This window comes from Callorhinus ursinus, unplaced genomic scaffold, assembly GCF_003265705.2.
Source record: "Callorhinus ursinus isolate GAN/ISIS: 27379988/994484 unplaced genomic scaffold, GSC_fseal_2.0 scaffold17, whole genome shotgun sequence".
Taxonomy (NCBI): domain Eukaryota; kingdom Metazoa; phylum Chordata; class Mammalia; order Carnivora; family Otariidae; genus Callorhinus; species Callorhinus ursinus.
Genome location: NW_027397079.1, coordinates 14395949 through 14467489, shown reverse-complemented (window position 1 = coordinate 14467489; position 71541 = coordinate 14395949). Strand labels below are relative to the sequence as shown.

Sequence of the window (71541 nt, the reverse complement as noted above, 5' to 3'; positions counted from 1 at the left end):
CTTGGGGCTGTATGGAAATGTGGCCATCCATAAAAGGTGTATTTGTTTCATTAATGTGTTTTACAAAGTATTTTAAAATCTAATTAATTTAGTCCCATTTTTAATCTATCAGGCACTACATGCCATAAAACTGCATGACAAAATGCTATAAGTGGTGTAATAACTAATTTAAAGCAAGATTCTGTAAAAGTATCACACACAGGGTAAAAACTACCAGCGGTCTTATTTTGGTAGCTGCTGTCAGTAGTCAGAAGTCAGCACACATGCAACCAGAGGTCCTAACAATTAAAAGATGCAGCTTCTGTTTTGTAAAACTGACCAAAATATTGATGGCATACCTCCTTTTCGTGGATGCTCAGACCTGTTCAGAATAGAGCATATTGAAGGAGCTTGGGAAGATGGCTGAATAGGAGGGCGCTGAGCTCAGCCCATCCCACATACGCCTTTAGACATCATCCACATCCAAGTTAATACACCGGACAGTGATCCAAAGACTGGCCAATTAAAGCATATGGAAATACCACCACTCACTCCACATACTTCTAACACCGGTTTTACTCAATCTTTCAAAAAGCTATACACTACTACTGAGACATGCAAAGGACACACGGTTTCTTTCTATAACTGATACATCTTGTTCTCAAATCTTCCGCCTAGGTGTGTAGGAGGCTCTTGGGAGCGGGGAGGAAGGACTTGCCAATTCAAGCTTTCTCTTCCGGGTTAAATACTTTCTTCCGGTTTTCCTGGGTGACTCATTCGGTTAAGCGCCTGCCTGCGGCTCAGGTCACGATCCCAGCATCCTGGGATCGAGCCCCGTATGGGGCTCCCTGCTCCCTGATCCGTGGGGAGCCTGCTTCTCCCTCTCCTCCCTGCTGGTGCTCTCACTATCTTTGTCCGTCTCTCTCTCAAATAAATAATAAATAAAATCTTTTAAAAAAAATAAATACTTTCTTCCAGGTAAATGCTCAGGTGTTCAGAGTTTTCCCTCTTTGCCTGCTCCTCCCCAAGAGGGTGGTGGCCAGGAGAAGAGGCTTCAGGTCCTCGGGCTCAGCTTCCTGGCTGCCCTCTGAGCCGCTGCTGGTCACTGCTGATGTCCTCATCACCTGCTCCCTGGGCACTGCTCCAATCACATGTGGCCGATGAACTTGGGGTCTGTTCTCTTGGTGTGGGCAGGGCGCCGTCCAGGTCCCTTGCTGCCTCAGTCCTGCCTGCATCTCTGGCTGTCACTCCTGACTGTGGTGACTCTCAGTCGTTGCTGCCCTCTGCCCTTCCTTCCTCCCTCCCTCCTCTCTCCCTTTCTCCGTTTCCCTCTCCTTTCCTTTTGCCTTCTCCTCTACCATGGAGTATCCGCCATGTGCGAGGCACCGTATCAGGCACATGGATCCGCGAATAATGCTAAGATCCCTGCCTCCTTGCCGTCTGCATTTTAATGAGGGGACTCAGACAATAAGCAACAAGCAGAAGTAAATTATACAAAGTATGTTCGGAGGGCATGAGTGCTGTGGGAAGAAGAAAAGGAAGAGAAAGATTAAAGCAGGGCCAGTGAGATGAGGAGTGCCAAGATGGGGAAAAGGGCAAGTGTGGTGTTAAGCAGAGGAGCTGGGAAAGGCAGGCCAGCCAGATGTGGTGGGACCCAAAGCTTCTACAAGTTGGGGGGTCTTCCTCCTCAAGAAACACGTACAGAACTTTGAATAAAACCTTAGTCCTCCAGTGGAGTATTTACGTCGAGGAAGAAAAGATTAGAGGAGATTATTTTAGTTCCCATCTTCGGACTCAGCAATTTGCCAGAAATGTTTACACAGAAACGCTTCCGAATTATAAACCGCTGTCCCCTTCCCCACCCTCTACGACTTCCAGCAGCTCCCAGCATGCACAGGGGCTGGGCCGAGGCATGGGTCCCGCCGTGTCCGCTCACTAGCTTCGTACCTAAATCGGCCGCTGCAGGTGTGCCTCACGAAGAAGGAGAGACTGTCCAGGACTAGAAAGAGGGGGAGACAGGCAGCCAAGGACATAAGAGATATGGAAAAGAGCGTTCGAGGGAGAGAGGACAGCAGGGCAAATTCCATCATGTCCTCCATCTGTGCCTCGATGATGATTCTGTTCCTGAGCGCTGGAGTGGCAAGGCTAGAGGCTGACTAACACCAACCAGACCATCTGCCTGGGTGTTTAGTGCCTCTTCCGTGGCAGCTCTCTGATAAGCATCACTGTGCAGTGGAAAGATCTTCACACCTCATGTCCACTTCCAGAGGTGCATCCCTACGCCTCCTCCCTAGACCTCCTTGTCCCCTGCCACACGTATTCCTTCCACACCCTTCACAAGTGAGCCCAAACCATTCACCACTGCCTGCTAGTCCACGTATCTACTTACCTTGAACCTCTTCTTGCTCAATACAAAGGGATCACGAGGTCCAGTGCCCCGGGGAGGATTTCTTTCTCATCACTGGCTCTCAGGGCCACCTCTGATTAGGTCTGTAGAGCAGCTGGTAGCTCACTTCAGTGTAGCACGTTGACTCATCCTTGAACCAGGCCCTTTTTCTTCTCGGTCAATTAGCTGTAGGTGCAAGGTGAGGGCAGGTGTCCCAGGTGTCCCTACCCCAGAATTTTATATCTTCAACATTCAAATTACCCTGTATCTTTGGACTCACAGGGAGATCCAGGAAGCAGGAAGCAACATATCCAAGTTAAAAATCAGAAAGAAATTTGGAGGATAAGACTCAACAGCAACAAAACAATTTTGGTGTTATGCCATTTTACCAACAAAAAATAAAAACAAATTTCAAAGCATATCTTGAAAACAGGAGAGGAATTGGGGTGCCTGGGTGGCTCAGTCAGTTAAGCGTCAGACTTTGGCTCAGATCAGGATCCTGGGGTCCTGGGATCGAGCCCTACATCGGGCTCCCCACTCTGTGGGGAGCCTGCTTCTCCCTCTTCTTCTGCTGCCCCCCTCCCCCCCGCTTGTGCACTCTCTCTCTCTCTGTCAAATAAATAAATAAAATCTTTAAAAAAAAAAAAAAGAAAGAAAGAAAGCAGGAGAGGAAAGACCTGAAAATTTCCCGGTGTATTATAGCTGGGGAGTGGAAATTAATTTATCATAATTATTATCAACTGTGTATGTATACACTTTATTGGTATTTCCTTAACTGGTTGCTGTTTCTTATCTAATATTTATTACTTATTTTGTGGAGATAAGACTACTGGGGGCACCTGGGTGGCTCAGTCAGTTAAGTGATTGACTCTTGGTTTTGGCTCAGGTCATGATCTCAGGGTTGTGAGATCGAGCCCGGCCTCAAGCTCCACACTGGCCATGGAGCCTGCTTAAGATTCTCTCTCTCCCTCTCCGTGGGTCCCTCTCTGCCTCTTAGAAAAAGTACTTAGAGGGGCCTGAGTACGTACTGTTTTATTCTTTGGGACATAAATATTCAGTCTTACACAAGTTTGAGTGTAATCCTTGCTCCACATTCTTGTTTTTCCCTGTAATGTTTTGTTTTATTCAACTACATATCTTCTACTATAAGGATTTCCAGAAGAATATATCGTAGATTCTACATTATTTATGAGGGCCTTTTTGTCAGTGGCGATTACAGTGTGCCTCAAGTCCCATATTCCCCCCCCTTTTTTTTTCCAGCCAGCCCAGCTTGAAATTTCCACATATTCTTTGAGATTTTTTTTTTTCGCTCCTAACATTTAAGATCCTTCTTTTATAACATCTTTTGCAATGACTTCCTGTTTCCCTAATGCCGTCAGCCTAGCTGATACTTAGATTTCTGCAATAACCTCTTCACTAGTTTTCCGAGGTTCAACATCTACTTTTTCTAATATCTGGCCTTTGTATTGCTCTGGGGTGGTTTTTCCTAAAATTCCCCTTTCATCATGCCTTTACTGTGGCCAAAATTTTCAGTGGTGCCCCATCATCTCTAGAAGCAATCTCAAAACTCATTTGACTATGTACATATCAGTAGAAGTATTTTGAGCATGCATCCTTAATATATGTGTATTTATTTTAAAATTATACACGTGTGCTCCTGTCTATCCATATATTTAGGATTTAAAAAAAATTTATTTGAGAGAGCAAGAAAGAGAGGGAGAGAGCACAAGTTGGGGCAGAGGCAGAGGGAGAAGCAGACTCCCCACTGAGCAGGCAGCCTGATGTGGGGCTTGATCCCAGGACCCTGGGATCATGACGCAAGCCAAAGGCAGATATTTAAGTGTTATAGAGAAACACTTAAAAGATATTTAGGCTATAGTTTCAATAGAAGATATTAAACAATTAATTTTAAGGCAAGGGAGAGAAAGAAGTCTCAGATAACCCCCAATGTTTCACAATGGAGGGGAACGCAGGCGTCCCCTCCATCCATATATTTAATACTTAATACTAATGAAACTTAACTTGTAAATTTTTTTTAGAAAAAAATAATTATAAATAAGAGTTCTAATATTTTTTCTTCTGGCATCCCAAAAGATCATGTAACGTGATTCATTTTGGGTGATGATGTGGAAGGGAGAATTGAAAAAAATCAGAGATGGGGCAGTGGAGTGCTGTCCCACTTTCTGTAGTATTGACTATCATTGCACACGACCACATAATTGTGTCTCCTGTCCTTTGGATACTGGAGATTCCTGTCTAACCTTTCCTCACATTTATGAAACAAAAGGGAGAGCTCTGGTGTTATATGTAAATGATGAATCACTAAATTCTACACCTGAAACCAATTTTACCATATGTGTTAACTAACTGGCATTTAAAGAAACACTTGGAATTAAAAAAAAAAAAATGAGGGGGGATGTTACGGACTATAATCTCAACAGGATTCTGGCTCCTAAAATGGAGTTCTAGAAGAACTGGGATTCTCTGTCCTTCATTCTGAAGGAACAAAGTATCTCTTTCCATTGGAAAGAAGCAGACTGACAATGAACAGAAATGGAGGGTTTAAGTAAGTCTCCATGTTAGCTGAATGATTGCACTTTTCTATTAAAGAACATAGTCAAGGAAAAGGTTAAAAGAAGATCTTAATCCTCCTGTGTTCATAATTTTATAGCTCCATAACCAAAAATAATTGGGAACAAGAGAAAGAATTGCTGTTGAAGGCTGCTCAGTACAATGAAGTTGTACAGTGAGGTTCAGGAATATGAATGTTAGCAGGCACATGAAGACTTTTGTGACTGTTGGCTATTAGAAGCAAGACTAAATTTCTGCCTTGAGGAAGATTCTGATGATCTATAAAATGTCAACTGATCTTGTCACAAATTAGTGGTTCACATGAACCTCATAAAGATTATAGAAGCCGCAGCACTTGTATAAATGATGAAAGAGTATTTCTTCTCAAAATCTCCAGCTAGCTACCTTTCGGCTGGATGCAAATTAGAAACCATAAGTGAGACCTAGAGTGTTGGAAAATAGTTAGGTTTCTCATGTAAGTAAAAATGCATTGAGAATTCAGAACAGCATCTGTTATTAATGGTTCTACCATAATGCCATTAGAGAATTTACAATCATTAGGGCAACTTTCTGTAGACCATTTGAAAATTTACTTTTTACTTTCCATGGCAACAGATCTGGGGTCACTTGATGCTGAGAAAAATGGATGTTTCATTGTGGGTATCAGCCCCAATGTTCTATTTCAATATCAACTATAACATTTGAATGACCCAATGCCCTGAAACACTTTGATACAAGTTGTTAACACAGATATAGAGATTAAAAAGACAGAGCTTGACACTTAGGAATTTCACAACCCAGTGAAGGACACAGACAAGAAAATAAATGAGTATCATTGTATTATATTGCTGGATAGCTGTATGAACAGAATAGTGTGTCCGCACATAGGGAGATACATAATCAGACTAGGACAGTCTTCTTAGATGAGATGTTGCTTGAGCTCACTCTCTCAGGGACAGCGGGAGTCAGCTAGGCAACCAAATGGGAGAAAGTCACTCCAGGGAAAGACAGCAAGCAGTGTTGGTAAAGCCAAAGAGGTAGGAGGCAGCAGAGCAAGATTTGGAAATCAAATGCAGTTCACGATCGTGATGCAGTGAATATGAATGGGTGAAAGGTAAGATCAGAAAACACCTTGTAGATTATTCTAAGGAGTATGAATGTTCTCCTGAGAGTAAAGGGGAGGTATTCATACGACTCCCTCATATGTGGAATTTAAGAAACAAAACAAGTGAACAAAGAAAAAAGAGACAAACCAAGAAACAGACTCTTAATTATAGCGAACTGTTTACCAGACAGGAGGTGGGTGGGGGGGTGGGTGAAACAGGTGACGGGTTTTAAGGAGTGCGCTTGTCCTGATGAACACTGGGTGTTGTATGGAAGTGTTGAATTACTATGTTGCACACCCGAAACTAATATATAACACTGTCTGTTAACTGGAATTAAAATAAAAAACAAAGAAAGAAAGAAGAGGTATTAAAAAATTTTGAGCAGTGAAGGGACATGATATCATGTGCATATCAAGAAAATCCTTCTAGCCCATAATGTAAAGAGTAGATTCACAAAGGTCCCTAAAAGAGGGAGAAGATTTTGAAATATTACAGAAGTATTGGGTCATCAATCAAGTCATCGAAAGTGAAGATGGAGACTATAGAGAAACACTTAAAAGATATTTAGGCTATAGTTTCAATAGGAGATATTAAACAATTAATTTTAAGGCAAGGGAGAGAAAGAAGTGTCAGATAACCCCCAACGTTTCACAATGGGAAAAGGGTATCACCTGCTGCGCAAGGGAATGCAGAAGGAGCAACATATTTGGGAGAAGGACTGTGTGAGTTTTGGACGCGTTGTGCTTGAGGTTCCCATGGATCACAGGAGTAGAGATTCCCAGCAGGAAGATATATCCTTGATTCGGAAGTTCTGAAGAGCAATATGGGCTCAAAGAAGATAAATGGAAGTCATCCTCCGTGGGTGAAAAGGTATGAGTGGGATCCCCAGAGAGAGTGTAGAGGGAGGAGACAACTATGGTAAAGTCCCTGGGGAAAGGTAATGTTGAAGCAGGGACTGGAGGAACAGAACCATCAAAGGAGAATAAACTCGAGTAGACAGAGGTCAGAAGAAAAGAGAGAGATGGGTATCGTGGAGGCCAGTGGAGGAGGAGTCTTCAAAAAGGGAGAGAATCAAAAGTGAAGAGGAAGACCAAAGAAATTTGTATCATACTTACATTGTTATTTTTGGACAAATTTATATTTGCTTATTTATATGTATATGAACATAAATATTTGCTTATTTAGATTTTATTTACATTAGCTGCTAAATATAAAAATGCATACGTTTAAATAAATTCCACAAAATATACACTGTCATATTTTGTAGCTATTACAGCTAACAATTATGGCCAGTGGTTTCAAGATAGATCTTCCCTCTTGTATTCTTCTGGAAATGCCAGAGGCATTTTCTTCCTGTTGTGCTTGAAGCAAAGCCTGGAACCGTATAAAGCAACTATTCCTGAGATTCCCTAGTGTGCAATTTTATGTTATAGAAATGAACTCTAATATATGACTGAATGGGTTCTTTTGAGAGCTACTTTATAATGCCATAATATAACTGCTTGGACTCTCAGGTTCAGTCATTCAGGTTTTTATATTTGTCATAATGTCAGAAATTACCCTGAGGTGTCCAGAGAGTAGAAATACTTTGAATATGATAGAAACATATTCAGAGTTCTCAACACTGTCACATAAATGTTGAACCTAAATAATTGAATGAGAAAAATACATTTGAAAAGGTTTATTCCATAAGTTAAAGTCACCACCGTTTATCATAACCTCAAAAAGAATGCTGAATCTAAATCTGGGATATAGGTCTTTCAGGGCAAAAAGCCAAGTTAATTGAAACTCAGAAAATTACTTGTTAGGTGTTGTGTTCACATATGTGTGTGTGCATGTGTTGGTTTTATGGGATGTCTGCCCAATGACATAACTAGAGTCCTAACTCTTGGCCTTGCCTAGCGTAGGCTGAAATGCTAAAAGATGGAAGATTCTGTGTTGTTATGACATAGGAAATGAGCTAAGGAAATATTGTTATGGCAGAAGAAAGAAGGGATTACTAAGGAGCAAATTCCTTGAGAAGGGGTGGGATCCAGAAAACACAGGGAAGGATTAGCGTTTGAAAAGAAAGGGGGCATTTCCTCAGTTGCTGAAGGAAGGGAAAGATAACAGCATGGATGCAGGTAAGTTTGTAAGTCTGATGGTGGGAGGGTAAGAAAGTAATCATCTGAAAGCTCCTACTTTCTCAACCAAGCATAAGGTAAGGTGATGAAAGATTTGAGCAAGCAACCGGGAAAGGTAGAAGGTTTAAGAGGAGAGAGAAAAATGGTTCTCCTGCAAGCAGGGACAGTAATCTTACTAGCAAAAAAGCACTGGGGTGGTAGGTTACGATGAAGGCCATCTTGGGTGTGGGATCACGAATTCTAAAGTAAAGCCAGTTTGCCCAATTTTGTGTATCTGGCAAAGTTCAACTGCTGGGTACAGACAATGGGGCTGGAGGGCATCTGGGTCTGTTGAGACCAGTGTGGCGGAGGGAGAGAGAGGCTAAGTGGTTACAGTGATGCGCCGTGGCACGTAATCAGGAGAAGAATGTGAAGAAAGGAAAGGGCAGATGGAGATGTAGAAGCCAATGGATTTTGTGTCACGATAAATGTGAAGTATGGTGGAAGTTCTTGGTCAAGTGTCATGGAAGATGGGAGGTTAGGGTTAGTGTGTGCAATGTTTTGAAGGTAATACAAGTTTTGGTGATGTGTATACAATCATGCAGGAGGATGACAGTACTGGAGTGGAGGAAAAGGTCATGCTTTGGCCATAGGAAACCAAGGAAGTGACGGGCCAGGGCATTAGGTGGGTCATCCATGTAAATATTGAAGCTCTCGAGAAAGATGATGAAGGTCGGGGGAGAGGGACACGTAAGGGAGAGAGACCGGCTTTGCTAATGACAGCGTTCAGTGGAGGAGAGGGTGGTACTGACAGCTCTTATGAGTCTCAAGGGAGGGGGGAGTGATGGTCTGGAGTGGCAATAGTCCCCTTGTACATAGGAGCTCAAGGTTTCAGTGACAGGCAGGAAATGGGGTGAGCCTGCAAGAAGAGGCTTAAGATGGGGGGAGAGTTTTGCTTATCCCAGAATTCGGGTTCCAGAGAGCTGAATGCCGCATACACAAGTAATACGTTTGTTTGATAATAATAATGTTTTCACTAATTAAAGCAAAATAAATTCTCATTAAAGAAAAAATTTAAAGTATACAAAAGTATAAAAAAAGACGGTAAAAATCATCAATAATCTGACTCTTGGTGGTAATCACTTTTGAATATTTTGTGTATATTCTTCCAGTCTTCTTTTCTTCCTACATGTGTGCACACATGTATGTGTGTGCATGCATTCATTACCCAAACTGACATCACATAGTGTGTCCTCAAATCACTATGGCAGAGTGCTTAAATATGTGGGCTCTTGAGTCAATTGACCTAAGTTCAAATGTAGGCTCGACCATTTATTAGCTGTGTGATCTTAGCCAAGATTCTTAAATCTATCACTCAGTCTCCACACTCTTTTTTTTTTTTTTTAAAATTTTTTTTTTTTTTTTTTGACAGAGAGAGACAGCGAGAGAGGGAACACAAGCAGGGGCAGTGGGAGAGGGAGAAGCAGGCTCCCCGCGGAGCAGGGAGCCCGATGCGGGGCTCGATCCCAGGACCCTGGGATCATGACCTGCGCCGAAGGCAGACACTTAACTGACTGAGCCACCCAGGCGCCCCCAGTCTCCACACTCCTAAGTGGAGATAATAGTAAATTAAATCTACCACCAGTTCATATGAGGATTACATTACGTAATGTATATATAGCAACTTACCACAATGTCAGACACAGTTTGAGTACTCAAGAAATTTTCTCTTTTCTCTAAGATATCATGAAAATTTCTCATTCTATTAAATATTCTTCAAATACAGGACTTTCCCATTAGTATCCCATTATATTTATGTACTCTATGTCCATCCCTTGTCAGTCAGACCATAATGTAGAAACTAAGGCAGCCCAGCATAATGGCAGGCTCCAGAGTCAAAACACTTGGGTTTAACTTCTGGCTCCACCACTTACTATCCCTGTGACTTTGGATGAGTTACTTAACTTCTATAATCTCGATTTTCTAACCTGTGAAATGGATACATTTCTCCTGAGTTGTTATGATATTTAACTGATACAATACATGTGAAGTACTCAGTAAATCTTAGCAATGATGATGGTGGTGGTGGTGGTGTGGTGGTGTTTTCAAATATTTAAGATGTTTCCAATGTATGCCAATCGCATTACTCATTTTATAATTTCTAGAGGGTAAGGTTAACTGAAAGTGTAGTGCTTATAAAGTTGGCCAGTGGGGGAAGGAAGGGGGGGGAGCTCTGATTGGTGCAAATAAAGTAAAACTTGTATGGTAACAACTAATATGTCATTTTTTTTTTTTAGTAAGACTGTCGAATCAAAGGAAAAGATCAACCACTTCAAGAGAACATGTAATTTGATTGTAAAGTAATGAGACAGATTCCACAACAATCTTACTATTTTTGAGTCACACGTAGAGTGTTTATGCTTTTCTGGAAACAGGAAGCTTTGGTGAGCCCAGTGATTATGTCACTTTATGATGAATAAAAGTATACACACATCTATTAATATTCTCTTTGCCTTCGAGGCTTGATGCTAAAAATATGACCTAGCGTATGTCACACTGGTTTTCATGTGATCACTAAGCTCATTATTTTCCCCAACATGATCTTCTATTTGATGACTCGAGTGCTAATGAATTCAATACAATATCTCTTATTGTCAGAGAAAAATCCTGGTAGAATCTTCATTATTATCTCAGTTGATGATGCAGGTCTGAATTCAGAAATGTAATTCAAATTCTTTTGAAGCTGTGTCAGATCTGTTTGCTTCACCTTGTTCAATGCACGAAGCAATTAGCTTTGGCTATGTTAATATAATACTTTCCTATAACAGCATATGAAAATTTGAGAAGAAAAGTTATTCCAACTTTTTCAAACAAACTTTCAAAAATATTAAAATCATCAGCCCAGGAGTATCGAAGACAGTGAAAGGCAGAATCTGGCCAAGAACAAAGCAACAGAGATATTTAAAATTGCTACCCGTCAGCCAACTGTTGGTGCTAAATTGGGGGCGGGAGAGTACATTATGCTGTATCTCTTGATGGAAAGGATTGGTGCCTAATGCTGAAAGCTGTGTCTACACAAGGTGAGGAATTGGAATGGATTTTTCACATTATGTAGACCATGGTTTATAATAATCTAGAGTAGTAAAGACATCATTGGTAATGACAGATTACAAAATGATGCTACAATAGCTAATTTGAGATCCATTGCATTAACTGAAATAAAAGTACATTTCCAGGTGATGGGAGTAGCAAACAGAGACAAGAGAGTGAGCATGAACGCACAGTGGTTGGCCACAGGAGGGAACCTGAAGGGGTCAGGGCCCCCAGACCGGCATTCCTTATGGGGGGTGGGACGGGAAGGCGTGCTGATAGAGCTCTTCTCTGAAGAGCCCCCTTTGGAGAGTTTAAACGCCCTCACAATAGTGGTCGCTGTACATTTTGTTGACCCTCAGGTCTATGATTTTTATCTGTGAGGTTTTTTTCCTTTTTCTCCCTTAAAAAAAAATCTCAATCGTTCTGTGTTTTTTGGTTTCGCCTATTTCTTCTACTGTCACAATAGAAGAGGCAGGCTTTACACCCCTTGTACATAGACTATGGATAATGGCTTGTATTTGTATAAATATCTGAAGACTGCACACAGAACCCACGTCAGGCGTTCAATAAACATGTGTGATGCTTCCGCTCTTCAAAGCACATACGCTTTTCCACATCTTGTCTGAGCCTCAGAACAGCCCTGTGAAGAAAGCAGGGCAAATATTTATGCCATTTTTCAAGAGAAGAAATTGGAACAGAAATCGAGAAATGGGAACAGGTCCCCAGAGTTGTTACGAGTGGGACTAGAATTTGATCCTTGCTGACTTCTCTTTTGGCAGCTTCTCCTCGTTCTGAGGCGTCCAAAACACATCAGCAAGAATTTGGGGCACATCATCCTCTCCCAGACGTCGCCAGGTCTTCCTTGCTTCTGAATAAGATTCACACAAGTGTGGGCTTTGAGTCTCCACAGCAGAAGTTCTTAACCACGAGTCCATGGATCCCGACGAGGCTTACAGATGGGCTTCTTGAGAACGCTCCAAAGTGAATGCAAACTGTGTGCTTCTGTGCCTGTTTTCAGAGCTATCAGTGGATTCTCAAAGGGCCCATCAAATCACCCATCATCTGGGTCACTCTTACACCTGAATCTGTTGCGGGTTTCCAGACTTCTAGTCTTTTCTTCAGCAGAAGATGCAGGTTATTAGTGAAGCCCCATTATTTCAAATATATGAGTTGCTTCTTTATGCTGCAACCTTATTTAAATAAATACATGAGAACCTCCTCGTGAACAGGAATTTGGAGATAAATAAAGCCAATGCTTGGCTTCCTAGATAGAGGTTTAGCGGGAGTTGCTGCTCTGTCTGAGAGATGAATCAGCTCTCCAGGAAGAGGCTCAAGTCACTCAGTATTAGTGCTTCTCAAATGTTTATAATACCCTTCTAGAGAGACCATGGAAGCTCCAGTTTCTGAGTGGGCATCCAGAACCTTGGACGGTGGGATCCTGTCATCTGCATTTTAACTGATGACGCCACTTAATCCTGACGCCTGCCAGTCGGCCACACAAGGAGAAAAAAATGCTATAAAGACTGGCACTTTCCCATTTCAGGAATCTCTCTCTCTTACACAGAAAGAAGTTTAATTAAAAAAAAAAAAGCTATTGAAGCAGAAGCCACACACACAGAGAAAGGCGCACAATGTAAGTGTATTCATAGCCCATGTGACTTATCACACGGGAACACACTCGTGTAAGCACCTTGCAGGTCAGCCCGCACCATGGCCAGCTTCCCGGGAAACACTTTATAGTACCTCTATAAAGGTGCCACTAGTTTTGCCTGTTTTTGAACTTTATACAAATTGAATGAGAGACTTTTGTGTTTGGTAGCATCGGATTATAGAAGCCACACCAGTTATTTTAACAGAGATAATCTCATTACTACCCGAACTGTTGGCATGGGGACTGGAGAAGGCAAAAAGGGACACTAAGGTGGCGCGTAGGTAGCAATCAACCTCAGGAGGCAATTACCACCTCTAGGACTGGGGAGCGAAGAAAACAAGTTGCTGCTTTTTCTGAGACGAGTGAAAACCAAGAAGTGGAAACCCTTGACGATTCGGTGGGGAGCAGGTCCGTTCCCTCTTCTAGCCTTGCGGGATTCCGCTAGTGCCCCCTAGTGGCGGAGCCTGGCGGGGAGCTAGTTTGCTGAGCACAAACGTGCTTCAGAGGCCCAGCCCCAGCCCTGGGAGCAGGGAATGGAAGGATGGGCTTGAAGCTGAAAGCCGACAGCTGAATAACCTGCAGAGATCCTTCAGCTCACGATGATGTTTGTGAGATTCATCCGTGTTACGGGCATCGATTGCACATTGTTGTGCAATAGAACTCTTTCATTATCCAAAATGGAAACTCTATATCCATTAAACACTACCCCCTCCCCTTTGCACCCAGCTCTTGGCAACCACCTTCCTACCGTCTGTTCCTGTGGTTTTGACTTTAGATACTTCACATGAATGGAATCATCTAGTATTTGTCCTTTTGCCACTGACTGATTTCACTTAGCATAATGTCCCAGAAGTTCTTAATTTTAATTAAGTACGATGTATCCCTTTCTCTGTATGGTTAGTACTCTTCATGTCTTATTTCAGACATTTTTTCCCAGCACGGCGTTATGAAGGTATTACCTCAAATCATCTTCTAGATCTGTGCTAATATAATAGCCACTGACCATATAGGACTATTTAATTAAATTAAATTTAAAATAGTTTCTCAGTCGCACTAACCACATTTCAAGTGCTCAGCAGCCGCATGTGACTAATGGCTAACGTATTGGACGGTGTAGGAAGTTCTATCGGACAGCACTGATCCAGAAGTTTTATTGTTTACTTTTCACATTTGGTTCTGCCATCCACCTGGAATTAATCTTTGTGTATGTGTTTGGTAGCGGTAAATTTTAATTTTTTCCACATGCATCCCCACTTAATCCGGCACTATTTATTTTCCCCCCGCTGCTCTGCAGTGGCTAACTTAGTAATTTATGAACTCTCTATTTATCAGTGAATCTGTTTATGGATTCTCTATTCTGTTCTATTAACCCATTTATCTCCCCTGGTGCCGCTAAGTACCACATGATCTTAATTACCATACTTAAATATGTGTTGACATCTGGTAAGGCAACTCCTCTCAACTTGGTCACCTTCTTCAGCAATGTCTTGACTATTCCCAAACTGTTACATTTCCGTGCATACTTTTATTTTATTTTTTAATTTAAAATCATCTCAAACTCACAGAAAAGTTTCAAGTACAGAACAATCACTCTTTTTCTGAACCATTTGAGAGTAAGTTGCCCCATCACCCCTGAACACTTCGGTGTATTTCTACAAAGACACCCCCCTGTAAAATCAACCCTCAAAATCAGGAAAATGACACTGACAGTTTTACCATTGAGACCTTAGACCCCATTCAAGCTGTCCCAAGGATTTAATCGAGAGCCATAGCCTTCATTCATGGTATGTCTCCTTAGTCCTTAACCATCTAGAATATTTCTCAGTCTTCCCTTGAATGCTGTGCCCTTGACACTTTCTGAATATGAGAGGCTAATTACTCTGTAGAATGTTCCCCCCGTCTGGGGTGGTTCGTGTCCGATCTGTATTAGATCTGGGTCATATGTCTTTGGCAGAACTATCATACTGGCAATGCTGTGCTCTTGAATCTTCTCAAGTGGCACATCAGTTTGATTTGTGCCATTATCGGTCATATTAACTTTGAACACTTGAGTAAGGTGGTGTCTGTCAGGCTTTTCCAGTATAAAGTTCCTTTTTTTCCCCTTTGGATTAAATATTCTTGGGGAAGGTACTTGGAAGTTATGTGAGTACCTTCTATCTCTATAAGCTTTCAATGAATGAATGAATGAATGAATTTATATCAGGATGAACTGATAGTTTCCTGTTGTACTCAATGGGCTGGACCATGTTACTATCATTACTTATTTTGATGCTCAAATTATCGCTGATTTGATTGGATACAGACATTAATATAGACGTAAATGTGAATGTTGTATGTCTGTGTGTGCATGTATTCTCAAGCTTTGTCATCTGGGAGGTTCTGGGAGCAGGGATACCCCAATAGTAATAAGCACCAAACTCTAGGCTCCAGTTGTAATAATTTCTTTTGTTTTTAAGATTTTATTTCTTTACTTGTCAGAGAGAGAGAGGGAGAGAGAGAGCACAAGCAGGGGGAAGAGCAGGCAGAGGGAGAAGCAGGCTCCCTGCTGAGCAAGGAGCCCGACATGGGACTTGATCCCAGGACCCTGAACTGAAGGCAGATGCTTAACTGACTAAGCCACCCAGGCGTCCTTCCAGTTGTGCTGATTTCTATATCTGTTTATATATTTAAAATAATGAGTTTGGGGCGCCTGGGTGGCTCAGGTCATGATGCCGGGGTCCTGGGATCGAGCCCCACATCGGGCTCCCTGCTCCGTGGGAAGCCTGCTTCTCCCTCTCCCACTCCCCCTGCTTGTGTTCCCTCTCTCGCTGTGTCTCTCTCTGTCAAATAAATAAATAAAATATTAAAAATAAAATAAAATAAAATAAAACAATGAGTTCACAGTGATATCTTTAATTGCTATTCAGTGTCCATCTAGTTTCCCCTTTGCTCATCTGTCATTCCTTTCTCTAACAGTGAGAAGCTAGGTTCCTAGTATATATATATATTTTTAAGATTTTATTTATTTATTTATTTATTTGAGAGAGACAGAGAGAGCATGAGTGGAGAGAGGGAGAAGCAGACTCCCTACTGAGCAGAGAGCCTGATGCCCACATGCTCGATCCTAGGACCCTGAGATCATGACCTGAGCTGAAACCAAAAGTCGAACGCTTAACCGACTGAGCCACCCGGGCACCCCCGCCCCGGTATTTTTAATGTATTTATTTATTTGATCAATCGCTCAGTAAATAACAAATCTCCTCTTGTCACTGTCAGCCCCCTCTCCCCTCCTCATGGGTACATTCCTTACCCCACCTGGGTTTCAACACCTGTGCTGGGGCATGCCCACACCTCCTCTCCCCTCGGCTGACACTCGGTGTCAGGTGCCCCTCTTCTCCACAAGTGGTGGCTTTCCTTGCCTCAATTGAGATCTGGCACCCTGCGCTTAGACCACCCATCCTCCCAGCCCGCACCCCCTACATGGCCACGCTCCTCATCCTGCTTGGACTTTGGCACCCCGTACGGGGCCCATCCCTCAATGTGGATGCCCTCCTTACCCAGAAATGCTCTTGGTAATACGTCCCATCATTTGTAAATACTTTCTACGCTTACTTGCATATCTATCATGCCGTTCCGAGAGCAACCATCATTCTATAAACAAAGCACATTGATGGAGCCATCCCTTTCCACTCGGCATTTCCCTCCCTTTGTGAGTACCTTATTCACCCAACATCTTTTAGTTTGTTCAAAGTGTACCCCTGCTTGTTCAGAGCCCAGAGTTTTTGCTACCCCTACTGTGGCAGGTGCAAGGTAGAGGCGTTGGAAGCATGCAGTAGGGGGAGAGTGCTGACTTGGGGTCTCCTTATATGATTTAGTGGCCTTTCAAACACAATAGTCCCCAAACCTTCCATTGACCAACCCCCATGCTTCATCCATTTTCCCTGTTCCAGAAGGTGGCATTCTCATCCCACTCAGTTGCCCAAGACAGAAATCTGGAAGTCATTATTAATTCCTCACTCCCCCTAACTTCTCTACCCAATGCTTCAATTTTCCCTACAAAGTCTACCTAAGATCTGTCCCTTTCCCTCCACATCTTGTTGGACTCCAGTGACGGCCACCTGACCGGTCCTTCCACTCTGTTCTCTGTAGAGTGGCTAAGTTCTCTTTCAGAAAGGTATAGCAGATTAGGCCATTCTCGGGTTTAAATTCCTTTCTTGGGATTCCTACCACATTCAGAATAATCGAATCTCATTACCATGGTCTGACTACTGCCCCTAGTCTCCAACATTGCCTTCGTTGTATTTCTCCCCACGTCACCCAGGGTTCAGGCACTCCGGATACCCTTTTGTTTCATTCCGGGTATAGAGCAAGCTCTCTCCAGTCTCTGGGTTTTTAGAAGGTGTTCCCCCAATGGATGGGGACACTCTTCCCCCCCACTTCAAAGCTCTTCTCAAGGGTCATAATGATATGTGAACTTATTTTCTTGTCCATCATATTTCACCACACTCCCACCTGGATGGGTCAGAGGTAAAGGTCAGTGATTCGTCAGTTGTATGTAACACCCTGTGCTCATTCCATCATGTGTCTTCCTTAATGTCCATCACCCAGTTGCCCCAACCCCCACCCACCTCCGCTCCAGCAACCCTCAATTTGTTTCCTATGTTTAAGAGTGTCTTATGGTTTGTTTCCCTTTCTGATTTAATCTTGCTTTATTTTTTCCTCTCTTCCCTCTGTTTTTTTTTTTCTTAAAGTCCACATATCGGTGAGATCATATGATAATTGCCTTTCTCTGATTGACTTACTTCGCTTAGCATAACACCCTCTAGTTCCATCCACAATGTTGCAAATGGCAAGATTTCATTTTTTTGATGGCTGAGTAGTTATTCCATTGTGTGTGTGTGTGTATTATATATATTATATATATATAAAGAAATACCTTCTTTATCCATTCATCTGTCAATGGACATCTGGGCTCTTTCCATAGTTTGGCTATTGTGGACATTGCTTCTATAAACATTGGGGTGCAGGTGCCCCTTTGGATCACTACATTTGTATCTTTGGGGTAAATACCCAGTAGTGCAATTTCTGGGTTGTAGGGTAGCTCTATTTTCAACTTTTTGAGGAACCTCCCTACTGTTCTCCAGAGTGGCTGCACCATCTTGCATTCCCACCAACAGTGTAAGAGGGTTCCCCTTTCTCTGCATCCTCCAACATCTGTCGTATCCTGACTTGTTAATTTTAGTTATTCTGACTGGTAGGAGGTGGTATCTCACTGTGGTTTTGATTTGTATTTCCCTGATGCTGCGTGACGCTGAGCATTTTTTCATGTGTCTATTGGCCATTTGGATGTCTTCTGCCCATTTCTTTTCTTAAAGATTTTATTTATTTATTTATTTGACAGAGAGAGAGAGAGCGAGCACAAGCAGGGGGAGCAAGAGAGGGAGAAGGAGGTTTCCCACTGAGCAGGGAGCCCTATGTGGGGCTCGATCTTGGGACGCCGGGGTCATGACCTAAGCTGAAGGCAGACAGTCAACCGAATGAACCACCCAGGTGCCCCTCTTCTGCCCATTTCTTGATTGGATTATTTGTTCTGTGGGCATTGAGTTTGATAAGTTCTTTATAGATTTTGGATACTAGCCCTTTATCTGATGAGACCTTTGCAAATATCTTCTATTCTGTCAGTTGTCTTCTGGTTTTGTTGACTATTTCCTTTGCTGAGCAAAAGTTTTTTTTATCTTGATGAAGCCCCAGTAGTTCATTTTTGCCTTTGTTTCCCCTATCTCTGGAGACATGTCTAGCAAGAAGTTGCTGCCTGTGTTCTCCTCTCAGATTTTGATGAATTCCTGTCTCACACTTAGGTCTTTCATCCATTTTGAGTCTATTTTTGTGTATGGTGTAAGAAAATGGCCCAGTTTCATTCTTCTGCATGTGGCTGTCCAGTTTTCCCAACACCATTTGTTGAAGAGACTGTCTTTTTTCCATTGGATATTCTTCCCTGCTTTGTTGAAGATTATTGAACATAGAGTTGAGGGTCCATTTCTGGGTACTCTATTCTGTTCCAGAATTCTTGAAGTCCAGAATTGTGATGCCACCAGCTTTAGTTTTCTTTTTTGACATTCCTTTGGCTATTCGGGGTCTTTTCTGGTTCCATACAAATTTTAGGATTATTTGTTCCATTTCTTTGAAAAAAGTTGATGGTATTTTGATAGGGATTGCATTAAATGTGTAGATTGCTCTAGGTAGCCTAGAAATTTTAACAATAATTGTTCTTCCAATCCATGAACATGGAACATTTTTCCATTTCTTTGCATCTTCCTCATTTCCTTTCATGAGTGTTCTATAGTTTTCTGAGGACAGATCCTTTACCTCTTTAGTTAGGTTTATTCCTAGGTATCTTATGGTTTTTGGCATAATCATAAATGGGATCAACGCCTTAATTTCTCTTTCTTCTGTCCCATTGTTAGTGTATAGAAATGCAACTGATTTCTGTGCATTGTTTTTTTGTTTTTGTTTTTGTGCATTGATTTTATATCCTGAATTCCTGTATGAGTTCTAGCAATTTGGGGTGGAGTCTTTTGGGTTTTCCACACAGGGTATCATGTCATCTTTGAAGAGTTAGAGTTTGACTTCTTTGCCAATTTGAATGCCTTTTATTTCTTTTTGCTGTCTGCTGAGGCTAGGACTTCTAGTACTATGTTGAACAACAGTGGTGATAGTGGATATCCCCACTGTGTTCCTGACCTAGGGGAAAAGCTCTCAGTTTTTCCCCATTGAGAATGCTATGGGCTTTTCATAGCTGGTTTTTATGGTATTGAGGTATGTTCCCTCTATCTCTACTCTGTGAAGAGTTTTAATCAAGAAAGGATGCTGTACTTTGTCAAATGCTTTCTCTGCATCTATTGAGAGTATCATATGGTTCTTGTCCTTTTATTAATATCACATTGATTAATTTGCGGATGTTAAACCACCCTTGCGGCCCAGGAATAAATCCCACTTGGTCATGGTGAATACGCCTTTTAATGCACTATTGGATCCTATTGGCTAGTATCCATGTTCATCAGGGATATTGGCCTGTAATTCTCCTTTTTGGTGGTGTCTTTGTCTCATTTTAGGATGAAGGTAATGCTGGCCTCATAGAAAGAGTTTGGAAGTTTTCCTTCCATTTCTATTTTTTGAAACATTTTCAGAAGACTAGGTATTAATTCTTCTTTAAATGTTTGGTAGAATTCCCCTGGGAAGCCATCTGGCCCTGGGCTCTTGTTTGTTGGGAGATTTTTGATGACTGCTTCAATTTCCTTAGCGGTTATGGGTCTGTTCAGGTTTTCTATTTCTTCCTGGTTCAGTTTTGGTAGTTTATACGTCTCTAGGAATGCATCTGTTTCTTCTAGATTGCCTAATTTGTTGGCATATGGTTGCTCATAATATGTTCTTATAATTGTTTGTATTTCTTCGGTGGTGGTTGTGATCTCTCCTCTTTCATTCATGATTTTATTTATCTGGGTCCTTTCTCTTTTCTTTTTGATAAGTCTGGCCAGGGGTTTATCAATCTTATTAATTCTTTCAAAGAACAAGCTCCTAGTTTTGTTGATCTATTCTACCATTCTTTTGGTTTCCATTTCATTGATTTTTGCTATGATCTTTATTATTTCTCTTCTCCTGCTGGATTTAGGCTTTATTTGCTGTTCTTTCTCCAGCTCCTTTAGGTGTAGGGTTAGGTTGTGTATTTGAGACCTCTCCTGTTTCTTGAGAAAGGCTTGTATTGCTATATACTTCCCTCTTAGGACTGCCTTTGCTGCATCCCAAAGGTTTCGAACAGTTGTGTTTTCATTTTCATTTGTTTCCATGAATTTTTAAAATTCTTCTTTAATTTCCTGGTTGACCCATTCATTCTTTCATAGAATGCTTTTTAGCCTCCATGTATTTGAGTTCTTCCCAAATTTCCTCTTGTGCTTGACTTCAAATTTCCAAGCACTGTGGTCTGAAAATATGCAGGGAATAATCCCAGTCTTTTGGTACCTGTTGAGACCCGATTTATGAACCAGTATGTGATCTATTCTGGAGAATATTCCATGTTCACTCAAACAGAATGTGTATCCTGTTGCTCTAGGATGGAATGCTCTGAATCTATCTGTGAAGTCCATCTGGCCCAGTGAAACACACATCTTTTAAAAAGTCACATTCCCCTTCCCCAGTTACACCTAGACCTGGGACTTCAGACTGTCAGGGCAAGGCTGCTGGGGATGCAGAAAGGGGAAAAAAGGAGATGTGAAGCTTCCAGAGCCAAGATCTTGACCTTGACAATAGATATGGAAGATTTCTCATGAGAGAATTGACATTATCCTCTAGGGGGGAAAAAAAAAGCTGGGGCAGGTGGGGGTGTGGGAGAACTTCATGTGGAGGGAAGGTCGAGTGCTGGAGGGGAAGGGAGTGAGCTAGGTGCTGTGAGTTAGTGTCCTTCACCTGTCACCAGCTGTGTGCTTACGCATCCTTAAGTTTGGCAGCTTGGGGATGGTGGAGTCTGTGCCTGCTTTCTGGTGTTGTGCAGGGATGAGAGCAGGGTCCTGGGTTGTCCGGCGCAGGGCCAGCACAGTGGGGTCACACAGTAGGGAGGACACGGGACTGCCTGATGTGGTTAAGTAAGGAGGCCTGAGCAGTGCCTGGTGGGGCGAGGAAGTGGGAGCCACACAGGAAGGGCTTCTGCACTGGCATGAGGAAGACCCAGGGCTCCTGGAGGTGGAGGAGACTTGCATCTCCCCTGAGGTGGGGATCTCTGCCCGCAATTGGAGATAAGAGGGGGCCAAGCACCTGCGTGGGCAGATGCTCACCGAGAACCAAACATCTGTCCTCTGAGGCTGCAAAGTTACCTTCCACCGAACATTTAGAAGGAAGTTTTGCTTCCTAGACAGGAGAGGGACAGGAAATGTTGATCTGACTGATTTTAAGCCTTCAGTGACCAAGTCTACATTTCTTTCACTAGACAACATGAGAGCTCAAGGTAGATTTTAATCTAAATTCTAGAAATATCAGAAACTGCACCTTTTTGTTTTGTTCACCTGGGTTTTGTAGCTTGCAACTGTTGTTCAGACTATGAATGAGTTAACACCTGACACCTTTGCAGGCAGGAGACCTGTGTTCCCTGGGGGGGGTCTCTCTCCTAGAAGCAACTCTTGCTACGCATATTTAATGGCTAAAGATGATTGATTATACACCTGTGAGTTTTTTGTTTATGTTTCCATGAATTTTTTGTTTATGTGTTCCCTATATGATATGACATCTTTTGAATTCAGGAACTGTGCCTTCTATGTGATTCAGAAATGCCCACAAATTCTTATACAGAGGTCTTCCAAGAAGGCACCAGATGCATTACTTCATGCCTACCTGGCTTCCTTTGATGCCAGATTTTATTTATTTATTTGAGAGAGTGAGCGAGCGCAAGCAGGGGGAGAGGCATAGGGAGAAGCAGGTTCCCCACTGAGCAGGGAGCCCGATCCCAGGACCCTGGGATCATAACCCGAGCTGAAGGCAGACGCTTAACCTGCTGAGCCACCCAGGGGCCCCTCCCACAATGCTTTTATTCTTCCTTTCTCAGTCTTTGTCTTGGCGTTTCCTGGAGTTTTCTTTTGATTCTTCTTTTTCTTAAAACAAAACAAAACAAACAAACCCAAGAAAATAAATTTTACTCTGGCGTTGATGGCAGGAAGAGGTCTGAGGTAGAAGAAATGGAGGCACAGTTCAGCACAGACTGCAGATAGGCTGGTTTGGCTGCTGACGTCACCACTCACACACTTGTGGATTGAGACTCAGTTTCCTGATCACAGGACTCAGCAAACTGGCCAGAGCACAACGCCACTTGCGGTCTTCGGATGTTACCTGTTTTCATATGGCCCATGAGCTAAGAATGGTTTTTACATTTTTAAATGGCTGAAACGAAACCAGAAGAAAACACGTGGGGCGCCTGGGTGGTTCAGTTGGTTAAGCGACTGCCTCCAGCTCAGGTCATGATCCTGGAGTCCCAGGATCGAGTCCCACATGGGGCTCCCTGCTCAGCAGGGAGTCTGCTTCTCCCTCTGACCCCCTTCGCTCTCGTGCTCTCTCTCTCTCATTCTCTCTCTCTCTCAAATAAATAAATAAACTCTTAAAAAAAAACAAAAGAAAACACGCTATTTTGAGACTTGTGAGAATTACATGAAATTCACATTTCAGCACCCATAAATACGGTTCTATTGGTATGCAGCCACTCTCATTTGTTTGTATACGGCCCGTGACTGCTAACGCGCTGTAATAGCAGAATTGTGGGTTTTACTCTCCGGTCCTTTATAAAAATGTTTGTCCACCTCTGCCTTATCTGGAAAAAAAAAAAAAACCGGATAATGATTCCTACATCAGAGGGTTATTTTTGTGTGTGAGGATTAAATGAATACCAGAAGTAAAATATGGGGCTGCTCCTGGAATCTGCAGGTGCTTGAGAAATGATTCCCTTCCACCAAGCCTGATACTTGAAACTTACCACATTTGGTAAAATGGTGACTTTTGCTTTTGAGATGGTTTTGAAGCACGGTACGAAGCATTTGCATAGACAGACAAACGAAATGTACTTTGTATTCTGTGTAGAAATACCTTTCATTAATGAACCTCCCAGAAGTGCCCAAGGATTAATTTAAACCTAAACGCTTCCCCATTAATTCGATAAGCCTCTAATACACGGTATACAAATTACACAGTGGAGTTTAATAATTTAGAAGTGTTGTATGGGTTGCCACACAATAGTTGGAAAAGGCAAGTTTGCTTGTAAAACATTCCCTTGGGTCCAGGAGATGCCAATTGCAATAGAAAGGCTTTCTACCTTGCCTTTCCAAGACAACTGCCAGTTTCTGAATCCTCTCCCCAAGTACCTCCAGTGCGTCGGAAATTTTATGTTCATCTGGCCACTAGAGAGCACTTTGAGACTAACAAAGCTGGGGCCGGGCACCCGGGCCTCGGTTTGAACCCTGGTCTCCCGTGGCCGAGGGGCCGCACGCTCGCTGCGCCATCTAGCTTAAGCGATGAGTTACAAAGGGCCGTCAAGGCTGATGGATGCATTTTGTGAAGCTTAGTGACCTGTGGTAGTGATAATGAAGTATTCTGCAGCCCAGATAACATTTTATTCTGTCACTATGGTTTTCTGCCTCTAGTGACATCACCTAATTTGTACTGCTTTACAGGGTATTTTTAAGGCGAGCGTTTTAGCCAGGGTCCCAGTTCCCTTATTGCTCGGTCTCTTTTCTGTCAGATTGAATTTCTCTCAAAGAGAAAATATTGCTTGATATTGATTCCCGGGCACGAGATAATTTCAGGTTCTCACTCTGCAGTTCATCCGAAGCTCTGGTTAAAATCTTGAAGAGGTTTTCCAAGGCTAAGGGGCGCAGTTCAAAAGAACAGTTCTTAAATGTGTTTAAAAGACGCTTGGCTACATTTTCTGATGTCTCATCAGCAGTTTGCACTGATACACTTTCCATTGTTATTACAACTGAACCATATCATAGGGAGTTGTACCAGCAAGACCATCAAGTTTTCTAAAAAGCTATAAAGCTTTGATGTTTTCTGGCCTATTTCTTACTGTGCTCTTAAAAATGTTTAGCTTCTGCTGAGCCAAATGTGTACCTCTAAAGGCGTATGCAGTGAAAAACTCTTCAAGCATCTCCGGGACTGCTGTAATATCTGTCTCTACAGCAGGAGGAGGAGATTCTGTTTGGTGAAGCAAGGGGGAGTTCTTTGTGGCGTGCATTGTGAATGAATACCACCGACCGTCAGCTGTGCTCCGGCCCATCAGCGCTGGGGTCTGGCTGTGGAGATAGAAGAAGAATCTACTCTCCTGGCCACTGCTTATGAGCATTTCGCAAAGCCATTCCATTCTGGTATTATTGTTTGCATCAAAGAGAAATCAAAGGCATCAATTCTAGCCCCGTTTCCTAAACCCATTGAGGTATTTATAAGGATCGGTTTGCAGGGGACTTCTTTGATGTTTTCAAAATTCTAAATAATTTCTCCTTCTCTTGAGTGACACTTGACTTTCAAGCAAAGAATATTTCTGCATGTGAAATGTCGGTTCTAATAATAACCTGCTTAATGCGCCACTGAAATCACTAATAGAATTCACTACCGTTTTTACAAAAAGAAGTTTCTTTGCTCTATCTGGGTGCCTGGCTCCCAGACCCTGGCTAGCACAGCGCCAGATCGTTGCAAACAAACGGACGGCTTCATAAGGAAATTACCCTCTAAAATGTAAACTTGCTATCTCCTCTTTTGCCAACACAAACCATTTGCAACGTGCACGCAAAAAGAGCAAGGGAGTGGATGGGCTATTAACAAAGACTTTCAAGAGATGGATTCCTCTGGGTTTCATGGGGAGCCATGAATATGACAACATAAAGGAGTGGAAGGCAAAGATAAGGAGTTTACATGGGGGTGTAAGCATTATTGTGTAGATATTGTTGGTTCTCTGCAGCCAGACTTTCCTTGTGAGCTCAGTGTCTTCGCCAGATCCAGGCACCTGGCCCGGCAGTCCTAGAGGGTCTTCCTTCTGCACACGCTGATTTATTCAACAGAAGCTTTCTGTGTAGGTGAAAGATAGTAGAACTCTAACGAAAAGGTAATGTTATCCCTGGGATTTCAACAAGGATTGAATTAAATAGTACAAAGCAGGAAGATTGTATACGTGTGCCTGTGAATCTATTTTCATTTGCCTGAAACTCCTTGGTTCTCGGGGGCTACGATTCTGTGGGGGACATATTCCTATCGAATATTTAGTGAACGCAAGGAGGTGACACTCATTCTTCCTTGTCTGGGCTTCACCACAGTTCTAGAAGGAAATTTGGATTTCTTCAGTTGGGCTCTTTTCCCTCCATTGTATGGCACCATACTTAGGGCAACCTCTTCTACTAGAGGATGAGATGCAGATGCTTCTCTATATCTGTCAGATTCTCGTTGCGTGTGTGTGTGTGTGTGTGTGTTTATCTTGTGGATCTTGCACTTCTTCTGGAAAAAAAAACAACAACAACAAAAACCAAACTGGGTTATAAACAGAATACTGTATAGATGGAAGAAATACTGAAGGGAGCAGGGATACTGCTTTGTCCATAAACTACATCTTGAGTGGGCAGAAAGGGCTTTTCTTGAAGTAGAAGACACTCACAACAGATCATGTTTTACTTGGGGACAGCTCTTGATTGTCGTTTTACACGCTGTTTCACCAGCGAATGTTGGTTAACCTGTTATGCGGTTTTATCTCCTCTCTGGCAAAGACTGAGAGAAAGCTGGTCCAGCTTTTTATTTTTTAGCAGAGCGTCTTCCACAGAGGCTCTCAATAAACACTTGGTGGTTTGATTCATAGGCTCTAAGACGGGACAAACAGTGTGGCGTGGAGGAAATCACAGTAGATCAGCTGTGTGAATGGGGGCATGCCAAGTAATCTTTCTGGGCCACTATTTCCTTATCTGTAAAAAGAAGGGGTTGGACTCAGTGATGGCCAAGGTCACTTCCAGCTCTGTCAATTCTGTTTTTAAAAAATACTTGGATCCTGAAAGAAGAACATCTTCTCGAGTTTCCGGACAAAAGAGCCCAGGGTGTGTTTGTGCCCGACCTCCTACCACATCCTGACTTTCTACTTTAATGAATCTGGGTTTATTCTTCAGTGAAATGGCTCAGCTCCAAAAGTTCTCAGTGCGGTTCTAACACCGTGTCGGTATTGATTTTTCTTGCAAGCTAGTGGTTACTGTAACCACCAAACTATTAAATCTCTCTCCTTCTCATAAGGATGACTTCACGAGTGGCGTTCTACTCTCTTTGTTGGATATTTAACTCAGTCCAGGGCTAATTTGAAGATAGCATTACTCTCAAACTCTCTCAAAATGCTTCATGGCTGACAGCTTTCTACCTTTCCTCACCTCTGGGTCGTTGATCGAACACTCGAGCTGACAGAGGTTGATAAAAAATGGGACTTTTGGAGGACTCTGACCTTTTTCCTGCCATGTTGTTCTCCGTCGCCTTGTGCATCAAAGCTTCGAATTTCTTACTGTAAACAATGTCAATACTTATTCAAATAAGATAGGCTTTCTTCCTTATTTTGTTTGTTCGTGAGTGCAGAAGATAATGTTTCGCCTCCTGGCATTGATTGTTGTCATGGCCGGACCCCAGATGTTACCTTCCGTATACATGTACACAGGGTGCTGCAATACTGAAATATTAATTTAATTCTTAATTTCTCATTTTAGAAGTTTACCCTTCATGAGCTCTCCGGTTAACGGGCGGAAGACACAACATGTCAAGCAGGTTATGATAGCCATTAACTTCTGAAAACAGTTCTAACGGCAGCTTTCATTTACAATGATTCTTGGGCACTCAGCTTGTTACATTAGTTAGAACGTACACTACAAACTGAGCAGTGACTTTGATGTTAATAAAGAATTCTATATCCAGGACCATAATTCCTTGCTGATTACCTTTCAGTAGATTCCATAGTGACTCCCGAGTAGAGGGACAATTTAATGAGGTCGTTAATATTTCCATAAAACCAGCAATCTGATAAGTTCTCTTTTGGTAGGCACTTTTGCAGAACTAGCATAAGTGACTGTTCCACATGAAGCATTATCTTTTCTTGTACAACATTGAAAGCTTACATGCTGCTTGACAAATTTGAATTTTAAAAAGTAAGAATGATTGGCACTTGGTAACTTACACAGAAATATAAAGTGGTACAAGAAAATTGCCCATTTCTTTTAGATTTACATTTTATGTATTTTTTTTCTTTTAAGAAGTGATAAGACATGTAATTTCCATCAACTTCAACCAGCTATGTATGAAAGAGGCTACAAGTTCAGCTCTGTAGAGGAGAAGCAAGTCGTGGGGAGAGCTGACATAACCACAAAAAAGCAGACAGCCTTCCCAGGTTCTAGAGATGGTTATTTGCAGGCAAAGATGAAAATCCTAAGACTGAGGTACTACATGTCTTGAAAGCAATTCTGCTTGCTCTTGCTTCCCGATCCACCAGCCCCAGGATGTCAGTTATCAAATGTCTTCCCAGGTCCATTAAATGCAAGGAGAAAAAGGAAGCAGATAGAGAGGTATAACTAGAGTTTACTGATGAAGACTTCTCTTTATGTGTTGGGTGCTCCAAAATTTTTGGTGTAAAGCAATTATTGTCTCTTCCTGATTTGGTCAACTAACATTTACTGACATACAATAGCAAAGCACCCGGCTCTGTACATCTGCCAAGTTAACATTTCCTCATTGAGCTTCATTATAAATTTGAAGATGTGTGGCAATAAAGATAATTGGGCCATCAACTTATAACAGAAATCTTGTTTAGGAATCTTGAATTTTAAAAAAATTTTTTAAAAAAGATTTTATTTATTTGAGAGAGAGAAAGAGAGCAGGGGGAGGAAGAGAAGGGGAGGGAGAGGGAGTGTGAAAGAATCTCAAACAGACCCCGTGCTCAGCGTGGAGCCCGATGCGGGGCTTGATCCCATGACCCCTGAGATAATGACCTGAGACAAAACCAAGAGTCGGATGCTCAACCAACTGAGCCACCTGGGTGCCCCAAGAATCTTGAATTTTTTTTGATATTAATATTCTGACAACAGATGAATGGATAAAGAAGATGTAGTATATATATATACACACACACACACACACACACACACACACTGGAATATTATGCAGCCATCAACAAAAAGAAATCTTGCCATTTGCAACGATGTGGATGGAACTAGAGGGTATTAGGCTAAGCAAAATAAGTCCATCAGAGAAAGACAAGTATCATGTGATCTCACTGATATGAGGAATTTGAGAAACAAGACAGAGGATCGTAGGGGAAGGGAGGGAAAAATGAAACAAGACGAAACCAGAGAGGGAGACAAACCGTAAGAGACTCTTAATCTCAGGAAACAAACTGAGGGTTGCTGGAGCGGAGGGGGGTGGGAGGGATGGGGTGGCTGGGTGATGGACACTGGGGAGGGTATGTGCTATGGTGAGCGCTGTGAATTGTGTAAGGCTGATGAATCACAGACCTGTACCCTTGAAACAAATAATACATTATGTTAATTAAAAAAAGAAAAAAATAATATTCTGATATATCAATCTGTGGTCTGTATGTCTTCCATTGTGAACAACTGACCTCATGTTCTAACATACATATAAAAATATATATATATCCAACAACACATATGTAATTTCTTTCCTAGAATTTTCATTGACTTCTTTTCTGGTTAGCAGATATTCTAGTCATCCCCGTACTTAAGGTTTGAACAGTTCTTTCTAGTTTGGACTGCTTCATGGAAATATAAACAATTATTCCTCTGGAAAACAGAAACCGTGGTACTTTGCTTCTAAGTATGGTTGTGGAGCTATGAAAAGCAATTTTTGACCCTGATGACTACTGGATTAAGAACCAACATATTCCAACACGAGACTTTTCACAACATTTATTGTGTTCACTGAGCCAGCAATGAAGGTTCATTTATTCGGCATTTGTTTGGCAGGGGGGGTAAGCCCTGTGAAGGTAAGGGCTGGCTTATCTTGTTCAATGTTGGTATTCGCAGCACTGAGCACATAGAGAATTAACAAAAAAAGATTGAATGTTACTGATTTGGCAGATGAGGAGACAAACACCCCAAGAATGTGAGTCCCTTCTGAAGGTCCTTTGGGTAGTAAGAAATGGCACTAGAATTCAAACTCTGGTTCGAGTCCAAGTGTGCCCTTCTCCCATGCCAACCCCTGATGCACACACCGGTTGCTTTCCAGACTCCTTGCCTGTCTCCGGGCTGCAAGTCACACCGTTTTCTGGGCAAGAGGTGGTGGGGGAAGTGGTAAGTGGTCTCTTGGTAGAGCAGCCATCCATGAATGCTATCAAAGCCCCATTTGAGGGAGCCCCCAAAGAATCTCACCTTGACGTTGATTTTTTTTATTGGGATCCCCCACTTTTGAGGTCCTGAAATATATCCCAGGTTATGCTACAGATCAGGCATAGATAACCCACAGTCTCATAAGCAGAGAAGCCAAGCCCAGCCTGGGACAATGGTCCTTACAAAAGTCTGACTGTGTTTACACTTAGGTGAAGCCCCCTCTTCTTGCTCTTGATTTGGCTGAAAACCTAGTGAGCCTCTGCATCTGTGGTAGTTGGAGAAAGAGCGTCAATTATAAGCCAAAATACAAGGTATTAGCAAGAGAGATTTAACACACTCACACGTGGAGTTACAAGGTGTTAATGAGCAAGATAAACCAAGGAATGCATTTTTCTTCCTCTTTGGCTGCCTGGGTTGGCTGTGGGTGTCGAATAATTGAACCCTCAAGTTCTGAGACTATGAATCAGGAGGGTTTCCTGTATTATGAATGATGTCATCTTGTAAGATGAGAGACTTGCAGTGAAACACAGGAACATTCAGGGTAATGTGTTTGCAGCAAGCAGGATCCTGAATTTATTGCAGAGGGGAGCGCGTGAGCTGACCAAAATGGAGAATGATGAGAAGTAACTAAATTATGTATGACAGTCTTTACAGAGCAGAGGAAGGAAGAAAGCTTAATGATGTTGTGGTTGAAGGACCAGCAGCAATTGGTGATGTATTGGCTGGAGATTGGTAAGAAGAGAAATGGATCTATGAAGACTCAAAGGCTATAGTTGAGTGTGACAAAGACCAAGCAGTGGATTTGGGAGGGGGAAGGGAACCAAGAGCTCAGTATATAATACATTTTAGCGGCAACCAGCCAGCCAAGTAAAGTTAACTTGACATTAAAAATCATTATCTTAATCTGTGTAGCTCTTTCAAGCCTGACTCTTATCAAAGCCAAAAAAAAAAAAAAAAAAAAACTATAGTTAATGATGAAGTGTTTTTCTCTTTGCTTTCCCGGCATCCACGAAACCCCATATATAATTTAATTATTGAATCTACAGGCTGGACCGTGGAGATGAAGAATGATGTGTCCGCGGTAGTGAGAAATTAGATAGAACCAACTGTTTACTCTCATCATTCTTCCCCCGTTAGGCTAAATTAATATAGTTAACAAGCTTTTGTTTGGATTAGTGGCTCAGATCTGGGATGTGCTGATCAGAACTCATGATTCTTACAGTAGCTATCATTTGTGGGGTGCTGATGGTATCCTCAAGCTCTATGTGTAACACAGAACAGGTTGTCATTCTCTGCGCGGGAACCCCTGTTCTGCCAGGATGAGGGGCTACAGTTTGAACAGAATAATGAAGTTCAAGAAAATCTGATTTACTTCCTTGGGGCTTATGGCTTCAGAAATCTCCCTGATGGCCTTTCCTATTGACCCGTGTCCCCTTTCTCTGATTCTTTCTTTTCTTTCTTTCTTTCTTTCCTTCCTTCCTTCCTTCCTTCCTTCCTTCCTTCCTTCCTTCCTTTCTTGCTTGCTTGCTTACTTGCTTGCTTGGTTTCTTTCATCAATTGTAACACAGGGTGCTTATTTAGACCTGACCAATGCATGGGGGGAAGCCCGAGAGGTGTGTACACCGCGGTGGGGATGGCAAGGGGTAGCAGGCTTCAGCACACAGCTCGGGCCCTTCCACATCGTTTGAGTGGAAACTAAGCGGGCCATGCAAAGCGCAAATGCAAATGTAACTTCCATGCAAAGCGCAAATGCAAATGTAACTTCGAGACATTTGTGCCTCGAGGCATGGCCTCCCGCCCTACCCCTCCTGCAGGAAACTGTGAAGCTCCACGCGTGCACATTCCCCACGACACTGTCACACCGCAGGCCCAGCCCAGAGACCAAAACCAGGTCTCCTTACTTCCTACCCTTTTCAGTTTCATGGCACTAGACTCCTTCGGGTCGTCTTTTATTTACAAATAATAGAGATTTACAGCAAGAGCTTTAGGTGGATGGTAGATGGGGGGGCGGTGTGAATGGTGGTAAAAACAAACTCACCACCACCAACGAAAACCACCCAACCCTCAGACTCAGATATCTGAAAAACGCAACGATTATCAAGTCAGAGCCCCGGGAGCAGCCGCGAGCAGTTCCCCGTGGGGCCCAGGCTGGGGACCACGAACGCGGGCAGAGGCTCGGGGAGCCCGGGGCGCAGGGCCGCGGGACCACCTCCGCGGCGGGGCGCTTCCGCCGGTCCCAGCCCAGGGGCCTCGGGGGCGGCTTCAAGGGTATCCAGGAGCCGGCGCCGGGTCAGAGTCAAATCCCAAACCACCCCCCTCAACAAAAGGAGGCAGCCAGCCCCCGGGAGGAGTCTTTCGGGCGCTGGTCCTGAAGGTCGCCGGCCAGATCGCGGGCCGAGCGGGTTGTGTGTCCGGGACGAGGAAGCCGAGGCGACCTCGCCCAGGAGTTTCCCGCCCGGTGCGCGCCCGCCGCGGCCCCCCCCACCCCTCCTCCCCCCCGAGCGCGTGGCCGCCCGGCCGCTGTCACCTTCCGGCCCCGCGGCGGCCCCGCCTCTTCTCCCGACTTCCTTTCCCTGGGCGCGCGGCGGCGGGGCGGCGGCGGCGGCGGCGGTGGCGGTGGCGGCCTGCGATCGCGGACCCGGAGCCGAGGACCAGCCGGGGCCAGCCCTGCGGTGCGGGTACGCGGCCTGCGCGCCCCGCGGCGCTGCCGGAGCGCTGGGCGCGGGGCTCGCGGCGGGGGCTCCGGGCGGGGAAGCCCGAGGTTGCCCGCTCTCCCCCCCCACCCGACCCCCGCCCCGGGAAACCTCCTGCCGGGCCAAAGAGTGCGGGCTAGCAGGGCCCCATCACTTGAGACTTGCTCCCTCCAGGAAGCCGAGGGAGGGTGGGACTGGGAGGCTGGGAGTGGCAGGCTCCTCCTGCGCCCACGTGGGGGCTCGGGGTCCCGGCTTTCGCCGGGGTCGGACGCCGGAAGGGGGTGGTGGGCGGAGGAGCGCGGGTTCTGTCTGGGGAGGTTACCAGATGTGTCCCCCCTGGAGTAGCGTCCCTCCATTTGCTGCCGCTGGGTTTCGGGGCTCCCCTGAGCGTTAAAGCAGACGTGGGAGTAATACCTCCCTTTCCCTCTCTTCTTCCCTTCCCACCTCCTGTTTAGTGGGCACGTAACTGGCACCGTACAGCGATCATGGATGCTAACCGTTGAGCCGGTGGTAAACCCAGTGCAGTTAAGAGGGCTTACAGGCTTCTCAGAATTTGGGCCACAGAATCAGTGGATAATCATGGGTCCCAGTAGCGACTTTTTCCCTGCATCCCAGTTTGAGGCACGGGCACGCTGTCCCGCTTAAGCCAAGGACTGGAGCATGAAGCCCAAGTGGAGGGAAATAAACACCTGCCTTCCACCCAGATGCTCAAGAATGCTCAGTGATACCCACTCAGTTCTTGTGTTGCCCTACTCCCTTGTGCTGTTTATTTTTCCTTGAAAGGACCCCACCCCTTACTGGAAGTTTCAGGGGCTCCCCCTGTTGTAGATCAGCTTGTGCATGCCAGTGAGTGAGTGAGTAGAGCCCACGTTACTAAAACTTAGCCACAGTCATAGCACTTGACACTTTTGCTTGTTTCTTCTCACTTGATAACTTCTGTTTTCCTCTGGGGAAGCTAAGGGGACAGAAAAGGGACAGATTCTGTGGTTAATATCAGAGCTGGGACAGCTCCAGTGGAATCTGACTGGCATGGATAATAATCCTATGTGATTTAGGGGAGTTTCTGTAAGATGGGATGTTACTATCTTTGCTAGGAATGAGGCTTGAGTGAGATGCTGCATATAACCCTTCACAGTGTCTGAAAGATGGTAGATGATCAATAAATGTTCTCCTTTCTCCCTCCCTCTCTCTTGTGCTGGCTCTATTTCCTAAGGGAGGGAGGTGAGGGATGAGAACAGTTTGTGGAGCAAGCATTTGTAGTAGGTTGAAAAAAATCCTATGAGAAAGCAGTACATAGGTGTAAAATTTGGGAATGCAAAACTCTACGTGCCAAATCCAAACTTTTGAAATAGTAACATAATTTTTTTCTCAAGGCCAGACACGATCTGAGGTCCCATGATCTGTGATTTCTGACGGATAAGTGTAATGGAAATTGACTTTGCAGATCCAAAGTTGACATGTGGTTGCATTGGCCTGGCAAGCAGGTGTACCAAAATGCTTTTCTCAACCACTGTTTTCCTTCTAGACCCAGCATGAATGAAGTTCCCTGCAATAAACGTGATGACTATTTGGAATGGCCTGAGTATTTCATGGCTGTGGCCTTCTTATCAGCACAGAGAAGCAAAGATCCAAATTCACAGGTAAGTGAGTTTCCTAAGAGAGTGTTTGGACACTCACAGATACAGGGATAAGCTGGAAATGAACAAATTACAGCAGGAAGCGGATGCTTGGCAACTTAAAGGCAGAGTAAATCTGCCTTTTGTGCTGCATCCCTAGGTGCTTACATTTTTCAGCCACCGTTCAAGGCTTCTTGGACCTCCTCGGGGGCTAGGGGGCCTGCTTTCTTTGGCTTGTGGGACCTGCCGCAGAAAGCCAGCGAGGAGATAGAGAGCTCTTCACACATCCCTGCTCGCTTTGGAGCTCTGCAAGCTTCTGGTTTCATGTCTGCCTGTCCAGGGGCAGACCAGCCTTGCCAGGTCACCAAGCCACGTTTCCTGTAGGTCGGAGCGTGCATCGTGAATGCAGAAAACAAGATTGTCGGCATCGGGTATAACGGGATGCCAAACGGGTGCAGTGATGACCTGTTGCCTTGGAGCAGGACGGCGGAGAGCAAGCTGGATACCAAATACCCTTACGGTAGGGCCTGGTCTATGTTTCCTTCTGCTTTAGGGGCCTAGCCTTGGTGGTGCTTAAGTCAGATAGCTGGTCAGAAAGTATCGTCTCTTTTTAGTCATCAACAGCTGGACAAAAGAAAAATCCTATTGGACTGCCTCAATTTCCTGTCCCCAACCCTTAGTGTTTCTGGGAGAGTCCGTGAATGGAAAGCATGTAAGTCGTCACACAGCCTGGCCCTGAGCTGCCTGTGGAGGGCCTGCCAGGCTCTACAACCCCAGAGCATGGATGGCGGACTTCTCTGCAGAGGGCCACAGCCCCTGGTGGGGGTAGTGGAGGATGTGAACGGGGGCTCCGCGGGTTGTTTCTTGGCTACCTGGAGGCAAAGTCAGCTAACCAAGGACTGGCCAGGGCTTAGCTCTGATGAGAAGCAGGGTTCATTCAGCCCCTCTGCCTGCAGAGGAAGTCTCAAGCTCATCTCTGAGAAGTAGGAAATGACTGTGGGCTGTGATGTGGGAAACAAAGGCAGAAGAATTATTATTAAATGTCCTCACTACTTACAGCCCACTGACAAGTCCTTGAAACAGGCAAGAGTGACCTTCCTCCAGGGACTCGGCTGCCTCCATGTTAATACTTTGCTAAGGGCAAAAGGCAATCCTAGCCTGACCACCCCCCTCCACACCCCCCAGGATCCTGTAAGTCTACTTTAACGTATAAGAATTCCTTTGGAAACTTCCTTTGTCTCTAAACCCCCCAAGATACATGTTGGCAATCATCCCCCAAGCATATGACCCTCCGATATACATCTGAAGGGTCTCATGACTAGGGTTTTATTAGATGGTAATAAATGACCTTTTCTCAACAATCGCTAGCCCCCCTCAAGGTCCTGGAAACCTTGCTTCCAAAATTCCTTAGAGACCGATGCTATCCCTAACCCCCTCCCAACTTGAAAACATATAACGGGCCGTTCCTCCTGACCCCAGTACAGCTCCTTCTGCCCACGGGTTCTGTCCCCGGGCTTTAATAAAACCACCTCTTTGCACCAAAGACATCTTAAGAATTCTTTCTTGGCCGCCGGCTTCGAACCCTAACGTCTTTCCTACGTCAATGTGGACGTCAGAGAATGGATGGTTCGGTGTCTTCTTCCTGTTCTGGGGGCTCTGTATTCCCAGGGCGGCCGGTAGTCAGACCACAAGCCAGATGTGTGGAACCAAAAACCTTTGGCCTGGCCAGCTCTGGTTTTCATGTTTAAATTAGGCAAGGGTGCTTTTTATAATTTGTTGAACATCTGAGCCCCAAGAAGAATCACTTCAGAGATGGGGAGGGACGAGCCATAGCCTCGCTTTAACTTTAATTCCCTGGAGAAGATGCAGCCGATGCCCTAAGGCAAATGGGGCTACGTACGCTCGTTGCTGGTTTTTCATAACGTGAGGGCCTGTGTTTCTGTCTGCAAATGAACCGACCACCTCTGTTGGGAGTACAGCAGATGGAGGCCATCCAAATGGGAAAGATTGGGCCTTTAGGAAACGCGAGTCAAGGAGTGACGTAAGACCTTTCTCCTTTGTTGACTCTTCCACAGTAGGCTGGCCTCTGGGGTTTTCTATAGAATTCCAAGTCTACACTTAGTGGAATTTATATTTTTTATATATTTTTACTGATGCTCCTGGACCTTAATCATGTTAAATAAGCCCCTTGAGTTTCTTTTTAAATTGCTTCAGGGCAACCGCTCTGTTTTCCAAAGAAAAAGAATGCTCCTGGAGGTGGGGAAGGCACTGAGGAATGCGGGCAGGGTGGGGGTGCGGGGCTGCAAAGCACTCGGGGTTTTCCAGGAATAAAACGTAGTTCAGTGATTAGGGGGATTTAATTGTCAGTCCTTTTAACTCCATCCCTGGCAGGGGAAAGAAGAAGCGGATCCCAGACGGGAGAAGGTAGAACCATTTAGCCTTAGCATTCCTTGTAGCTGAGTGGAGCTCCTGAAATGAATAGCATGCTAACGTATTTTAGAAACTTTTTGTCATCCTGATTGTGGTTCTGGCAGCTTTCCATGATAAGGAAGAAGGGAAAGGATCCGTTGTTCGTAGGTACGTGGGGAAGGTAATTTTTCACGGGTCAACGTCCCATGTAGAAACGGCAAGAGTGAGAAGGTCGATGTGTTTCAGGTCTACCCTGAGATGCCGGACAACCACGGTGTTATTTCACCCAGTCCACACGGCGGAGCCTTGGGCTTCCTGCTGAATGGAGGAGTTTGTAGGTGTCAGTCTTGTAAAAAGTGGAGGCTTCTTGTAAAAAGATGACAGTGGTCGGACCGTCGTAGAAGGGTCCTCCTTGGTTCCTTAGCGGCTCTCCAGAAGGGACCTATCCCTTCTTCGGTCACTGAGCCCCAGGCAGATCGGGGCAGTGACCTAGAGGCCAAAGGCTTTGCCACCCACTGGCAACCCGTGACTTCGCTGTGCTCCAAAACCTGTCCAGTAGCTTTGCCCAACTTTGAGGCAGTACCTTACAGAGCTCCTTTCCAAAAGGAATTAAAAAGAAAACCAAAACCCATGTAGGCATTTGTCCAACTTCACTGGTTTTTTTTTTTAATTGAGTAGTTGCTGAGTTTCAGGACACTGGTTGTCTGTGCATTATTTTGTACTCTCCATACGCTTCCTCTAGGTTTTCAGAGCTCTTTGCCCTTGCTTATCAATTATTCATTTTACATGTGGCTATGCTAGAATGTAGACAGTTTTCTTTCACAAGAGTAGACTTGTACTTTGATGTACCATAAAAGTCGTAGACGGTATTAAATGCTTTTTAAAAGGTGTTTAGTGTTAGTACCATCATAATACATGTAAAGGTGGGCTTTAAGTCTAAATAATGATGACTAGCTACAGACTGTACACTCAGTCTTGTTTTATCAAGGGATTTTGGGCCACAGAGAAATCCATGTTTGGATCTCCTTGGAGGTGATAGAAATGTTTGGTGATAATTGGCCAAAATGCAAGTTTGTTTTTTTTTTTACTTACATTTTAAGATTAAATTAATTTGAAAAATCAGCGATCATGTCTGGGATTGGGTAGGCTTAATTTGAACCCTTTCTTTCCTCACCAACATTATTGGCGGCCAAGCTGCTGAGGAAGGATAGAAGATGCGCTAATCCCTATAAAGGAGCATTAGGGATCATCCAGAGTTCTAGACCAGCAATTTCTTTGTTCTTTTGAATATATGAGGATCCTCTTTCAAATGTCAACAACACTTCCAGGACCCCTATATAATGCTGGTTAAACTCTCCCTATCTTTCTTTGAGGTATAATTGACATGTAACGTTATATTAGATTTCAGGTGTACAATATAATGCCTTGTTATTTGTATACATGGCAGAATGATTGCCATAAGAAGTCCAGTCAGTGTCTGTCACCTTACATCATTACACAACGTTGTGTGTGCAATGAGAACTTTGAAGATCTGCTTTCCTAGCAGCCTTCAAATATGCAATATGGTGTTCTTCCCTGCAATCACCATGCTGTATGTCACATTCCCCAGGACTTACTGATTCTATACCTGGAAGTTTGACCCCCTTCACTCATTTCATCCACTCCTACCCACTATCTCTGGCAACCGCCAATCTGTATGCTGCATCAGTGAACTTTTTTTTTTTAAGTTTCCATACATAAGTGAGATCATTAGCTTTTTTTTTTTTTTTTTTTTTGAGAGAGAGAACCTAAAGCAGGCTCCATAGCCAGCCCAGAGCCCCATGTGAGGCTTGATCTCATGACCCTGCGATCATGACCTAAGATGAAATCAAGAGTCTGAGGCCTCAACGACTGAGCCACCCGGGTGCCCCTGTTAGCATCTTTTAAGTAACAAAATCCATGGATGACAAAAGCAACTTGATACCAGTAACGCTTTGCATTACTCTGAGCTTTATTAAACGGCACTTGTGTGCGTTTAGAGAAAGGGTATGATGTTCCTGCATGCTTAGATCCCTTGCAGAACTGTAGTAGTGCCTCGGAGTCCTGTGTCCACAGGGTCTGAGCCTGCCCGTTTCTCTTATGGATGGGAAAAGAAAGGCCCAGAAACATTAAGTATCCTTTGTAATGCCACGTAGGTAGGGAGACGTCTCCTAACTCTGAGGTCAGTGCCCTCCACTACCCAGCTGCCTCTCCCATGGGGCCAGGGAATTCAGCTTTGCGGAAAGATTGCTTGGGTCGTAGCACAGTGGACCACCTGCTCTCTCCTTTGCACCGTGCCCTTGAGCACGCAGAGGCTTAGGCAAAGTAACACCCCGGAGGTCAGGGGCTCGCATGGTGGTGCCCTCGCCTAGCATGAGGCAGAATGTCCAGGGCTTGCTTTAACGCTTCTCCAAAGCGGAGCTTGGGAGCCGTGTAAGTTTGGGTTTACCAACAACATATACAACTTAATTTTCCTTATTAATTCTGTAAATTTAGAGTCATTAGTCTTGATTGACACTTTGTGGAAAGGAGAGAAGCGCAGAATACTTGTCACATAATAGGAAGATGGAGCTTTTTCTGGGTTGTGTCTCTGGAGAGGCATTTTTAAAGGGTGTTTTTGTTCTTCCAACCTTAGGATCAAAACTTCATGAAACTATTTGATTATAATGTAGTATTAATATGGAAAATGAAAATTCCCCCTGCCACAGAAACTGCTTTTTATCTCATTCTTTTCCTAAAAAATCCAAAAGATAGTATGATGTCAGTAACATTAAGTGGCAGGAAGAAGTCAGCGTTAAAAGTGACACCTTTTCACATGAGTGACAATTAAAAAACCGGGAAGCAGCAGATTGATCTAATTTAACCATATGAAAAAGCTTTGGAAGACTTTTATTTTTAGGCGGGGGTGGTTGCTAACCCTGGGATGAAGTATTCAGCTGACATATTTAGTTCCTTTCTCTTTGTGAAGCTCATTAGAGTGAAGCACATTTAATCAAAATACCAATTTTATAAAATGGAGGTAAAAATACTCGTGGTAATTCAGATATCACACTTTCCTTGGGTTTCATAACGAATTTTGATGACATAGTTTACAGACCAGAGAGCTGGAGTGGAGTCAACATCCTTCATCCTTGAGAGCCATTGTTCAAAACTTTGCATTTTTTATTTTATTTTTTTTATTTTTATTTTTTTCAAAACTTTGCATTTTTTTAAATCGTGTTCCCTCCACTCACCAAGCTCGCCTGCGTTTCCCTGTCGTGCTGTTTCCTGTCGGTGAGGGGTGTGTGGGTGAGCACGCCTCTTTGCCCGACCTCCTCCTCTGTCCCACTCAGTCCAGAAGCCAGGATCGCTTTGCCTGCTGCCTCGCACTTGTTCATCATGGAAGGACCATGGTTCTGGTGCCCCGAGAGGGGCTGGTAGTCATGCTCTAGATGCGTCAGGCAGAAATGGAGACGTGGGGCTCCTTCCAGGGTCAGTTCCTGTTTCTGCAGGAAAACTTGAAACACAGTCTCGTGCTGGGGAGGCCGGTGCTGGAATTCAACAAGGCATTGTGCAGCCTGGCAACTTCCAGCAGCTTTGCCAGTGTGTGGCGGTGCTTCTTTAAATTTTACCTTTAAACCTACTCTTTATTTTCTAGATTTAGCATATTGTTAAGCATGCAAAGATGTCATTTTAGTGATGACTTAGCCATTTGCCTTACCCCCTCGAACACTGACATTTTCCTGACTGCCGTGCGTGTGATATATTTCTTTGGCATCCAAAAGGTTAGTCTTGAGAAACTAATTTATCAAGAAGTTAGGTGGCTGATCCTTCTTAAGCTGTGACTTCCTCAAAACTCGTAAGAGCTTCTTCGTAATTAAGATCAAATTTGTTCCTTCAGCCAGCTGAAATTGAACGCCCTCCGGTTTTGTTAGGCAGGTCCGTGGATTTGATGACTTGCTGTTTGTTTCGCTCCAGAATTCTCATTTCACTTGCAGATTCCCACCGTCCCTCCCCTGCTCTGCCTCCTAGCAGTGGCGGCCCTGACAGTGTGCCGAAGGAGGACCTTTTGTACAAAATAACGAATATAATCAATGGGAAACCTTTGAGCAAGTTTATCCCGGGAAAGAAATAAAGTGCATTATTTTTATGAATCAAGGGACAAACGCAGGTTTCATTGTGTGATGCTTTAGACAAATGGGGAAATAGAACAGCACATGCGTGAGGCTCCCCCAGGAAACGAACCAGCTTATTTTAAGGATATTTCATGTTCAGGTATAACTTGTTTATAAATAGACTTAAGGATAAATCATGATTTGGGAGGGTTTAATTTATTTGGTTTTTATCTGTGTGTTTTATTATTTTATTTTATTATTGATTATTATTTTTTAAGTAATTTCTGTGCCCAATGTGGGGCTCGAACTCGTGACCCCTAGATCAGGAGTCACATGCTCCACCAACTTAGCCAGCCAGGAGCCCTTTTGTCTATGTATTCTAATCTATAGATTCAGGGTTAATCATTTTTGAAGAGCCACAGATTACTGTTTCACTAGGAATAGCTACAAAGCATATATAGATAGTAACAGGTTCTGAGAAGCATATGTAGGAAAACCTAAAATGCTCATCTGTGGGGATCCAACCTACTCATGAAAATACACACATTTGTCTGTGTTTTAGAGCCAGTTTACTTCATGCTAATTTGTAATAAAACCTTAATTAAATAATCCAAGGGTAGTGGTTTCCAAATTAACGAACAGGAAGTGAGCTCAAGTTTATTTTTGTACTATCGCTCAAAATAAAAGGTCTGTTGAGAAACTTAATAGTATCAATAAAATTTCAGGGTCACATTCAACCCATTTTAGGTTTTAAGTATGTGAGCACATTAATTTTCTGAGTGCAAGTGGATATTCCTTGTGGTAAATAGAACTTCTTTAATTTTTTAATTTCGGTAAGTCTTTGGCCTAGAACTTTGGGCTACCGTGCAGTGGGGGTCTGGGGAGCAGCTGACGATGATGGGCTTCCTTTCTTTGTTCTGTTGATCTATATCTGTTTTTGCTGATTTGGGCGGATCTTCTCTGAAATCAGCCTGAATGACTAAGGTCTTATTTTGCATTATTTTTCGACATTCAACATTTTCAGCATGTCAACATTAACTTACGTTAATACTGGTATAAAGGTAGAACATGTATATATTGTTTGTTCCTGGAAATAGGCAGTCAAACTGGGTTCCTAGAGATTTTGCAGATATTTATATTGCAGTTTGCTTTACTTCTTAGGACCTTTTTTAATATTTGGGTGAGATCAAATATATGTCTTTGATATGCATATTAGCTAAGAAATCCCCCACAGTGCTTAAAACATCAAGGACCAGATTCCAGTGGCAGAATCCCAGACAGGCTTCCAGAGTTTAGGGTCCAGGTGTGGAGTGTTTATACCCAGTGATTGTGGGCTTGTTAAACATAACTTGACATTTACTTCTCAGTATCTTTATGAAATAAATGGTCACCGAGGACTCCATCAGTGCTAGAATTCTAAGGAAAAATTAAACAGTATAGCTTTGATTGCATTCCATTAGGGCACCATTTCTCTACTTAGAGGGCTGAAGGGGGTTCTGAAGCCATCCTGGGCGAAAGGTGCCGAGCTGTAACAAGCTGTTGGTGGCAGTGACACGGAGAGGACGCGCATCTGTGTGTGTGTGGACAAATTAATAAGGAGAAAAGCAGGTTTTACTCGCTCTGTCCCTTCCAGTGGTCGAACTCTGCGCCAGTTCTAAGGTGACTCTAAGCCAGACAGAGATGGAACGTACAAGCATGAGGGGGCTGTTGAAGATTACAGTTACCCCACAAACGTGGAGATTAGAAGACACTGGATGTAAAGAGGTTGGAGGGTAGAAAAAGACCCCACATCGAAGTCCAAGAAAATGTCTGAATAGAGGAGGCAGGTTTAGAACTCTGAGACAAGAGGGTATTCTAAGACCGAATGGAGAAGAGAAGCACTTCAGAAATCCTTCTGTGAATCAGTCAGTGTGACAGTGTTTATTGAAATACGGCCTCATCGGGAGATTCCGGGATGAATGGAGAATATTGGTGAAAGCAAGGGAGTTGGAACTCCAGGGAGCACACTCTCTGAAGGGTCGGTCCTAGCCAGTTAGCGGACGTGTAAATTTTATCTCTGTGCTTCTTCCAAATGATAGATGCCATAGTAAATTTAAAATATTGAATATGATAACTGAGCATGAATTTTTTAATTCTGCAATTAAAAGACTTTGTTCAAAACGCCATTAATTCTGAGTTTAGGTGAAAAAGGGAAGCGGGATTCCTCACTGTCGTTCTTCCTTCTGCAAGTGAGTTACAACTTTTAGGAATTGAAATAAAGACTCATGAGTCCTCTCTTTTATCAGTTATGAGTTGTCTGTCAGTGTTGGCGAAGTTCTCGAGTCACTTGCTTCCTTTTTAAAAATCACGACTTTAATTTTATATCACAGTACGTTCTTCAGAGGCCATTCATGTGTGGTCATTCATTCACTCAGCACGTCCCATGCCAGGCACTCTGCAGGAGTAAAGAAAGTGTACAAGGTCTGTGTTTTCAAGGACTTTGCAGACTCACAGTGATGGAGGTAGACATGAATGAAATAAACAGATGCTGCTGAATATTCCTTTCTGAGGAAGTGACTTTTAGGCTGAGAGCTGAAGGATCTGATGGATTCCCAGAGGTCAAGGTGGGCTAGTCAGTGTTTGGGGACGGGAAGGACATTCCTTGCTGAGAGAGTGCTTGGTGCAAGCCCTCGGGCAGGAAGGTGCTTGGAGCATTATGTGGGAGGGAAAGAATTTGGCCCACGCTTAGTGGTGAAGGTTAAGGTCAGAGTAATGGGAGGCGGTTGGGAGCCGTGAGATGAGGAGTTTGGATTCACAAGATTAAGTTGGCGTGTGGGAGATGTGTGGATGGTTCGGGGCAGGAGTGGAAACAAGATGGCAGCCCTGAAGTGACTTTGGCACGCGTGTCTCTCTGGTGACAGGGATGGGGGTGTCGGGGCTGGAGAGGAATGGATGATCTAGGGTGTAGCTTGGAGGCAGCATCAAGAGGGCCAGGTGACAGGGTGTCTGAGAGGGAGACTGCGTGTCCTCGGTGTTTAGCGACCTGGAGGTCATTACTGACGCTGTCACGGGCAGCTCTAATGGAGTGTGGCGGTGTCGGAAGGCCAACGGAGAGCCAGCGGAAGGAAGAACAGCCGGTGAGGGTATGGGGACAGCGCAGAGAGATGGGTTTGGGCTGTGTGTGAGGACAGCAAGACAGGAGGGTGATGGGACCAAGAGAAGGGTTTCTATGTCCGTACAAGACCGATGAATCCAGAAAGGGAGAAAGAGGAAGGTGTGGGAGGGTGTGAGAAGATGGCCTCCCAGGCACATTCATTAGTGGTAGAGGAGGATCACTGACTGGTGGGGTAGGGGTCGGGGGGGGGGGGGGCGGATGGCAGCCGACGCACAGGTCCGCCTGGTTGCAGGGGGGATGTGATCCATCGCAGCCTCTCAGTGAAGGATGAGGCAAGGCCGTCAGCCCCAGGGAGGGAGGAGGAGTGTGAGCGGCTCGGACACAGGGGCCACGGAGAGGAGATTGCAGTGCAGAGTGGGGAAGGCCTGCCCGAGTCACGTCCTAGCAAAGTAGGGCAGGGTCACCAGCTCCTGTCTCATCTCACAAGCCCAAGTCAGGTCGGTTGAGCCCCATTTTGTCCACATCCGAACAGGATCAGTGAGTGGCCCGAGAGGGGCCTCGTAGAGCCGGAATGAATTAGAACACACACATGCTGACTCTTCTTCCAGTGCTCACTGCTCAGTCCCAGTTTACCCTTTGAAAGCTATTAACAGGCGAGAGGGAGGCTTGGAGTCTTTATTGTGCATATTTGCATTACAAAGCTGTCAAGCAGCGATGAGTGTTCTGTTTCTATTCATGTTTCTTGAGTACATTTTAGGCATCAAACATGTATTTCACGTGAACAGTAGGGAGGGAGTTGGGCATGGCTTACCCGTCGATGAAATGCAGCATTTGCATGCCCTCCTCCCTCTGACCTGATTGTGTGCCCTTAGCCCACAGGCAAGCAATGTAATTAGAGTTCTGGGGGCTTTATTGTCCGTAGTGGAAACACCACAGTCCGAAATCTCTTCAGCCCTAAGCACTACCCCTGGGGCTAAGCGGCCCGCGGGCGCCGCACGGTGCTGCCGGCAGCCTTAGCAAGAGGCAGCCAGGAAGGGGGCAGGGGACGGGGACCAGCGTAGGAGGGAGAGAAAAACACCGTCCGCTCTCCCATGTCCGAGCCCAGCAGCCCGGGGCAGCCGGTCTCAGGGGGGCAGCCCGGGCAGGAGAGCTTAGGGAGCACAAGCGTGTACCAGGTTGCAACTCGGTGCCATCCCTTCACGGACCTTAGTCACTATCGTGGGTCTTTCTTTCCATTTCACAGGCCGGGAGGCTGAGGCGCCACGAGGGGGCTGGGTAGGCTCCTAGAACCAGCCGGTGGGGGAGGCAGAGCCTGTGAGGAGGGCCGGCGGGGACGCGCAGGGAGGGAGCAAGGGGAAGGCAGAGCCGTCAGCTGCCTCCAGGGCCCGGGCGCCTTTTGTCCGGCCCCAGGGCACATTGGAGAAGTGGAGATGGGCAGGTCCCGCTGCCCCCGCTGGGGCGCCCCGGGCTTTGGTGCTTCACCCAGAGCCTGGAGGATTTGGCTGCCTTCTGAGTGAGTGACTTATCTCCGTCTGCCCGGGCCTGGCCGGGCTGCATCCCTGCTGTCATTTTCTTCTGCCAGAGGCTTCTCGGGGCACAGGGCGGTAACGGAACGGACTCCAGACATTCTCCAGGCTTGGGGCTGGCTTCTTCTGTCTTATCGCTGTTACCTGTTTTTAATTTTCACCCGCAGACTTAACGCTGTCCTAATCATCATCTCTCTGCTGGAATTTGTGTCCCTCAAAGCCAGAAGGCTGTGAGGCCCAGTTCCTTCCATCTTCTGGATAGAAAGACCCCTCACTGCATGGAGTGGGGCCAGGGGGCAGTGGTGTCTGATTCTGAGCAGGTGGACGTGGTCAGGTGAGGCCGAAGGGCGCCATGGCGCCTGTCACCCTTCAACTGTCAGCCCGTTTCCTGCCCCTTTCTTTCCTGCCCCACTACTTTCCTACTTCGGTGCTTCTTCTCTGGTGTCTCTAGCCTGTTGCTCGGGGCTCAGGCATCTCCCGCCCGGCGGGGCCTGAGCCCCTCCAGGACTGGGCTTTCTTGCTCCTACAAGCCCCGGTGCCCAGCCCTGTGAGCACTCTGCCTGCGACCAGAACTCATCACTGCACGTCCGAGGGAAGTGCCTACGGTTTAAAACTGGTTCCTCTCCCTGCTGCCGCGCAGTCCGGAGGGATGCTCCTCTGGCTGGGGGTGGCAGAACTGTCTGAGAAGCCCCAAGAGTGAGATATGCTTTGGAGCAGGCCAGGAAGCGTCAGAGAGGAAGACTATGGGCAGGGGTCTTTGGGGGAGTTGGGGAGCAGAGCTGCATGTGGTCCACGGGCCTGTGTGGTTGGGGTTGGCCTCAGGACGTGATGCAACTGTTGTTTCCAAGTTGTTTGTCCCTCTCCTCTTCCCCACCTGTAGCTCAAATCCTTTGAAAACTCTGATCCTGAGTCTGGTTGCTGCTTTACAGATAGGGAAACTTCATGATGGGGAGATAAGGTACTTGAGCTTTGACCTTTCCCCGGGGGCTAAATCCTAGCAATGTTTGTTTTGGATTTCGGGGTAGCCGGAATAGTGAACATTGATAACATTTGGGGTGGTACTCTAGGGGTGGTGGTCGGGGGCTTAAATGCAGAGGCTACTCTGTTGTTAAATTATTGACTTGAAGGATAGGTACTTGGAGACTGGCAGTGATGAATGAGGCCCTGTCAGGATATCTTTCAATAATTAAGAAATAAGTAGTTGAAATTCCATTTTAGCTCCAGAAGCCCCTAAATGGATCTGTTAGAGGAGCAAGTACACGGCCCACCCCTCAGTGGACTTTTTGCATCTGTGGGGCTTCGAGCATAGGAAAGAGGCCGCCTGAGCCCTGACAGAGAGACACGCCAGGGTGCAGTGACTGACAGCCGTAGGACCCCTGAAATAAAAGCACTTAGATCCTTATTTCGAGAGGTAATGATAAAAAGGATAGAATAGAAGTGGAATATCTTGTAAAAATCAACACAGTTATTTTTAAAAAATGCACAGGGTCAACTTTGAACTCGGGTACCCCGTGTCATGTCAGTTATTAACTGCAGGGTGAAACCTCCCACCTTTTCATTCTGGAAGGCCATGAGCAGATGCTTCCTGGCCCTTGAGTGCTGTCCCTCTGGCTTGTCAGTGAGCGAACTGTCCTTGCTACTCATGTGGGTGGCCGCACAGCCCGGGAACCTTCGAGGTCGGGGCAGAGGCACATTTCCCCAGAGACTTATCGAGGCTCGTAGAGTGTCCAGCCTGGAGAGTGTTGGCGGAAGGTGGGGCAGGAACCGGCCGGGTGGCAACAGGTGCTCCAAGTGTGACCCTCCGAGCCGCCCCTCCCCGAGCTGCCACAACAGGCTGCCCCCCCGCTTCAGGGTCTCCTTGACAGAACACCCCTCAGGCCCAAGGAAGTCGTTTTCTTCAGGTAAAATTCTGTACCACTAAAAATGGGGGAGTTTTAACCAAACCTGGAGAGTTTCTTTCTTTTTTTTTTTAATTAATTTATGTATTTGACAGAGAGAGACACAGCGACAGAGGGAACACAAGCAGGGGGAGTGGGAGCGGGAGAGGCAGGCTTCCCCCGGAGCAGGGAGCCCGATGCGGGGCTCGATTCTAGGACCCTGGGATCATGACCTGAGCTGAAGGCGGACACTTAACAACTGAGCCCCCCAGACGCCCCTGGAGAGTTTCTTTAACCAGAAGAGAAGCTTAGTTTTCCTGACTCCAAATTTTATCAGGCCCAGTATCTCCCATCATGGCCCAGTAGCACACAGGAGATGAGGGTAGAGCCACGTTGTTACCGCTGAATTCTTTGTACTGCAATTAACCTTTGTTTAGCATTATTCAGGTGTTTTTTTTTTTTCTTTAAAAAAACCTATTTAAGTAACCTTAATAATAGTACTATCTAAAATAGATGTTGTCTTAGTCTTGTATCAAATGAGATGAAAGTCAAATCTGTAAAATGTTGAATCTCTTAAATCTAGCCAGGATGGAATATATCCTGTTAATTTGTCAAACTTCGAGAGAACCGCCTACCTGAGACAGTAAGGATTAATCAAGCCCTAGTAAGAGGGAATTTGAAAAATACAGTTTTCTAATTATACAATCTCTTCTCAGTGGTCCAAGGTTAATGCAGTTCTGAATTCTGACAGTTAGTAATAGAAAAGAAAAAAAAAAAAAGACCAAAGCATATGAATTGTCTTATAATTACCTGAAACAGAGGCTCTCCTTCTGGCAATCAAGAACTTTATAAGCATTAATCTGATATTTTCAGCATTTGATTCTTTTCCTTTTAAACAGTGGTGAGAATAATTGAAAGGTTTTGTGTCAGTCTTTGTGCTTTATCAAATATACCTGTAGTATTTGGAGATTTCTTTTGCTTATTGCTTAGTCATAGATGCATTATTCCAGGGAGGTAGTTGGCAAATGTGTCTTTTTGGGGGACAATTTAGCTATCTTATGAATACTTCCTAGGGACTGTGTATGTTTGGGATACCCGGTCCTGTTCCTACTACAAATATAAAAATTGTGTGCATCTCAAGGTCATGAATGGAACCCCTCCTCGTTGGTTGGTTTTTGCTCTCATCTCTTTGTAGCTCTTGTAGTTCTTCCCGGGTGACACAATAAAAATGGTAGCACTAGAAAAAGATGAATTTATTCTTTCATTTGTTGCTGTCAGATAACTATGGAGTATTTATCATAGAGAGAAAAGTCACAGAGAAGCCTCAGACCATCCAAAACCAAGGCCTGAGGAGAAGATGGGACACTGGGTCTGACTAAATCGACCTGCTCCTGGAGAATCGACAAATGCATGAATACTCAGTGACTACAGGAGAAAAATGGAAGAGCGGGATCGAACTTTGGAAAATGACCTGAAAGGCGAGAGAAAGAGAAGGACCCACAGAAAAGTAGGAGACCCCACAGGGCCTGGTGCCTGAGAGGGTTTCGAGTGGAGAGCTGTCACTCACCGAGGGCCTGGTGGGCAGGCGAATCCAGACATTGCACCCAGAGAGGCAGTGGGTTTGGGCGACTAGAAGGCCATCCAGGCTATTCAGGGGTGTATGTGAGAGCTAGCGCATACCAGCTCACCTGAGCAGAGCTGCTTCTCTCTTCCCAACTCTGGGTCATGCCAGGACCTGGAAACGGGCCACGTGGGAGTAGTCACCCCACTGAAATCGGCAGATTCTACAAATCAGGGCCTTTTTTTTTGTTTTTTTCCAGTGGTTGTAAATATTAATAACATATTACAGAGTCAACAGGTTTCCGTAGTCACCCACTTAAAAAAAGATTTCCTTATTTATTTTGAGAGAGAGAGAATGAGAGAGAGTGCACAGGCGGGGAGGGGCAGAGGGAGAGGGAGTCTTAAGCAGACTCCATGCTGAGTGTGGAGCCCCACATGGGGCTGGATCCCACGACCCTGAGATCACGATCTGAGCCAAAACCAAGAGTCGGAGGCTTAATCGACTGAGCCTCTCGGGCGCCCCCGTAGTTACACACTTTTTACATGGCGACCCAGCAAACAAAGTTCACACCTGAAACACACACACACACACACACACACACACACACACACACACACACACCCCTCAGATAGTTTTTAGAAACAGCACTTAACCTATGCCATGTGGGACGCATTCTGATCTCTTCTGTTTTCATCCATTCCATTGAAAAGGGGGAAAAGCTGTTTGTAACTCACTAAACGGATTTCTTGACCTACAGTTTGGAAAGTATCGGTTTAGCAAAAACTAGAGGTTGTATATGCGTGACGAAGTCAAGAGATGATTATTTTAAAAATAAGTCTTGCCGTTGTAGGCAGGACAATTTCATCTCAAAAGGAAGAAGGAAAGAGATCTGAAATGCTGAGAAGATGGCCTCTTGAGAGTGGAGACCAAGGACACACAGAATGGAGAGAACCTGAGTTGGGGGGAGCTGGTGCCCCCCTGGGGAAGCTGGGCCAAAGCTTCCACTTGCCCTTGGCCTTGGGAGAGAAGGCTCATGACTTGCTGTCGAGAGCCTGTCTTGGAGAAGATCCCGCTCTTCTAGAGGAAGGAGGGAGGAAACTGGACGCACAATAGGAAAAAGCTAGAAATCAGATTACTTGGTATTTCAAAACTCACGTTTATGTTGTTAGCTGGAAATGCACTTTCTCAGAGTCTCTTCTTCCTGCCCACCCAAAGGACACGCCTTGTCAAGGGTCACACAGCCTTAAGTGCCAACGGGGCTTTGAATACACTGTTTGTTAATTAATTGAATTTAAATGAAAAAATAAAGATCAAAAGTAAAACTTAAAACTTAAAAAAAAAATAGAGTCTCCTGTGTGCCCGACATTCAGTTGTTCGTACAGCCCAGTAGACCTCATGTTTCTAACAAGAAGCTTTGTATTTTTCTTCTCATGATTTTGTAGCTAAGAGAAAGGAATTCTGTTGATGACCCCAAGTATTATTTCTATCAGCCACCCTTTATACGGGGATATTGGATGCAGCTCAAGAGAATCTGTTTCACGTGGTAATTTTCATTAATGAATCCAGACCATACAATGTTCGGTTTTATCCCCAAACTGCCTCAGCTGAATAGGAATACGGTTGTAGTCAATGTGACCGTTTTTTAGAGATTCAAAAGAAGATGGTTATTAACAGTGTTTCTGCACAGACTCAGAAACTGTAGTGCTGAAGATTAATACCAACACCATCCAAAAATATTTATTAGATGGGAAAGCATCCTCTTGCTATTTGAATTTAAGAGGACTTTCTGTATTTCCCAACGTCACCATCAATGATTGGAATCTGCATCTCCTCCTTTATTCATTCAATAAATATTTAACACCCATTATGTTCCTGGCATCGCATTAGACTCTGGGGGAGTTGGAAAGAACCTCGAAGACCGGTCTCTGCCCTCAAGGGGGAAATAAAAGAAACAATTACATCTAATTTTTTTTTTTTTTTTTTAACACCGAGCAGTGTTAATCCCGGCTTGGGAACATCTTGGTCACCAGGGAAGTAGATGGGGCTGAAGGGGGCCTCTCTGAGGCCAACGTCCTCAAAGCCACTGAGCCAGGGAGCCTTTCTTCTCTCTCCTCTCGTCCCGTCCCCCCGGGAGAGTGGCTCAGGTCCCTCTGCGGCCTGCCGGCGGGGGATTAATCTCCAATGGGCTGTGATCTTAAAAAAGGCTCATTGACTAAGTGAGTAGTCAGGGCTAAAATGTCCAAGAGCTCTGAGTGTAGGCTACTCTTCATTTAAGGCTCCCATGCTCCCAGAAGAAGGTGTTCAGTGCAGAAGGTTGGTGAGTTGGAGAGAGTAGGGGGTGGGGGCCCCCTTGAGGGCCCCCATATTTATAATTCCGGCAGTTCTGTGTGATTTGGACCATGGCCAGATTGTCATTAATTTGTTCAACAAACATTTACTTTAGCACTTGTGTGCTTAGTATGTGTTAGGTCTCCTAGGAGTTACCAGGGGATTCTGCAACGAAGTGTTTCTGCAAGGCGCCTGCACATTAGAATCAGGCGGGGAGTCTCTTAATCCCAGGCCGCATCCCAGATGAGTGCAGACAGGTTTGCAAATCACTGCCCCAGGGAGATGATAATAGAGTTTTAGCAACACACCCAGCAATTTAAATAACAGTATTAGAGCAATAGGGTGACCTCACAGCGCAGGTAGGGGATTCTCAACTCAATCAGGGGGTTAGAACTACTTCCTGGAGAGGAGGAGCGCCCTTGTGGGTTAGGTGGTGGGACACCTCGCCAACGCCTGGGAAGACGGCGGGGCTTACAGGTTTGGGGGAGAAGAGAGGAAGGTGCTCTCTTTAACTCTGAATTCAGGCAGGTCTGCGAATGACCCGGGATCACTGTTTGGGGATCGTTGGTGGAATGGGCCCTGATAGCAAGAACTTGACTTTTCATTAAGTGGATGAAGGCTTTTCTAACGTAAGCCAAACCACTGGTTATCTGCCAGCGCCTTTCTCGTGTGTATGGGGGCTGAGAGCCATGAGATGAAGGAAATCCGTCGGGATAGAAATGCTCAGCTTCACTTCCTGATTCTCTTGCTCTTAAAATTGCACCCTGCCCTCTTCACTGTCACAGCAAACAAATATCCCTGCATGTGCGTATCAACACACAAATGAGCCATTTTGTGTGCGCAGTCCCATACCCCAGGGTCTTGTGGAGCCGTGAGCTATTGCTGTGCTGAGGGTGGATGAAGATACTTGACCTTGGCCTCTCCTGGCTGCTCGAGGCGCTTACAGACCCAAGGCCGCAGCCGCGAAAGGTTTTGCTGCTAATCGCCAACCTGTCGGACCACGCGGCCCTCATTTGGTATTCTCGGTACTTTCCGTTTCTAATCAATTTTTAGGAAATCGAGTCTGTTACATATGTTTTTTCAAAGGGGCGAGTGGAATGCTTTAGCAGCGTTAGTAAATTCCTCATGAGTCGCGATGAAAGTTTTTCTTTCCTTGTCTTTCAAACCCACAGTGTGCCATGCCGAGCTGAATGCCATCATGAACAAAAACTCAGCTGATGTGAAAGGCTGCACTATGTATGTGGCCTTGTTCCCCTGTAATGAATGTGCGAAGCTCATCATCCAGGCAGGTAGGAGCTGGGCCTGTTCCATTTGTCACATTTGCATTGTTGCCTGCTCATCAGCAGCTCATTGCAGAAGCGCTTGATCTGAAATTGCTATTGTTTAGATCTAAATTAATTGCACTATCAACTTTGCAAGGTATTTCCTGTGTTTTGTTTTTGAATGGTGCCAGGTATTCTAAGACTAATTGCATCTTCTGTGATTCTTAGCATGTTTTTAATTTAGTTTGCAACTTCTTAAACTGCAAGCTGCCAAAAAACAACACAGGCATTGCATATAATTACTGCCAATTTACTGTTCTCTGACATGTCATGCATAGATTAGGGGGAGGGAGAGAAATGAACTTCTGTCAGAAGCAAGGTCAGCTGGGAGTCTGTATATGAAATTTTAATTTGTATTAATATATGGTAGATGCTTTAGGACCTAAACATATCTTTGCATATAAATGTCATCAGACTTGAATGGTACTCCTGTTAAGTTTTCCTTACATTACAGTTGCCATAAATCTACACCATTGTATTCTGAATATTTCACCTTTTTCATACGGTCACATCTGAGATTCGGCTACACTGTGTCGCCATAAAACTCAGCTTGAGATTTAAAGACTTATCATGTTAGCCAGATGCATGGTTTAAAGGGTAGGAGCCCATGGTCTCTGAGAAGAGGTCCGGTGGTATCAGAATCAGAGGCCGGCCTTCGGTAAAGAATGTCGTGGGCTCCCTCCCTGGTGGTGCGTGACCCTCTGGGAATTTTCCTTACCCAGCACGTAGTCCCTTCGGAGGCAGGGAGGTGTCTCGAATGCCCCCCAGACTCTTGACCCTCCAGTTAGCACTGCCCTGGGGGGCAGGAAAAGAAAACAGATCTGCTGTTGGTGGAGCTGGCTGGAATCAGTTCTTGGAGCCATTTTTGGAAGCATGGTGGCACTTCCCCCACACCACCCTCCCCCTCCATCCCCTGAAACCATCAGCCTCTTGTGTTAAGAGTAGTCGCCATGTGAATAAAGAAATTTGATTGCCCGCAGTAAAGAAAATTTGTTAATCGGATCAAGGCTTGACCACTTGACATGTTTTCACTTTGCATTTGTTAAAAAAAAAATCCATAAAGACTGGAGGGCAGATTTAATACAATCCATTGTCTGCTGTATTGCAACGGGGCAGATGTGTATTTCAGTAAGTGGACGTTGTGGGCAAGCCCCCCCCCCCCCGAAAGGTGATTCATCACGGACATTACGGGGCTCTGTCTGCCCCTGCGTGTCTGTCGCAGTAGCTCTATGTGTATATACTAAGGAGGCTTCTTCTGTTGTTGCCTTTGAAGGTATAAAAGAAGTTATTTTCATATCTGATAAATACCATGATAGTGATGAGATGACGGCCGCGAGGCGCCTGTTTGATATGGCTGGGGTGGCCTTCAGGTAAGCGGGAGGAGCTTGGGGGAAAGGGGGTGGAAGGCCGAATGAAGAAACGTATTTGTTTAATTTCTACTTGTGATGCCTGACATCCACACTCAGAAGCATCTTTTTAAATGCGATGGGCTGAGGATCTCAAGATGATGTGGGGGGTGGATTTTTAAGAGCAGTGCAGAAGTATCTGAAGACAATCGGACTGATGATCCTGCACTTAAATATTAGGAGCTTTCTGGGGCTTGGAATAAATTACCCCAGTAGCGAGACATTGTAAAAATCACAAGTTTCGTAATATTAACATTAAACCTTTGTAAATTTTGCATATGTAACAATTCTGGCATCGAAAATTTAGGATGAAAGTAACCTGCTAGGTTGAAACACCAGGAATTCTTCTGACAGCAACATTTTGAATTGAGATTTGAAGTCATTCTGACTTTTATGATTATCTGTGCTAGGCAAAGATTGGGAGGTATGCTTTACTTGTAAGCAGGTTCAACCACCTTCGATTCATGGTGGAAACTTCATTTGGGACTGAAAGCTTTCAAAGCAATTCCTTTACAGCATCTGTGGTCAGCAGTGGGGTTCTGTAATTAGTAATGTACCTAACCCCTTGTGTTCATCACTGGGGATAGAGGTTATACGTAATGAATCCTCTTTAACTGTTGTGCCTTATGAGACTTTAAATCCAGATTATTTACATAATAATAATAATTAGATATTAACTGTTTACTGGTTTTTAAAAGAATAGGATTAGTCCCCAAATATTTTCCTTTGAACTGCTTTAGAAGGTACACGAATGAGTAAAACTACATGGTGGGTTTATTTTACATCTGCATTTTTAGAATGGGACTTTAAAAATTACTCCTCACTAAAGCTAGTTGGTTGCTTTTTTTTTTTTTTTTTTTTGCTGTGTGTACAAGAGGCAAAAGAAAATTTACCCTTTTTTGCTTTCGAGTGATTCCAAGTTGGCTGCAGAAATTTCCTAGGAAGGAAGATAAATCTGTTGGGAAAACTAGTAATCGGGTGTCATGTTGCAGCTAACCTGTTAGAAATCCTTTGACTCCCTGAATTCATGAACTCAGCTGCTGGAGAACATACAGACCGAGCCACCCCATGCATCTTTTTTTTGTCTTAGTCTTTTCTCGTTCGTGTTCCTCTCGGTATGGTGCACTATAATTGGCTCCTATAGAGATATCAAGCGAATCCCCAGAAATTTTTTTCCTCCCCCACAGAAAATGTAGGTTAAGCCAAAGTAAACAAATTGCTTTAACTACTCGCTGGATAATATCTTGATATATTTTGTTTCTTGTGTTTAGGAAATTCACACCAAAGTGCAGCACGATTGTCATTGACTTTGATTCAATTAACAACAAACCGAGCCAGAAGCTTCAGTGAGTTACATCTCATTACATCTCCAAAAGATTGGGATTATCCTCTTCTAAGAAGCTGCTAATGCCTTTCATCTTGAAGTTACACATAACTTTTTAATAGCCAGTCCAGCAAAAGTAGACATCTAAAGAATGTAAAGCCTCAAATCTTCCCGACTGTCTCTCTTGTCACATGGAATGTGCATCTGTTTAAACTATTGATTTAGGGTTTAAAATCAAGGAGCCTGTAGATGGCCTGTCGCTCAGGGCTGGCGTGGGGTGCCTCCCCCTGTGTCTCCTGGTTTGCTGGGACGCTGGTGGCGTGAGACGGCCACTCCTCGCTGCTAAGGTGCTGGAAGGACAAATAAATAATTGTTGTTGTGTTCCTGGCAGGATGAACAGACGCACTGATTTGAACATCTGGCCCAAATGAAGCATAACGTGTAGTGCCCTGGGGAAAAAAAAACAGGACCCCCATGACAGGTGCGAATGCAGACGTATTGGCTTTAGGACGTGGAGGGAAACCGCCACCCACCCCCAAATCCTAGACAGGATGGTACAGCTCTCCTGAGGAAGGATGAGCACAGCTGAGCCCGGGGCATATTCTCTGCTTCTGCTGTCCTGCTGCCCACAGGGGTGGTGGCACGTTCTGCTTCCGGAAGTGGGGACCCCTGTTGGTTTGGGCCCCACGTGGAGCTCTTACGTTACTTTATCTGAATAATGAGTTGTTCCCAGCAGAGACAGCCTGTCTCCCCTTGTTGCCCCCAAGACCATGGCTGCTGGGGCAGCAGGGTCGTGTGGATGGAGATGGCGCGTGCACCTGCCCCTTCTACCACGTGGAAGAGTCACTGCTCCTCCGTGTGCCCACACGGTGCATGTCTAAGGCTGCTCAAGCAGGGAGTCGATTAATTCCTACCCTGGAAGTGAGATGTGAGAAGTTCAGCCTGCCTCGCGGTGGTTTATTCCAGGTCTGTTGGTAATGGGAGCTCATCTGTGCTCCTGGCACTGTGTCTTCAGCAGCACAGAGCTCGCCTTCCCAGTCACTGCGGCTCGGGGATGTGGCTCGGTGCGCCTCGTCTTTAATCTCCCTTAATTTTTATTAAACGTGCTCAGTAGCTTTGTTGAGAAAATGGGTTCTTTATCCTAAAGATTATTACCGTTCTCAAGTGCTCGTATGTTTTCATGAGTTTTTATTTTGTCTCTGAGGTTTTGTACTCCATATTCTAGGGCGTTTTGTAATTTGGCTCCTTACCAATGTTATTACAATGTTATTAAAATCTACCACACAGAAGTATGTTCAGTTTTTATGTTTTCATTGTATGCTTAGCTCTCCATTTTTGTCATTTCTGTATGGTCTGTGGAACACATCGCATATGTTTTCATGCTCAGAGAACAGTTTGAGGGATGGGTGCTGGGTGCTTTCCCCCGGAGTTGATGGGCGATGCGTCTTTATGGACCGGGTTGAAGGTGTTAAGGAAGTCTCACGTGCGGGCCATCTGATGGGTCATCCCAGCCCTCTGATGGGCCCTAGGCTTCCCCCTCCTGTGGCACTTCCGTCGCCTTATTCTCTTTCTAAATCTCTCTCTCTCTCTTTTTTTTTTTTGGCTCTCTTCTCTCCCCCCAGCCACTTGTCCCCAGCTCTAAAATACATAAAACAAAAGGTACATAGAAGAAAGAAATCAGTAAAGATACTTAAAGATAGAAAATATGTTAGATTTTTATGTGGCTGCACAGTACGAGTCATGAGCCTTGTTGCAGGGAGTGTGTAATTTTTATGTCACATTCGTAAGTATGTCTAGGGGCAAATAAGCCAGAAGTGCATCTAATTTAGTTCATGTTGGTACTATCTTACATTGTGTCCCATTGGTTACATGGAATTTTGGTGGGAAAAAAGGGTTTTTTTTCCCCCATTGGGAGATGTTTAACAAGGGCAGATCCTTGCTCAGAAAGAAGTACATCCACCAACAGTCTGTGGTTGGGTTGTTTATGGGGTGATGATTCTCTCGGTGTGGGTCGATAAGTCTTCCACACACAGAACAGTTGCTGAACTTGATTTCCTGGTGACAGGAGTGTAAGTAATTATGTCTTGGTTTCTGGTATCACTGCAGGAGTGGTGGGATCTTCCTGTCCAGAGAATTCTGCAGATGTCAGTGTTCCAGTTAATAGAGGTTTGCTTTGAACTGTTGCCTTTGGGAAAAGCATTCCAGAAGGAAGGAGTTTTGAGCAGTTTTCTGCCTTGCAGGCATTACTAGATAATTGTGGCAACTCTATCTGAGAATAGTGTTGCTACCTGTCACAGCTGATAAATGACAATAAGGAAACCATCTTTCACCGAACTGTTGGCAGGAGAACTACATTTAAAAGGCAAAATTTGTGAGTGAAATGATAGGAACTCCATTTCCCTGACACATTTCATGCTTTTCTTCTTCTTCTTCTTTTTTTTTTTTTACAAGTCTGTCCTTAAAGACTTCTGAAGCCCAACAAAACCCGTGTATTAGCCATCTTTTCCTATATTAGAAATGAAGAAAATAAAGGAACAAGCGTATAAAGAAAAATTGAGAAGAGCTTGAATAAAAATGTAGACTTGGATGACCAGTGATCTAAACTTCCCATGGGCCAGGCATAATTTCTGATCTTCTGATGTCCATACCCACTTGAGGATTGAAATTATTTAGGTCGAAGAATGGATTGTTGCAGAAGGACCCAAGGATGCAGAGGAGGTAATTCTCCTCTATTTGTGACACCAGTAAGAAGTTTTAATATTCATAGTTCAGTTGTTTCTGTTCTTTAAAGTAAGGCCACTTAAAAAAATGGTGGTTTCAGCAAGTCATGGGCCAGGAGGCCTTGCCTAAGACTCAGTGGGAGGACCGGAGCTCCAGCGGCCAGTGACCCCTGATGAGCTGAATTACAGATCATCATTGGCAGAGGCAGGCACAATATCCCTGGGCCCAGGGCTTTTTGGAGCCAGGATCACACTTACAGGAAAAAGCTTGTCACATTTAGACCAATTGATGGGTGCCCATGAATTCTGAAAAGACCTAGGGCTAGCCCAATTTTTCCTTCATAACTGTTGGAGGGGTCTAAAGCCATTTCACCATGAGAGTACATGCATCTCCAAATAGTTATTGAATGTCTGCTGTGCATCAGGTGGATTCTCTGGTGGTTCCTAGCTTTCAGTTAAAGTGACCGCAATGGCTAGGTAATAGAATTGTTCATTTCATGAAGCTCAACTTTGCCAACTTTTTTTTTTTTGGTCTGATAATTGGATTCATCATTACTTTCTGACTTACCAAAATGGCACCTCTAGAAGAAAACAGTATTTGAGCTCATTTTTATTTTGAGTAATAAAGTAGTTCTACACCCTAATCCACCAAAGACTATTTTGATTAGAAATTAAGAGTTGATATAAGGAGGGCACCTGGGTGGCTCAGATGGTTAAGCGTCTGCCTTCGGCTCAGGTCATGATCCCAGGGTCCTGGGATCGAGTCCCGCATCGGGCTCCCTGCTCCTTGGGAGCCTGCTTCTCCCTCTGCCTCTCTCTCTCTCTCTCTGTCTCTCATGAATAAATAAATAAAATCTTTAAAAAAAAAAAAAAGAGTTGATATAAGGAGTAAATCCTTAAGCAGTGATTGAAAAAAAATGTGTCTCCTAAACAAGATTTCTTATCAATGTGTCTTTAATTACCCCTGACCCTGTTCCCAGATGGTAACTTCCACATTGAAATATTTCTCATAATGAGCCTTAGAACTGACATTTTCTACACCTTGTCACAATATACATAATCTGAAGAATACAGAACTATCTTGATTTTTTCATGTAACGATGAGAAACAAATGCTGACCTGACATACATTCACATACAATTTTTTCCTCATTTAACTCAACATATTGGTGAATCCAAAGGAACTGCTATCATCACTTGATGGAATATACTGTATTAGTGTTTCCAAAGTTTGTTCCAACCCATTTCTTCTTACATACTCTAAACATCTTCATTATGCTGTTTGATGAGATGGATCCACAAGAAGACAGAGAGGTGCCCCAGGTCAGTCCGACTTCCAGCCAGTCGGGTTTGTCATGTGGTGGTTCTCAAACACAGGACTTCGCCCTCATTGAGGAGCAGCTCAGGAGCCTGGCCAGGCCAGCAGCCCCACCAGGTGCAACGATGCAGATGGCGCCATCTTGCCGAGCTGGCTCCGGCTACCTCTTTGCTAAGCTAGAGAAAACGCTGTCCGTGTTCCTGTGCACTTTCTCTGGGGTTGAGTTGTCTACTTTTAGTGTCCACATCCTCTGAGTAAGGCCAGTGGGAAACGGACAGTGGGCAGAAGTGAGTGTCTGCAGGTGTCCGGCTCTTACTCCATTTCCAAGGTCAGAGATTTTAAAAAAGATTTTTAAAGGTCTTTTGTTAAATTGAGTTCAGTATTTCCAAAGAAAATGGGGACAGGGATTCTCTATACCACCTGCTCACCATTCAGTCGTGAAATTCCTAGGTGGAGCCCCTGGGGCTCACAGGCCTGGAGCCTAGGAAAAGGTGCTGCCCCTGTTGGTTGTAGCCAACTGCTAAATCTCTTCTCTCCCACCCTGCGCTCCCTGAACCCCAGTCTATACCTTCTCTTGCCTGCTGCTATTCTCTCTGTTTTGCTTTGTTTTGTTTTGTTTTTTTAAGATTTTATGTCTTTATTTGACAGAGAGCGAGCACAAGTAGGCCGAGCGGCAGGCAGAGGGAGAGAGAGAAGCAGGCTCCCCACTGAGCAGGGAGCCCGATGCGGGGCTCAATCCCAGGACGCTGGGATCACGACCCGAGCCAAAGGCAGATGCTTAACCACCTGAGCCACCCAGGCGCCCCACTCTCTGTTTTTAAATATACTTTTTAATGTGGTATAACGCACGTAAACATTACCATCTTCGGTGGTATTCAGTACATTCGTATCTTGCAACCATCACCACCGTCCATCTCCAGAATTCGTTTTATCTGGCAACACTGAAGTTCTGTCCCCATTAGGAGCTAACTCCCCAACCCCCCTTCCTCTCAGCCCCTGGCAACCATCATTCTGCTTTCTGTCTCTGAATTCAACTACCTTAAGTACATCATAAAAGTGGAATCAAACAGAATTTTCTCTTTGTGACTGGCTTATTTCACTTAGCCAGTAATGCCTCCAGGGTTCATCCACGTTGTAGCATGTGCCAGAACTTTCCTTTTGAAGGCTGAGTAATATTCCACTGTATATCGTATTTGGTTTATCCATTCATTTGTTGGTGGACCCTTGGATTTTTTCCAGCTTTTGGCCAAATTTTCTCTTGAATGTCACAGTGTTTCTTTACAACCTGCCATCATCCACTTGGGCCCCCAAGTGCCTCCCCTTCCTACACTAGTCACCTAAACATCCTGGCTGGAGGAGTTTATGTATATATATGTATATGTATATATATATGTGTATATGTGTGTATATATATGTGCATGTATATGTGTATATATGTACATTTAAAAAAAAAACCAAAACAGCCTTTCTAAGATGTGCTTCCTTTGCCCACCCACAGGCTCCACTACATCTCGGAGTGAGCTGGGATCCTGCCTTCTCTGTAAAGTCTCCCCAGGCCTTTCTCAGCTCAAAATGACCTTTTTCTTTGAAATCCTGCAGCAGTTGTTGTCAGCAACAATGTTTTTGGCGATGAATCATGCACTGTTTTATGACATCTCTTCTACTGTCTAGAACTGTTATTGAAACACTTCGTTTAACTTTCCGTGTTGCTCTCTTCCTGTGCTAACTAGATGATTAACTCCACAGAGCAGGTGCTGTGTCCTGCGTATCTTTGGGCCCCACTGCCTCGCATCCCACGGATGTCTTGACCTTTCTAGGTCTTAAATCACGATAGAATGCTTACTGTTCCAGGGGTTCTTAATTTAACTTTTGTTAATGAAACTTGTCACATCTTCGGTATTGTTAAAAATGCCATTTGGCCCATGTTTTTAATGGTCATTTTGCTATGGGATTGCTTTCTCTGCACAGCAGTGCATGGTATACAGCCTTTCTATTTATTCTCCTGCCTCTTCCCATTTTCTCCTGAATAAGCAGGCATCCGTGGTACGCGCGGCTGTAAGTAACAGACACCTGACTCTCCGTGCCTTAAACAAATACTATATTTTTCCCTCACATAAGAAATAACAGACGTAAGCGTTTGGTGGAGTTGGTTCAGCCGCTCCGCAAAGACCGAGGCTTTTTAAATTTTCACTTGGCCCTTCTTAGCATTATGTCTTTCGGTTTGTTTTGTCAAGCTCCAGGAATCCCCACACCACGCAAGTACAAGGAGATGGGAGGTGGGGTGGGCGGGTCCTTTTATCAGGAAAGCAGGGACTTTCCCAGAAGCCTCAGCAGCCTCGGCAGGCGTTCGCTTCTGTCTCATTGGTCCCGCGCGGATCACGTGACCACCCTCGGCTGCACGGGGAGGCTGGCCCGGTACCTGCGTTCCAGGGTCTAGAGGGGAGGCTGCAAGGGAGAAGGGGCTTAGTAGCGGCTGTTAGTAATGACGTTGGCCCTAATATGCACCTGGTTTGGCAAACAGCATCGCAATTTATGCAATTTACATAGCTGTTTTTCACATTAGGTGTTAAAATATCTGCTTAGTTGGAAAGCGACATCTGCTTCATGGGAATTTTGTGGACCTTTGTGCTGACTTTCAAAACTCTTGTGTAAAAAAATTCATTTCTTAGTTGGGCAGAACTACAAAAAGCACACGTGCACCCGTGCGCACACACACACACACACACCCACACACACCATCTGAGGGCAAGTTATATAATGGACTTTGCACCCTAAATACTGGGTGTCTTTCTTAAGAATGGGGATATCTTCGTCTATAGCCACAGCACATTTATCGACTTCAGTGCACTTAACATTGTTACAGTACTTCACCATTCACATTCCAATTTTGTCAGTTGGCTTAAAATTTTTCTTTACAGCACGGAAGTACAGGATCCAGTTCAGAGGTTGGAATTAACATTTAGTTTCGTGTGGCTTTAGCTTCTTTGACCTGGAACATTACCGCGGTGGCACTGCTTCTCTTCAGAGAGCCCTTTTCTCCTGCCTTAGACTTAGATTCCTTAGAAGGAGCAGTTTTCAAACTTTTTGGTCTCAAGGCCCCTTTCCATTTTTTTTTTTTTTTAAGATTTTATTTATTTTTTGACAGAGAGAGACACAGCCAGAGAGGGAACACAGGCAGGGGGAGTGGGAGAGGGAGAAGCAGGCTTCCCGTGGAGCAGGGAGCCGGATGCGGGGCTCGATCCCACGACCCTGGGATCATGACCCGAGCCAAAGGCAGACTTAATGACTGAGCCACCAAGGCGCACCCCATTTCCATTCTTAAAAGGCCCTTTTCCACTCCCTTCATTAGGCAAGATAAAAAAAAAAACTATTGGGCAAGATAAAGAAGTACTAGGGATATAACGCACAGCATGATAACTACAGGTTACGATATATGTAAGATATATAAGGAAGTTGCTAAGACAGTATATCCTAAGAGTTCTCATCAGAGGGAAGAAAATTAGATCATTCCTTGTTAAAAAAAAAGAAAATTGACCCCAAAGCACTTTTGTTTCTGTGGGTTATGGCTATCGATATGTACCATGTCAGAGATTAAAACGAGTTTTAAAAATGTTTTAATTCATTTCAAATAACGATACTAAACCCTTTGTATGTTAACACAAGTACTTCTTTGAAAAACTATTTTCCAAAACAATAAATGATATGTAGTGAAAAGAGTAGCATTGTCTTACAACTCTTTTTTAATGAGTTTTAATAGAAAACAGATTCTCATTTCTGTGAGTGCTTGCCGTCTGGTGATATTTTAGTTGAAGTATGTGAAGAAAATCCAGCTTCTCACAGATAAGTAGCTGGAAAAGGGAGGAGTATTTTAATAGCCTTTTCAGAAAATTGTAAATATTCTTGTTTTTTAAAGATTTTATTTGGTTTTTTGAGAGAGAGTGAGAGAAATCACAGAGGGAGAGGGAGAGGGAGAAGCAGACTTGCCCCTGAGTGGAGAAGCCCGATGCAGGGCTCAATCCCAGGAACCTGAGATCATGACCTGAGCTGAAGGCAGACATTTAACTGACTGAGCCACCCAGGCACCCCATAAATATTCTTTGATAACCACACCACAAATTGATAAATGGTACTTTTCTTAAGATGAGTTGTTATGTGAAATCCGAAACCATATCAGTGAACATTTCCTGTTACCTTACACTATAATCCAGTGGTCTATCTTCTACGTTGAATTGATGTTTTACCGATGCATGAAATAACATTGGTCATTTGGAGAATGCTGGTTCACTGAGTTAGGTAGATCTTGCAAATGTTAACACATTTCATTATACTGTATCCCCAAATCATGCTTATATAAATATCACAGCTGATCTTGTTAGAAAAGTCTTTTAAGTATTGGGAAACAGTCAGTGGACTCATCTGGCTCACAGCGCCAGATAACAAGTTTTCCAAAACTCTAATTTCATTTTATCTTCAAAGCTTGAGTTTTATCATTTCATTTTCCTTGAAGTGACAGGCTTACTTTGTTCATTTTCAAGAAAACTTTTGTCATATACCCAAACCTGGGAAACCATGGTCTGTCAGTCTTTCTGGTGAACATGTTCCACGAGCTAAGATGCTAGTTTGGCTTGCAACTCAAACAACCGAGCACGTGCTTTCCCTGGTGACAATCACCGACCACCACAGGTACTTTGTGCCCAATTCCCATCTCATCCAGGGAATGTTAGGACTCAAGGGTTAAGATTTAGTGCAAATAATACCTTTTTTTAGGCATCACCAAGGACATTCTTAAGTGAAATGGGCCTGTTTTCTTCTTTCTTTCTTCGTGTCTGCCCCCAGTGTGTAGTGATGACCCATAGGAGCACAAGTTGGTGCCCCACTTTGATTCAGCAACACTTTACCCACCACTGCTTTGTCTCAACCATGCAAATATTAACACAGTGAAAAGGGCAAATCCCATTTCACGTCAGTAGTATAATGAAAATAGTTGCGACAGTGTGGAACCCCTGAAAGTCTGCGGGACCATGCTTTGAGAACTGCTGCCCGCGGTGACAGTGTGCTGCCAGACTGAGGGGCACTTGGAACTGTCTGTTCCCTGTAGGCTTGGCCCCTTTGTATTCATGCATTTCTTGGCCTGGTGACATGGCCTGAGTTTTTTTTTTTTTTTAAGAGTTGATCCTCCCCAGCCACTCACCCCTGTAATTTTTATCTCCTCTAATATCATAGTGAGTATGCAAGGTATGATTAATATCTTCACTTTAAGAGAAGAAAAAATAGACCAAACCTTGATACATACCAGGCTAGCTTGGTTTGCTGCAGCTCAACAAATGAAACAGTCCATTATGGTTTTGCAAATTAGAATATCACAGACTCTCTTCTTATTTAATGCCCCTGGGTTCAAATGTTAATAAAAGACAGTGCATTGAATCAAGTAACAGCATTGTATTTCAAGAGGATGGAGGGTTCCGCTGGAGCCTGTCAGCCACCCAGGCAAGCTACTGGAAAGGTGGGCTCTGAGTTCTAATGAAAACTCAGTCCCCCTACTGGGGCCGCCTTCTTTCCTGCTTCCTTTTCACTGAGTGGGGACAATAGTTTTTCTTTCTAACTCCAGATGAGGCTGATTGGCCATCTTCAAGGTAGACTTAAGAGCTTTTAATTATCTGTGGCAGCCCTGGAGAAGAGGCGATAAGCAACAGAGCCATCAACACTTGAACAACACATGTCGGCGCGGATTAGTGCGGCTGGTTAGAGCAAGGACTAATAAGGCCGAGGTCACGGACGCGGCCCTGCAGCCCAGGTAGTCCGGCCACCCTGCAAACTGCAGCCGCCGCCCAGGCAGCTGGCTCGCAGATGCTCATGGCCTTCTGGAAGGGGGCCAGGGAGCCACGAGCCAGCAGTCAGCACGGCCTTCTTTTGTTTAAAACCAAACAAAATAAAAACAGGTTCTCTAATGTACCACCCTCTGTGATCCCTCTCTAGGAATATCGGACTTAATTATTCAAATTTAATTTGTTAGCTATTTGGTGGTTAATTTTTAAAAAACCTAATGATTTATTAGCATTTTTATAACAAGCAACATTTAGCATCTATTAATGAGAGTTCAAATGGATCAACTATTTAATTTCTAAATGAAATGAATCAGGAAAGTATTACTTAGAATAAACTCCATACTGTGAGCGTGTTCTCCGCATGCTTTGTGACCTTGATTCCTTCGTCTTAGTCGAGGAGTCAGAAATGGCGGCAGGCGGGCAGGCGGGCGGGGGGGGCGCAGGGAGCTGACGGAGCTCCCCCGCCCGCAGCACTGGCTTCTGAGAGGGGAGCACGGGCTGGGGAAGGGGCCACAGTGCAGCTCTCCTTTAGCCCCCAGATTTCACAGATTGGTGCCCACGACTCCGTGTCCGCTCACCTCCCTGTACCATAGCCCCGGGGAAGGTGCCGCCTGCTATAAGGAAAGTGCCTGCCGGAAATACGCATGCGCATGATTTCAGCCCTGTGCCGCCCGCGGATGCACCTCCATCTGCCCTGGCATATTTTGATGAAGCAACTACTACTATCTTTAAAAGCGGGAGTTAGCAGGAGCTGGGGTGGGAAATGCAGCTCCAGCTTGTGGCAGAGAGGAAAGAGGTACTGAGCCGCACCTGGGACAGGGACGCACCCTCCCTCCCCGGTATAGGGTTCTTCATCGAAGAGCAGCGGCACCCTGAGTTCAGAGCAGTACTGAGGGCTAGGTGCGTGGCTACAGAAAGGACTCACTGTGGAGCGTGCCTCCCCCATCACAGAACACTCGGGTTAATGTCGTCCGCTGCGGCGTGAGGAGAGAGGGGCAGAGCGCCCAGGCCAGGCGGGTGGAGGCCTGGGCGCGAGCTCCAGCCCCCCCACTTCCGGTTTGCAGCCCGGATGTGGGTCTCCAGGCCAGAGCAGATTGTGAGAGTCAGTCCCTGGCCCCTCCGGGGAGGGGCAACATGCTGCCTTGGAAGCCCAGTTTAATTGAGTAAAGGATTAGTTGTTTCAGCCCCCGGTGGCGGCGGTGGCGGTGAACTCCGGGCTTCGGAACACTCTCGAGGTGCTTTGGCCCAATTAGGAAGTCAGCGGGAACCTGCGGCGCGGCTGCCATGTTACCTGATGTCTAATGTTGTGCCAGCCTGCTGTAGTGCAATCACTCCGCCCAACTGGGATGATGTTTCAGTTTAGAGTCCTGCTTAGTCAGGACTCTTTGAGAGGCTCATTGTCTGGGAGTGGGCTTTCTGCCTGTCTGCTCTCTCCTCCTGCCTGTCCTCTCTTCGACACGACGGTGATGTTGCTCACCGGCCAAGTGAGTTGTTAGTGTCCCTGGACTACGCTTGGCAGGGTTCCACCCTCTCAGGAATGGCAGCAGCTTTGTAGGGGAGATCCGAGGCTCTCGAAATGCAAGCCGGGCGCCTGGACCGAGCACTGTTTGCCGAGTCTGCCCTGGGGACTGAGGAGCGGGGCACAGTTGTCGCAGAGGGTATTAGGGTTTCCAAGCATCTGGTCTCGCACTTCTTCTTTGTGGGAAAGTGGTGTGCAGTTAAGGGTCTTCTCCGGGGTTCCACAGCTTGAGAGGTAGAACCAGGAGGGGAACACAGGCTTCCCAACTCCGAGGCCAGTGCCCTGGCAGGGAAACTGGGCTAAGTGTCGTGCCTTGAAGCTGGCTCTGCGGCTGAAGCAGGCACGAGGGACCCACTCTAGGGCTTTCCACCATGGCTGCATGTCCCGCCTCCCCTCTACCGTCCTGGTCTTGATGCTTCGGCCTTGCTGTGTTGTTTCTTGAGTGCTCCTTCTCAGGTCAAAGCTGCCGCACTTGCTATTTCTTCTTCCTGGACGGGAGTTCCCTCCCCGGCCCTTCCCATCTCCACACTTAGTTCAGTCCTCTTCCTCCAAGACGCCTACCCTGCCTCCCTGCCCTCCCAGCAGCCCTACCCCCAGTTTCTACTAGAGCACCCAGTTGTTTCCTACTTGTCTCTCCCCAAGACAGCAGGGGCAAAGTCTCTCTTCTTCTCTGTTGACTCCCTAGTGTGTAGAACAGGGCCTGGGTGGGGAGCAGTTCTGAATAAATAGGTTTTTGTTTGTTTCTTTTTTTTTTTTAAGATTTTATTTATTGGTCAAAGAGAGAGCACAAGCAGGGGGAGTGGCAGGCAGAGGGAGAAGGAGGCCCCCCGCTGAGCAGGGAGCCCCATGCGGGGCTCCATCCCAGGACCCTGGGATCATGATCGGCTGAAGGCAGATGCTTCATGCACTGAGCCACCGAGGCGTCCCTGAACAAAAAGGTATTAAATGACTAATTGAGTGAAGGGATGAACTTACCTCTGGAAGTCTTGGTCAGAAACGCTCCCTGTAGTTCAGGCAGACTCTCTTTTCCCCCTCCAAGGGCAGAGGGGAAACGTCACAGCCGGAGGGGTGGTATAAAGGGATTCTGCTTGCCATACACAAGGTGCTTCCCAGAGAGGTATTTATGATTCCACCCTCGGTGGCTGCTTGGCATCTGCCCGGCAGGCACCCCGTTGTACACCTCCTGGGAGCACCGCCCTCTGGTTTCTCTGTGAATGATGCCCCTGCTGTGTTCCTCAGAGGCTTTCTTACCTTAAGAGTAGGGCTGACTGTGGTCAGGCCAACGACAACAGAGGCAGACTGAAGTTCTGGACCCTGGCCTCAGATCTTGTCCTGGAGTGGGACAGCTGGAGGCGGGGACAGGTCAGCTAGAGCTTTGGAGATAGGCTTAGAGGAGTTAGATTCAAATAGTGAGTGAGGACTCGCAGTAATTGGGTCCAGGGATGATGGACGGGAGGGAGAGCCATCGATTGTCTGAGACACAGTGGGCAAGAGAGGGGACAAACCCAGAGTGAGGATGACTGGAGGCCCAGGGGAGCCAGTGAGGGGCACCCAGGAGCGGGCCATCTAAATGGGTGGTGGGGAGAGGTTTGTCAGGAGGTGACGGGGCCCCAGCCACCAGAGCAGGGCCTGGAGAGGAGACCTGCCCGAGTGAGGCAGGGCTACCTGTTCTCCAGGGGCTGGGTTATCAGGCAGGTAACATGATTGCCAGGACTGGGAACGGGCAGGCTGTAACCCAAACTTGGGGCCCAGAGCTGGAACTGGTCCTAAGACAGCAAGGTAGAGACACCTGCCAGTGTGTCTTGGATCTGCTGCTCAGGGGAAGGAAGCCAGAAGGGCTTGGACTCGGGACCCAGTCCCAAGAAAGCCTGGGGAGAGCTGATCACAGCTGAGAACTGTACGGAGAAAAAAAAATTCTGATCATCTAATAACTTAAATACAACCATTTTCCACGTAACGAACATTTATTTCATTACATTGTTTTGGAATGGTGTGGCAGAAGAATACATAACCTGCCCCCCTTTTTTTGCAATGAACAACTTTTTCTCAATGACATAGAAGAAAAGATTTGTAAATCAGCTTTCTGCTCCAATCTCCTGGTGTGTGGCCTCTCAGGCAGAAACCTTGGCAGGAGAACTAGAGTTCACTGCGTCCTATCAGTGCCCCCTCCCTTCCTTTGGATTTAAGCAAGGACACGTGAGGCCAAACATATCAGAGACTCTCAGTAGAAAGTCTCATGAAAATTGGTCTAAAGTGATTTTAAATATGGCTGCTGCTGGGGTTCAGGGGGAGGGAGGGACGAACAGGTGGAGCACAGGGGATTTTTAGGGCAGCGAAACTATTCCATGTGATACTGTGGGATACATGTCATTATAGATATGTCAAAACATACAGAATGTACAAGGCAGAGTGAGCCCTAAGGTAAACTATAGGCTTCGGTTTGTAATAATGTATCCATATTGGATCATCAGTTGTAGCAAATGGGCCACACTAATGCAAGATGTTAATAATAGGAGAATTTCTGGGGGTGTGGGGTAGAGAATTGAGAGGGTAATGTGGGAACTTTCCATACTGTCTGTAAAGCTAAAACTGCTCTGAAAAACTCAAGTCTGCTAATTTTTTTAAAAATCTGGAAAAAAAATTGTGGCTGGTGCCATGATTAACAATTTGAGTGAGAAGCCACTCAAAAAGTTCGAAGGGGCCAGCGAGAGAGATCACCTGCTCCTCACTGTCTTTGCTACTTTTCATTGTTAGGGAGGACACGTGGTTAGGATGAAATTTGCTCAGGTGAGACGGTCTCTGTGTTTTTGCAGGATGGCAGTGGCAATGAATTATGAGCTTTCCAAGGGGGATAGCTGTACAAATGTCTGAACAAAAAACCCCCAAATCACCAAAATAAATATCAGGAGCACCAGAAACTCTATTGTCTGTTGGGATCTGTCCCTGGGTATGAAATAGATAAAAGTTAGACAAGTCTACTTTTCTAGTATATTTAGGAGAGGATCTTGCAGTTGAGAACATTTGAAGAAAAACTGGGGAGAGGCAAGGCCAGTGCTTGGTGAAATTCAGCAGGAGGGCTTGGGAGTGAAACAAGCTAACGGTGGTGAGTAGTTTTAAGGTTGAGGAAGAAGTGGAAAAAAAGATAGTGATTCTTGAAGGCCAGAAAGAGGGGGGAAATGGGGACATTTGGAGAGAGAGGAGCCGTGGAAAGTAAGAAGTCGGCACAGCGCGGATCAGGGTGTAGGGAGCTTGGTGCCAAGAGCAGGAAATCTTAGGAGAAGAGAGTGCTAGTTTTTCAGGAGGAGCCAGATGGGGCCGATGGACTCCCCTGAGTGCTGCTATAATGTCTGACTTGTGTCCTCTGTAAAGAGAGACACGTGCTTGTCACAATAGCCAAGAAATGGAAGCAACCCAAGACTCCCATCACAAAGAAACAAAATGTAGAATATTTACATACGGTGGAATATTATTCAGCCCTAAAATGGAAGGATGTATGTTACAACGGATGAACCTTGGGAGTATTTTGCTAGGTGAAGTAAGCCAGTCACTAAGGGACAGATACTGTATGGTTGCCCTTATAGAAGCTATCTAGGGTAGTTAAACATCACAGAGACAGAAAGTAGAAAGTGGTTACTAGGGACTGTTGGGGGGGGAATTCAATAGATACAGAATTTCAGTTTTGCAAGATGGAAAGTTCTGGAGATTGGATTCAGTAACGTGAATGTACTACTGAATTGCATACTCAGAAATGATTAAGATGGTAAATTTTATGTTATGTGTGTTTGAACACAATAAAGAACAAAACCAGTCACCCACCCCCCACGTGTGGTCACCAGGGGCCACGGAGAGGGTGAAATTTCTCCTCAGTTTGGGTGTAGTTCTGAGCTGCCCCACCTGACTGTATTCCCGTCTTTCTCCACACTTGCTCCCCGGACATCCTTACCCCAACTCGAGAATTCAAAGAAGCACACATTCAGCATCCTGCTTTATGCCTCGGCCCCTCCAGATGCCACTTCTCTGCCTGAGTGCCTTGGACTGTGTCAAGGGCACCTTTCCTGTTTCGCCCAGCTTCCTAGGACCCTGCAGGGCAGACACCTGCTATGAATACCGCCCCCCCCTCCACCGCCCTGGGGTCTTCCACGCAGGGCTTGGCCAGATGTCTCGCTCTCATGGCAACCCTATGATCATCATGGGGCTGTGAATGGAACCCGGGCCAGCTCTGGACCCCCATGCTCCAGAGAATTTGAGGCAGAGCAGCATTTCTATTATCACTTGGTAATTGGAGTTTGGCAGGCTTGGAATTACTGCTAATGGAAAGCAAATGGGCTAAGAATCAAGAAATAAGCACTTGAACAACCAGCACCACTCAGTAAAGCGAAGAGGCTATTATGCCACTTTATGTGGATAGAGATCATCATTTGTAGAAAGATTTTGCAAAAACCTCACCAACCCCGCAGAGGCGACACCCCACTAAGATTTTCAGTGGCCGAGCCCTCCCTGCCCGGAGCAGCTAAGTGGCTGCTCAGGTAGGAAGCCTCCTCTGTAGCATGATTGCTGCCCAAGATCCAGTCCCTTCTCCTTGGCAGGAGAGAGATTTAATTTTGCCTTTGCTTTCTCTCTGGTACCCGAACTGCAGAGAAGCTCTCAGAACCCAAAGCACTTCCCTACACTCCCCCATAGACTTCTTCGGCCTTGTCGCCAGTCACGGCCCCGAGATCAGGTGGTGACAGGCCTGCGATGAGGATGCTGGGGGCCAGAAGCCCAGGACGGTGGCTCTTGACTCAAGGAGAGCGAAGTGGCTGTAAAGAGTGACGTTTCCCGGGGTTTGCTGACCTCCGGTCTCCAAGCTCATCTTGCCCTTTCTCCTCTGTTGGGGGGGGGGTGTCAGCCATCATACATTTATATGAGGAGCTTTTTCTCCACAGATCACGCCACCCCCTTCCCGGTGGCTAAAAGGCAATTTAATATGCAGAAGCTCTGCTCCCACAGCATTAGGTTATGACACGAGGAAATGGAAAAAAACCTAAGCCCAATCTCTGCCCTTGAGGTGTCCTCCGGAGAGAGCGTGCTGCCAAGGACAGAGGGCTGTGGGATGGTTCTTGGGCTCAGCCAACAGGAGGAAAACTGAGCCAACCTCGCAGTTTGCAA

At 45.1% G+C, this 71541-nt stretch overlaps 1 protein-coding gene across 2 annotated transcripts; it reads left to right on the top strand.

Moving 5' to 3' along the window:
- The first annotated feature begins 32321 nt into the window (after window positions 1–32321).
- Window positions 32322–56291, top strand: DCTD (dCMP deaminase). Of its 2 annotated transcripts, none has more exons than XM_025886188.2 (6): window positions 32322–32422; window positions 33963–34077; window positions 34438–34573; window positions 52133–52249; window positions 53556–53652; window positions 54960–56291. In XM_025886188.2, the coding sequence occupies exons 2-6, from the start codon at window positions 33970–33972 to the stop codon at window positions 55036–55038; spliced, it is 537 nt and encodes a 178-aa protein (XP_025741973.1). In that variant the 5' UTR covers window positions 32322–32422; window positions 33963–33969; the 3' UTR covers window positions 55039–56291. The 2 variants fall into 2 exon arrangements, with proteins under 2 accessions (XP_025741973.1, XP_073758385.1); XM_073902284.1 differs by having other exon boundaries at window positions 32337–32416.
- The last annotated feature ends 15250 nt before the right edge of the window (window positions 56292–71541 follow it).

What these genes read in the sequence shown, in the direction of transcription:
- DCTD (XM_025886188.2), top strand. Translation starts at nt 33,970, where the DNA reads ATGAATGAAGTTCCCTGCAATAAACGTGATGACTATTTGGAATGGCCT. An exon ending in GCAAAGATCCAAATTCACAG is followed by an intron (nt 34,078 to 34,437) that starts GTAAGTGAGTTT and finishes CGTTTCCTGTAG; the next exon opens with GTCGGAGCGTGCATCGTGAA. An exon ending in GGATACCAAATACCCTTACG is followed by an intron (nt 34,574 to 52,132) that starts GTAGGGCCTGGT and finishes TCAAACCCACAG; the next exon opens with TGTGCCATGCCGAGCTGAAT.